Raw genomic sequence first — 72,089 nt, forward strand, 5'->3', positions numbered from 1 at the left:
CCCATAGAGATTTTTAATGGTGCCCTTCCTATATTTAGGTGGGGCACAGGCTTGTTCCTACCTTGCCCTTGCTAAACCCATCAAGTAGTTGTGGGCAAGGGGACTATTGATGAGCTAGTCACACTTCTTATGCACTTGTTAGGTCTGAGCCTGCTAATTGAAACAACTTTAGCCAAGCGTGTAATAATATATGCTTTATATGCAGATAAATAAAGCAAAAAGAGATCAAGACAGTCAAAGTATGTGGTGCAATAACAATTATTAACAATGGCACGTACATGGAGTGTGGACAAAGAATCACATGCATTTTCTTGTACCCAATTGTGTAGTCAAAAAAGACATAGGTACAACCCTAATTACTTACAATAACATATTTACAGTAACATATATATAAAAAAAACAAAAAATAAAGTCAAATAAAGAATCCACCTTCATTCTGTGGAAAAATCTCCTATATCATTTCCAGTTTAACAGAGTTGTGACTGAATTATTTATGGACGTGAAACACAAAACCAATTTTATGTTACTTTCACCAAAGCTGTCTAAATTGCATGTATTCCTACAGTCACTAAACTTCTGTTTAACCTGATCTTTGAGGTCTGGGTCTTGGACTTTCAAGATATCTTATTGTTAGCCCGATAAATGGAATCCATCAGCGTTGAGGCCCATGCCCGAACAGTCTACACAGCCAAACTCACGCACCTTTGTGGTATCAACTACTGCTCATCGGTGAATGGTTAACAATATGGCAACAGCGCACCCCACTGCAGTTGCAAACACTATGTTAGGAGTTTTGCCTAATGTAAGCCCCCGTTGGGCTGGGAATGTGGTCGGTCCATGTTGGGATTGGCCCATTGACACCCATATTTGAGTAATTGTTGGTGACAATGGGAAGAGGGAGGGTAAGGGAGCTGCCGGCTATGGTTGGGTGGCGAGGGTGGGGGGAGGTCTTGTTTGGGGAAGTTACATGGGAAATGGCAGAGGCGGACCAGCATACTGCGCTATGTGGAGCATCGCAAGAGCTACTACACAAACCGTAGACATACATCATATCGTGCCAATTGGGATGTACCCTAGACAAATGAAATGCCCACCATCATAATGTCCTGGAATGCACAGGGGTTGAGTAATTACATCAAGGCTCGCAAGATCATGGCTTATGCCCATAGACATAGTTGTAAAATACTGCTGTTGCAAGAAACACACTCCAAAGGTCACCTAGCAACGAGCATAGCACCTCTATAGGGACCAAACAGATACTTCACTACCTATTCCACGCAGGCCAGACGCGTGCTAGCACTTATCCACAAATCCATTAAATTCATATTACACAATAGCCACATAGACCCGGAAGGCAGATATGTCATACTACATTGCACAATAGTAAACAGAGAGTACCTTCTTGTAAATACGTACGGTCCCAATGTAGAAACCCCTGATTTTGTTGACTCTGTAACTTCTATTCTACTGAGGTATGTAGGGGTCCAAATCATCTGGGGAGGGGACATGAACTTGATACTAGACGTTAGTCGGGACAGGATGGGGACCGCTCCAAGTTCCCTTTCAGGCGCGGCATGTAGATTACACAAACACTGTGAAGCATTTCACATACAGGACGCCTGGAGGACACTGCATCCTCAACTACGTGAATATACCTATTACTCCTCTGTCCACGACAGCTCCTCCAGAATCGATCAGTTCCTAGTGTATCTAGGTGAGTGGAAATATTACTCATTAGATACAGTCGAGTGAGTCTAATAAGACTACATACGATTGCCTGGTATAATCTAAACACATTTCCTGATATGAATTATTGTTGTCTCTGCTTGACCAGAAACATTTCAAAAGAGACAACATCAAAAGGCCAATTTACAATTTTGCACGTTGCCTTTAAGTTATTTTAATTAATATTATAAAGAGAATATAAGACTTAGAGAAATGCCTTAATTGACAATTTACACAAATTAATTGCTGAATATTTATTCATGTTAGGTGCACAAAATAATGATTTCCACAACTAATAATTGAGCAACTATATAAGTGAAATATAAAGGACCATGAAATATATTTCCTACGAGACAAGATTCATGCTTTGACGAATGCACAAATGTAACAACCAATTAAGGTAGCCCGTATTAACTATAAAAAAGATTTTATAAACAGTTGCCGAACAATGGTCTAGTATTTGATTTTGTTTCTTTATTTACTCAATGTTTATTTTTATTCAATTGTTTTTTTATGACGGCCTTTAAACCTGTGTTTGGTTTCTAAGCACAGACCCAGGATTTGAACCTCTGATGGTCTGCGCGGTCTTGCTTCCAAGAAGAGCACGTTGCCCCTGTGCTATCCTCCATTCACCAAATTAATTTCATCAAATGCATTGGACCCTTAAGAAGCAGGCACCTTTCGCAAATTTATAGTAGGACAAGTAGTACAAAATACTTCTAGGCCAATGTTTTTCTAAACTAAAGTTTGAATATATTTTTGACAAAACGAAAACATTTTTTTATGTTTTTTAGGGTCAATGGCGTTCCTTACCAATGTTTGGTTATTTTATTGATAACATGAATACAACTATTTCGAGTGGGTAGCCCGGGATAATTTGTATCCTTTGTATCCTTTGGAAGGACTACATTAACTATTGTTGATAATCGCTTTCTAGATGCTTTCAATGGGTAAAACATATTAATCATAATACATTTCTTTTATAATCAATAGCACTCTCCCTGTCCCTTGAATCAGTCTGTAGTTGTACAGAAACCTAAGCCCTGCCACACAGGCGGTTTGCTTCAAGGTAGAGCATAGTGCAGCTTCCATTTATAGAGGAAAACAGGGAATACACATATTTCTTGTGCCTCAGTGATCCCAAGATACTATATCAAGAGGATTCACAGAGTGCCAATGTGCCACATGTGGAATCCATGCCAACTAGACAATAAGGAACTTCTAACTCAATATGGCTGGCACAAGGAGCCAGTAATACAATCCCACTAGCAACATATACATACTAGACCCCTCGAAATAACAAATGCTGTTACACGCGTCTACGGCAGTTCCACCCAATTACATTATCGATGTGTCTACAGTACTAACTGTGCTTTTTGAACTCTTTCCTTTCCGTATCTGTGTTTGCACAGTCTTCTGTGAAAACTCCAAAGAAACAAAGGCAACCATGCAAAAAAACATCTTTTGTTCAATAATCTGGGGCGCACCTCCCAGAGACCTCGCCCCTTCCCATCTCTCCTCAATTTTACAGTCGCCGCCCTCTCCGCCAATGTCCCAAGAACTAGCTCATCCGAATGCAATGTAAAAAGTCAAACAGACGTTTTGCACTCCCTTACATTTGACGCCCTGTTATGAAGTGTGCAATGCAGATGATTTCTGCAACCCACACCATTCAAAGTTAGAAAGTCGAGTGCTCTAAATAGTACTACCACACATGCTGACGCAGTTATCTCGGATCTGGAGTAGTTTATCTGATAGCTGTTGGTCATTCCAAGCATGGTGCAGTTAAATTAATTATGACTAAAGTCTGTAGAATTACACAATCCTCCCAGAATGCAATGAAACAAAAATCAGAGACGACCTAACAGGTGCCTAATTTAGTGCTCATTCTTGTTCCCTAACATGCCCATATTTTCCTTATTACTTGCATGCATATGAACACCAGTTATTTAAACTGTTCTAGGTTGGCTGTTGGCTAACCAGTCAGAAATTCCCAAAGCTGGTGAATACAAAGTATGTTTCCACTACATTCGTGCATTTCTATTCGTTGTGTTTTCAATTTAAAGTAGGATCTGTGACAATTCTGGACTATGTGTCCCTTCTCTGCACCCTCCTTCAAGCTAGGAAGGTGATCGCGCTCAGCAGGACCATCCCTAGGGGTTTGAGAAAGTGTGACCTCACTGGGGCTGACTCCCCTCTTGGGGATAAGGACTCCCGTTTCTGTGAGGAGCTCCCTGTTCAGCATACATCGTCTGCCTACATGGGAATCAGAAAGACTGTTGTTACTTCTGTTTGGACTCTCAAAATAGTGACATTTCTTCAATCTTTTTGGCTTCAGGTAATGCTGGATCTCGCCTGAACTCCACAGTCAAAGGATAGTGAAACACCCCTTTTGTTTGTGATGATGTACATAAAACAATGAGGAACTTGGAATGGAGGAGAGAGAATCCTACGCAGAAGCGAGCGTCTGAAGGGAGGACATCATGGAGGGGTGGAGCCACGCTAGACCAGGGATCTGGCGGTAGCGTGAAGAGCGAGTTGATGAATAGGAAGACGACGGAAGACTGCCATCCTAGATGGCAATGACGCGAAGTCGAGAGAGAGTCGGAAATGGTGAAGAGACCGTCTCGACTGGTGGCGCGACAACACAGAAGCTATGGTGGGCCTGGTTCCCGTTAATAGTTAACAGATGCCGAGACCAGGACGCAGCGGAGAGATCGGATCACCAATCTCTGCATAAGAGCTGCATCAGCGGCTGAGCAGGGCAGAGCAAGGAAAGTAGATGTACTGGAAGAGGTAATGCAGCTGAGAGGGGTGAACCACTATAAACAAGGCTGGGAAATCCTAACAGGTTATGGGAGCCAGGAAAACCCGAACGGGCAAATGCCCAAATGAGGCCCTGCTAAAGCAGTCCTAATTGAGAACCAACAGGCTTTGAGGAGCCCTGTCAAGATAAAGCATATTAATCAAGGCTGGGAATAGAGAGGACAAAGAGGGTTCCTGTATCCAAACCAAAAAAGGAACATTTTCCAACAAAAAAGGAGAAATGGTGGCATTGCATTAAAGAGACCCTTTTTGCCAGGCAAATAAGGGACTGTGGCGTAACCATATAAAGAATTAAGTATGGTCATTTAAAACCTGCAGAGAAGCTAAAAGACAGCATTGTGAGAAATAAATAACTTTCAAAAACCATGCCTTGGTAGGAGATCCCAGTAGTTGGGCTGAGCAAAACCCAAGGGTAGAGACTATTGCTCCTGTCTATATTTTTTAGTTCTTCTTTCTAAGTGGTAGGGCCAGATATTATATAGGATTTGGACTAAAGACTTTTTCTTTTGGAATTTTTGATGAGCACCATTAGTTTTAGTTCCTTAGGTAGGGAAGTTCCCTCATAGCAAAAGGGCTAGTTAGTAGTTTTTCTTATCATTTAAATAAACACCCTTGAACATGTCATACAAAAGAGGTGGTGTGTACACTGGCTTGAATAGTTAGGCAAGAAGGAGGCTATCATACTGGCTGCATAGAACATGATATACAGCCACTGATTATATTTCTACAATCTCTAGCAACAAATCTCCAGTTAGAGAATGTAGCAAAGTCTGTGCCATGAGGAGACACCGTACCTTGTCCAGGCTAGTGCTTACATTCACTGGTGGCTATCTCTAAACCAGGCACTGTCCTTTTAGTTAATTGTTGGGGACAATGATCTGGATAGCCTAAGTGAATAGTACAGCACTAGTAAAAGTAATAAAAGCAACACTCATTTCCAAACGCTTTTAGAGGTTTGTCAGTATAGGATAGAAATAACAAGCTATGATTTTTTCCCCTTTAAACCATGCATTCATTATGGCTTGCTTATTCTACTTTTTCCCTCACCAGAATATTTTTTCCATCAGATGAAGGCAACTCATGCAGAAGTGTTTACTTTTAATTAATGAGGACAATTGCTTCCTGGATCGGGACCATCTCAGTGATAGGGAAGCCTTAAGTGGCAAGAAGTGACATCAGAGATTTAACTACTATGCATTTTGCTATTTAAGCAATCCTAAGGGAAATTCAGCCAGTCCAGTTATGTGCGTAGCACAGAGCAGTGTGAGAAACCAGAAGATGTCCCACCCGCTAGTCCTCGGGGATCTCTCACTCAGGTGGCCAGGACACGGCTATTGCCTTTGGATCCAGACCTTGGGGGTGGACCAGTATGGGAGGATCACCTGGGCTGGGGGTCTTCGGGGAGTGGGGGTGAGATAGCCAATGGTGAGACGCGGTATTCCACCTGTTTTTGTTCATCCACCCTATCCTATTTTCTAGGAATTTCCGAAGTCCCAACACTCCCCAAATTGTTACAAAAACAATGGGTCGAGGAAGAGGGTGACTGAAAGGAACCAGACTAACTCTCTCACATCTTACTGGACATGTCCCGTCAATCGGGTCAGGCAAAGTCAGGCACTTTACCCTACGTGCATACACCTGAGACCAGTTAGATCTCCTCACATGAATAAAAGGCAACACCTAACGACACACTCTGAGCAAGGTGGAACACAAGAACAAGCAGAACCTCTGGGTTGAAGGCACATCTAATGGAGCAGAGCAACGGACCAAAGGACGAGACCAGTGGCTTAAAAAACCCATGGCTTCCCTAATGGAGGTCATTGCCTCTGACAGACTGCTAAAGACATGTGGAGAAGGCCAGATCCCACAGTGAAGATTGCATTGCGTTTCAAGGACGCCAGTGACCCTCCCGGGTGAACAGCAGAATTGGGGAGGCAAGGCCAAGCCTGTGGTACTAACCTTGACTCGAAAATTGGAAACCAAAAATCAAGGAAGAAATGCACACAGCGGGTGAGTTATTAATCGAACTGAGAGGCCGTTGTGTGTTAAAGTGAATGAAGTAGCAACATCATATCACATAGTGAAGGCTCCACACGTGTGGCTGAGACTCGAATGAAGGCAGACCTGTGAATGAACTTTAAAGTAAAATGCAGATGCAAGATCAGCGATACTAAGTAACGGAGTGGTCCGATGAAAGGAAGTAGCCCATTCCAAAGTCTGCACGAAAGGTACATTGTAGCACAAAAGACGAATAAACAGCAAGAGTGAAAATAAAATAGTGAGTGTTGAGTCGAAGTGGTCCTGCAGTGGTCTGTAAGAAAGCCACGCACATTCGAAAGACTTCGACATCTGAAAGTGGTTTGAGCCTGATTGAGGGAGACCCAAGGTATACTAAACTTGGAGAAGGAAGCCCCGTTGCAACTTTGTGTTGAACTTTATCGTGAGAGGTCTGAACCCGGCAGAGGGGGACCTACGAGAATTGTATGGTGAAAGGTCTGAGGGGATCTTTGTGAACGTTTTGTTTGGAAGTAAGTGAAAGAGACTTTGATGTGGAAGGCCAGGCGGGCCTCTATCCACGGGTTTGAAATGTGTACTGTGTTGAAATCCAAACCACAGTGTGTCATCCTGCCTACAAGGATCGCCTTAATCAGTGAGGCCTCACTTGGGGTGGAGAGTTGGATCAGGCACTTTATCATTTGAACACTGATTTTTTCTTTTGCATACATTTCTTCTTTTTACACTTTTTGTAAAAAAGATAGGGCAGGCATTAGGTTTTGTTAGAATAGGCCATTTAGATTTGACAGACTTCACTAGGATTGTTTTGTTTATCGTTTGATGATCGAGACTGCTCCCATCTTAGTTATATGGCAAAATAGGAGTTTCTCCAGCCCCACCATTTTCAATAAAGGATTTACAAATTGTCTCCAATGTGTCAGTGTCAATACTTGTGATACCATACCTTCCCTACAGCAGTCATGCCCATCAATGCTGATGGATCTGTTTGGGCAATAGCTGGTGTATACATTTTTCTTACTGTAATGAGCAAAAGGATATTTTTCCATCCCCTCCCACAGACAAAGAACCCACACTTCGTGTTTGTCGGGGTACCTTTCCACCAGCTCCCTGTGTCTGCAGTACTGTAGGCAATGGATCCGAATTGCCTGGCTCTTGCACTGGTTTTTTTTTTTTGGTTACATGAACAACTAGAATTGGGTCCTGGCAGATTTGCACTGTTCCTGTGACGTAAAGAAGGAGAGAGCAAAATGTGAAAAATCAAATGTGTGTGATATAGAAATGTTTCTTGACACAACACAGGAAATAATTTTGATGTAATCACAATTAGTATTCATCTCTTATAATGTTACCACGTTTATTCAAAAGGTACATTCATTTAAAATGAATAGACAGCTTTCTTTAATGAAAATCTCTCCACTGCCCAGAGGAAGCCCATAGGAGTAGCAGTTAAGTATTTCGTTTGCATGCATCTTATTAAAGTACCCGACTGCTGCACACACTGGGACTCTGTATACACGTTGCTCTTCAGGCTAGTAGTTTTCCAGCACATGTCCTGAATTTTAGAAGAGCTCTGTTATGAGTCAGACAAGTGTTTCCTAGCACAACCATCGTCCTGGAACCTTTTTAGATATGTAGTAATGCAAAAGTATAGACTATATATCACGTAGAAAAGATTATATTTAATTTGTTCGTTCATCATGACTTTATTCTGTATTTTACCCTCAAGCTTAATAGATATACCAACTGGGTTCAAGTTAATAAAACAGTAAAAAAAAATATTTGCCAACAGGGAAAAGATGAATGATCCGGACACAACATACGATTTCAAGATTAAAAGGAAAACACAACAACAATTCAAACAGAATACAATCTCAAGATCTAGACAAAGATTCTTAGTTACCCGCTTGCCCCAGGTTTTGAATCTACTTGTTTCAAGGCTGTATTCCACTGGAGCCATGCTAAGGACATGGAATGAGTGGTTGCAAAAACATTATTTAAAAGCAAGCACTGGCTTACAAACGACAGGGCAGGTGCAGTGCAATGAATGCCGAAGATCTTTAGAGCTAGCGTCAGATACAAGCACCTTCACCGTGAGGTTTTCCCACAAATTAGCATAAATTGTTGCAACGTTTCTTTGGGAGATCCGCATAAGGGACAGTAGTTACTCCACGCATATAGTGATCTCTCGAAGGGCGGGAAAATTACGTCAAGATAGGATTTAAAACCCTGCTCCACTCAAAATTCTTGACCTAACTTCGAATTTGTAGCTTGAGTAGTTAATTATTCACAGGCTCTCGTGCTCATACATAATTTCAGACGCGTTATGCCCCATGGCAAAAAGTCCCACAGATTTCTCGAAAGATCAGTCCTATCCAAATGGAAAAGGACTGACTTAACATGCTTGATATTGATATTGATATTTAATTTCTATCGTGCTCATACACAAGTGTTTCAGAGCGCGACAAGGCAAGGGAAGGGAACAGGGGAGAAAAAAACAGCGATCTTACTAGGCCCAGTGACATTGAGAATGTGCAAGTGCATGGAAAAGGAAAAGGGGAAAAGTGCATTGAAGTGGGGAGAAGTGGAAAGTGCTGAGCAGAGGAGAAACAGATAAATAATAATAAATAAATAAAATAAACAAATAATAAAGGCAATAAACGGTGTTAGTACAGCCATCAAGTGACAAGTGCTGGGTTTAAGGCAGCAGACAGGATATGTCTGATAAGTGCAGAAGGAAAAGAAAGGGTGTGGGGGACTGTATGGGTACAGATACAGACCCCAGTGCAAGGGGTAGCCCGAAGGCAGTGCAAGAGGGTGGCAGGGTGAGCAGGTACCTGAGCCCGAAGGACAGAGGGTGGCCAGGTGCACGGTGCAGAGAGAGGAGCAGATCAGCAGGGCAGAGGGGGGCAGCGGCAGATGCAAAGAGGAACCAGAGATGCTTCCGGAACCAGAGATGGTTCTCCTCAAGTTTCAGAGTGGCAGTGAGGCTGTTCCAAAGGGAGGCCCCAGCCGAAGACAGAGATATACCCCCAGCACGTTTCTTAGAAAAATGACTGACCCTGAAGGAGTTAGAGGAAGAGGAGCGAAGAGGTCGAGAGGGGCGGTATTTACGGAGTGATAGTTGAAGTTATTTTGGGCCCAGGCCCCAGAAAGCCTTGTGGACAATTCAGAGGGTTTTGAATGTATTCCTAGCATCAGCTGGGAGCCAATGAGTGATTTCAGAGCTGGAGAGTTACGATCCCAGGGCTTGAGGCCAAGGACAAGTCTTGCAGTCCTGTTCTGGATTAGTTGTAAAGGGCAGAGAGTAGTGGCAGGTGAATTTAGAAAGAGGCTGTTACAATAGTCCAACCTAGAGAGATCCAGAGCTTGGGAGACAATGAGCTTCTGGGGGAAGGAGAGGAAAGGAAGAGTACCTCTGAGGAGGTGCAGTAAGAAGTTTGACATTTTAGAGATGTCAGAGATGCAGGCGGAGAAGGAAAATGTGGAGTCAAAGATGACCCCGAGGTTCTTAGCCTCGCAGGGTGGGGTAGGAAGAGGGCCATGGAGGCCGGCCAGAGGGTGAGGGGAAAGGATGGGGAAGGTGTACCGATGAGGAGGATCTCGGTCTTGTTGGCATTTAGACAAAGATCATTGGCGGCACACCAATATTGGATGGCAGTTAGGCAATCAGAGATGCAAGAAGGAGAGGAGGTGGCCGAGGGCAGCCTGAAAATGAGTTGAGTGTCATCAGCATAGCACTGGAAATTTGAGCAGAAAATGGCAATGCAGTGGGCGAGAGTTGCCAGGTATTGGTTGAAAAGCCAGGGCTAAAGGTTAGACCCCTGGGGAACACCACAGTTAGAGAGGAAGATAGATGATAGGAAGGATCTAAGTTGGACCTGGGAGGGTCGATCAGAGAGGAAAGAGGTCAGCCAGGCCAGAGCCTGATCAATGATGCCCAGGTTATCACAGAGACGGTTCAGCAGGGTAGTATGGTTGACCATAAACCATTTTAGGCTATTTTCTCCATTTAGGGTCATGATGTGTGATAACATGTTACGAAATTCTCCTCAACCCTTAGTGTTCCAAACTCTAAGCCAGTATAAAGCTGGCTTCAGAATTATCCGGGAGTAAACAGGAACAACATGAAGTTCTAGGAACACCAAAGAGGAAGGGGCACTAGTTGGTAGTAGCAGCAATTTCTTTAAAAACATACTTTCACAAGTACTCATCCTACCAGCATTTCAGTAGCCCCATAATTCTGCAACATACAATGATGCCGCTCCCATGTTTACAGAAGAAAGACAGGATGCCGCCACTATACTTTTCTAGTGTGATGGTAGATTTTTCCAACTGTGCTTTCCATCCTTCAGACTCCTGAAAATGCACCCCTAGACAATCAAAGTGGAGTACCTGTTCAATGAAAGAGTAACACACACTCAACGCCAGCGATTTGCATTTAGAAAAGGGAGGTTTAAAGACCATTGTTTTTGACTTATCAGAATGTAATCTTAAACCCAAGAACTTACATTTATCCTGAAAAAGGGTCAAAGCCCTTTTTAAGCTCATTGGGGTGGTTTCAGGCAAAACGGCATCATCTGCATAAAAAAATGCAGGGTATTTATTGCAGGTAGGCAATTCCTGGCACCCCTCCGCCAATGCATCAATAATCTCCTGTACATAGATATTGAATAGCAGGGGTGCCTGGACACAACCCTGTCTGACACCTAAGTATACATCAAAAGCTTGCGTCGTCGCACCACCCAAACTGTAACAGACTCTTGCTTTATTGGCTGTATAGAGGGAAGAGATTATTGAGATCAAATCTACAGGAGCATTTTGCTCTAGCAGGATCTGCCATGGGGTTTCCCTTGATACTGTGCCGAAGGCAGTCCTTTAGTCCAACAAGGCCACATAGAGATACATTTTATTTAATACTGTCTACTTCTGTATAATCATGTATAATAAAAAACAATGATCCATTGTGCCCCTTTTTGGTCTAAACCCTGCCTTGAGATGACTAATTACGTTATTGCAATCAGCCCAATCCTGGAGATGATTAAGTATTAATTTTCCAAAATGTTTGCTAGCACCATCCAAGAGTGAAATTGGGTGGTAGTTAGCTGGGAGTTCCTTACCTCACTTTTTGTAGACTGGTAGGATGGGTGGAATGTGCCAGGAAACTGGGATTTCCTCACTATTCAGTATTGCATTAAAGATTTTGCAAATGACCGGAGCTCCTTTTTCCGTCTCATCCTTCAATAAATCTAGGTAATCAAGTCTGGCCCAGCAGCTTTGCCATTTTTCAGCGAAGGGCAATTGCCACGTCTTCCACTGAGAATACAACATTTTGGCAGGGAGTGGGGTTTTCAGAAGCCGACCATAAGGCTGGTGTGCACTCCACTCCATATAGTTTATAGAAGTAGCACCACCAAACATTTTCGTCAATGAAACAGTGTATATCCCAATCCATGTTCAAATCTTTACCTGAGACCAGTTTCCAAAAATGTCAAACATCCCCCATTTCTGGGGCACTGTTCAATAGACTCCACTTCTCCCTGCCGAAGTCTCTTTTTTTTTTTTAGATAATTAGCCCTTTATATTTGGATCTTAGGGAGTGTAGAGTGAACTGGTCTATTCGCTATTGCGCTCTCACACAAACTCCAATGTCCCTTTTAACTTTATGGCAATCACCATCATACCATTCAGCTTTTATTTTAGCTTGCTTCTTCATTTCACTTGGGCAGGCAGAGATAAAGGGGATTAAATTACTATTGAGCTTCTTATACTCCTCCAGGATAGTTCTATTGTTGGAGTGCTCGTTGCATATGGCTAGAATATGATAAAAAATTGAAGAATATATATCTGGTTTTGCTGCGTAATTCAACAGATTGGACCATTTGACCCTTTTTCTGGTGTGGCTGTTTAACGCCAAGGGTTGGACAAAAGGGCAGAGTGCCAGGTCTTGCCTTTCTTCCCAGGGATGCCCAAAACATCAAGCATCAGGGGATAGTGGTCACATTGCGATATCTCGCTAATCATGAAATGTCCAACTCTTGCCCAGTGCACCCTGGTGATCAACTGGTAATCCATCCGAGAACTTCGATTGTGGCCATGAAAGTTTTTTTAGCAGGTTGGTCTTGTGGAAAGCACCCATTGCAAGCCCTAAGATTCAGATTAAAAAGAATAAGGCTGACTCCACTACAAGATTGTGTATTGGTGGGGAAGCATTTAATACAGGGATTTCCCAGGTCTGGTCCTGGTCTTCCCATAGGTCTAATAGATCATTCAGGTGTTCAGTTTGTAGGTTGAGGTCTCCAGCCACAAGAGTATAACTAGGGCACAGAGCCAGATGACTTTTTTTGTTAATTGAGTTCTGGAGAGAGACTGATGTTACCAGGCCCAGCATGGGTCTGTTATATATATTTTAGAGGTATAACAGATCCGAGATCTGGTGGCTGTCCAGATCTGCAATAATTGCAGGCCTGGGCTGCTGATGTCCTCTACCTCAATCCTCCAACTAAAGGAAATGTCGACTCACACCAACAACCCACCACTTGGCCTACCACTTTGGCCTTTGCTGGCCACCACTGGAAAGTCTGACAACCCTGGATGAAGACCAGGTGAATTGCCCAAGTTTCTTGTAACACTATAATTTGAAAATCACCCATGAAGACACCCTAACCCGGGTCTGCCAAATGTCTAGACACACCCGCTATATCCCAAGATAATATTTTACAGCCCAGATCGTACTCCACATGGTATACTGAGTTCCCACCCAGTCAGTCCACTTCTTCCAGGCTTACTGGTGTACCACCTGGACCTACACTGGGATTACTTAAGGGGAAACCAGGAGGATCATATAGTTAAAAGTGACGGTTAACAGGTCTACTAATATTTGGCTACTTTAAAAGGTCAAAAGATCTAATGCCAATCTTTACCGACTCTAGGGGATAAGATCTAAAGTCAATAGAAAAAAGGCCATTGACTCATTTTTGAGTTGTCAAAAAAACATGGATATAGTCCATGTCCGAGTTTGGAACAGCCACTCTGTAAAAATGGACAATGTAATTTCTGATAATCGATAGGCAACCCCTAGAATGGCGAATCCAGTAAATGCACTTGTTTTTCATGTTTTCAGCCTCCTCAAAAACATTGGGAGCCATTCTTGGCACATTAACCATTACTATTGATGGCTTGTCAGTATTGTTTCCAGTCCTCACAGGAGTGATTTGGCCATGACGGTTGAGAGGCTCTAGGTGCCTTCCCAAAGGTATAGAATTTGGCCCTGACAAAGGGGGAGTGGAAGCACCGTTCAAAGTTTGGGATCTTCAATGAGTACTCCCTAAGTTCTGTCCCGGGGCTGGAAATGGGTTTCCATGCCTTGGATGGATAGAGGGGGGTCCATCCCCAAAGGCCCATCCCACTTGGTGATTGAAGTCACAAAATCCTTTAAGCTAACGGGTAAGCTGCTCCCTTAGAGCCTTAAGTTCCATGACCAAAACATCTAATTGACTAAAAATTAAGGTCTTTTAAGAGAAGAAGGTATGAGTTCAGGTTTGGTACACAGGTTTTGCAATTGATGCTTAAAGTGGGTTCTTGGTCCATTGCGCAAGTTTGGGAGCTCACTTCACAAGTCAGTGGAGTGGGCCACTGAAAAGACGCACACTTCTTCAGGGGAAAATTCCCACAGATATTTTTACTTTTCTTGTGGGACACAAATTGCCAAAGGGGATCCACTTGGGAGGGACCGGGAGGTGCAATAGGATAGGCACTGTTTGCAAATTATTCATATTGATTAGACAAGCGCAAGGTGTTAGCACTTATGTGCTCCAAAGCAGGGGCTAGCTTTCCTTGCCAATAACCTTTACAGTAACCAGATCGAGGTCATAAGGAGGTAACAAGGGACTATCAGGTGCAGCGTATGTTGCTGTGATGTTTACAATGAGCAGGGGAGATATGATATGATATGCATTTATAACGTGTCTGTAAACAAGTGTTTCTAGGCACGACAAGACAAGGAGGGGGAGACACAGGGAGGACAGCACAACGATCTTACTAGGCCTTGTGTCATTCAGATCACACTAGTGCGGGGAAGAGGGAAGGGGAGAAATGCCAAGAGGGGAGGAGAAAGGAGAAGTGCAGGTAACTCAATAAGTGCAGCCAGAGGGTGGCTCAAAGTGCAGAGAGAAGGCACTGTAGGGCTGCAGGTACAGAACCTTAAGTGCTGGGGGAGCCCAGAGGCAGTGCGAGGGCAACTGGACATGCAGGAGCCTGGGCACGTGTTCAGAGGGTATCCAGGTGACCAGTGCGCAGTCAGGTACATCAGCATGGTAGAGGAAGAGAGAATGCAGAAGCAAAATGGAAGGTCTTGGGTTGCTTCCGGATCCAGAGGTGGTTCTGCTTAAGTTTGAAAGAGGCAGGGAGGCTGTTCCAGAGAGAAGCCCCAGCCAAGGAGAGAGATCTGCCCCCAACTCTCTGCTTGGAGAAGCGTCTGACCCTCGAAAAGTTGGTGGTGGATGAGCGGAGAGCTCGATAAGGAAGATGTTTTGGAAGAGAAAGTTTGAAATAGAGCAGTCCCAGGCCCCAGAAAGCCTTGTGGATGATGCAGAGGGTCTTGTGCTTCATCTTTGTAGCCACAGGGAGCCAGTGAAGAGATTTCAGAACTGGAGAGATACGATCCCTGGGCTTGAGGCCAAGGACAAGTCTTGTAGTCCTGTTCTGGATAAGTTGTAAAGGTCAAAGAGTAGAGACGGGCAGATTTAGAAAGAGGATCTTGCAGTAGTCCAGCCTAGAGAGGACCAGTCCTCTGGAGACATTGAGCTTCTGGGGAAAAGTGAGAAAAGGAAGAATACCTCTGAGAAGGTACAGCTGATAGTTTGACTTCTTAGAGACATCAGAGATGTGGGGATAGAAGGCGAGGATGTAGTCGAAGATGACACAAAGGTTCTTAGCCTCACAGGAAGGAGCAGGAAGAGGGCTCCTCTTGGATGTAGGCTCCCTTCTTAGAGAGGACAGAGAGCCTGTACTGTACTACTTTGGAGCAGGCGGCAGGCCAGTTTGTCAGGGGGTGCACCTGATGCCCTCCATTTCATCACCGCCACCCAACAGTTGCGTTTAAGTTTGGTGAGGCCATGACAGGGGCAAGGACATCCAGAGTGTTAGAGATAGATAGATGAAGGTTAGAGAGGGCTGTGTCAGGGTGTGAGTCAGCCAAAGTTGCAGAAGGAGGAGATAAAGTAGCGGCGAAACCCTAAACTGACACACACTTCATGGGTCGGATTACCAAGAAGATAGGTGGCAGTACTGGCGTCGGCCTGACCTGAGGGGTAGCGAGAGAGAGAGGTGGGAGGAAAGGTAAAGGTGATCACTCCAAGAGCGAGGAGTGGTGAGAGGGTTAGAGAAAGGAGGTCTGAGGAGATCAGAACATCTAGGGTTTATCCTGCAGAGTGAGTCGGGCGAGGGGGAAGGAGAGAGAGAGAGAGAGAGAGAGAATCACAGAGGTTGCAAAAGAGTCCCGAAAAAGGACTGGTAGCATCCAGGTGGATGTTCAGGTCTCTGAGGAGGACAAGTTGAGAGGTAGAGGTAAGGAGGGAGGACGAGAGGTCAGTCCACTCAGAGAGAAGGGCGACCTTGCCAGGCGGCCTGTAGGTAAGGGCCACAGTGAGAGAGAGGGCGGAGAGATAGAGAGCCTGCAAACTAGGCATTCAAAGGAGGAGCAGTCCTGCATTGCAATAATAGAAGCAGGGATCCACTCTGGGGAAATCAAGGCTATAACCCCACTGGGACGGTTGAGAAGCAGCAGAAGGCACCGAAGAGATGGCTAAGGAAGGAGGCGGCAGAGGAGCCTGAGAGGGGTAAGAAGGGATAGCAGAAAGGAAGTTGATAAGGCGCCGGAGGAGATTGGCCTGAGCACCCTGGACCAAGCTGGTGCCATTTAAGTAGAGATTAATGATGGTTTTAGAAGAGTTGAATATGGCCAGGAGTGCCTCCCACCGGGTGCCACCATTCATGGGAGAAGAGCAAAAAGGAGAGAGTGTAACGCTCACCTGATTCCCGTAGAGGCGCCGGTCTTGACTGGGCGTATACCGTATCTGCAAAGGTGATGTGTAACACACGGCTGGCTCTTTGGGCTGGACCTCTGTGCACGGTATGTCTGACTTGAAGGGTAAGATGTCTGCAGATAGAAAATATGGGATTAAGGAACTGGGTTATTGAATGTCTCTCTCTTCTTCCCTTTCTCTTCTCCTGTAGAACCCCAAAGGTTAACGCTCTCACCTTAGGTAAGTGAACGCTGTGCTCTCCATCTGCCTCGGGGCAGGGTGCTGTAACCAGTTTCTTCACTGGATAAGGGGAGCAGGCCTCTTGACTTCAGAGGACTGCTGTCCGTCGTTTACTGCACGAACGGTAAGTTTCGAGTAATTCTAATGTCTTTAAAGTCTTTAGTAATGATGTTTCTTGTTTTGCAGGGTTCCGGCGATGGCGGATGACGGGCTGAAGTGAGTTGAAGATGGAGCCCGTGTGATGAATAGAAGCGCCTGGAAGCACGTAAGTAAGCGCTTGTTGCCTGCTTCACGATGCGCTCTAACTGTCTTTTTATTTTGCAGGTATAAGTTCGGAGCGGCTGCAGGGTGCCGGAATACCCACTGGGTTAGATGTGGAAAGGAGTAATGGCACGTGAGTATTAAAGTTCCCCAATGTCTTTTAACGCACCTTGTTTTGTCTTTCAGATGTGGGATGCAGCGCCGAAGGCCTCCGGAGCGCGCGAAGTGTTGGTAAGCTTTTGTCTTTCAGATGCCGGAATGCAGTGTGAAGACCTCCGGAGCGCACGAAGAGTAGGTAAGCCTTTGTCTTTCAGATGCCGGAATGCAGCGCGAGGCGTTGGTGACAGCCGATGGACCAGGTAAGTGAAGAGCTGTCACTGAAGGCCGTAATGCTAACCTGTTCTTTCTTGTCTTTATAGGTGTTGCTGAAGACTGGATTCAGGATGGTAAGCCTTTTTCCTTAGGCCCAGGATCAGATGCAGAAGACACGATGAACGTTCTGCTGCAGAGGATGCAGAATAACGCAAAGCAAGATTCATCCATCGGGTGTGGTTTAAATAGCTTCCTGTAGTGCTTAGGTGTCTCCTTCCACAGCCACGCCTAGGTAAGAAAAGAGTTCCTGCTTTCCAGAAGAGTTCCAGTGTTCTGAATCTAGGGAATGGCTCCTGCCCCACCCAACAGGAAAAGTAGTTCCAAACAGAAGAGGATTAGAGGCTCAACTGGCAGGCAAGTAAGCAGCATGGTCTGCTGCAGGTAAGTCCACCCAAGCATTATGAGCCCGGCGCTTCCAGCGCTGGGACTGGGCATATTTATGAGCCTGGTGCCACTGGCGCCAGGACTGGGTCCAAAAGGTCCCAATTGGGACTGGTTGGCACTCGGAACCTGGGTTATGGATCTGCTTCCAAGGGAGTTGGGAAAACCCTGACCTTTTGGAAGCAGAGATCATGACAGTACCCCCCCTCAAGGCCCCTCCCAAACAGGGCTTCTCCGGGGGTTTTGGCTTGTCAGGAAATGTTCGGTGAAATCTTTTGATTAGGCGAGGAGCGTGGACATATTCAGCAGGTTCCCAGGATCTCTCTTGGGGGCCGTAGCCTTTCCAGTCAATTAGGTAAAATAGTTTAGATTTGGAGATCTTGGAGTCCAGAATGCTTTTGACTTCAAACTAGAGTTCTCCATCAACTAGGATAGGTTTTGGAGATTTAGTTAGTCGGGTTTGAGGTTGCACAGGTTTTAATAGAGAGACGTGGAAGACCGGATGTATCTTCATGTGAGGGGGCAAGTCCAACTTGACCGCTACTGGGTTTACTATAGTAGTGATGGAATAGGGACCAAGGTATCTTGGGTTGAATGTGCGTGGCCCTTTTAGAGGTAGATATTTGGTGGATAACCAGACTTGATCCCCTACTTGATATTGAGGGGCTTCCTTCCGATGTTGATCTGCTCCTTTCTTGTATTGTTCTTTAGCCCTTTGAAGGTGAGAAACAGCTTCCTTAAAGGCTTGGGTGATTGTAGAATGCAGGTAGTCTACTGCTGGTGTTTCAAGATCTTGGAGGGGATCCAACTCCGAGGTTCGAGGGTGACTGCCGTACAAAAGAAAAAACAGGGTTTTCCCAGTTCCCGAATGGACAGAGTTATTGTAGGCATATTCGGCTATCCAAAGGATGTCTTTCCAAGTTTTTTCCGTTTGTTGCAGCATGCAGCGTAAATACTGTTCCAGAGTTTGATTGGTCCTCTCGTTTTGTCCGTCGGTCTGAGGGTGGTGACTGGTCGATAGTCTCACATCAATTTGAGCCGACCGACAGCAACTTTGCCAAAAATGAGAATTAAATTGACTACCTCGATCCGAAATTAGAACCGAAGGAAAACCGTGCAGTCGGACGATGTTTTCGAGAAATTCTCGGGCCAGAGTTGCTGCTGTTGGCAAGCCTTTGAGCGGAATGAAATGCGCCATCTTGGAGAATAAGTCCACGATTACTAGAATCGTATTGTATCCGGAGCATGGAGGTAGATCAGTGATGAAGTCCATAGAAAGCGTATGCCAAGGGCGAGGTGGGATGGCGTAAGAGGCCTGCTGGTCTTTCCTTTTGACTCTTGTTTTGGGCGCATACTCCACAGGACATTATAAAGTCTCTGATATCTTTTTTCCAAGACGGCCACCAGAAGTAGCGCTTGATCTTTCCTGAGGTCTTGGCCATACAGGGATGTCCTTCCATTAAAGAATCGTGATAACAAGAGATTACTTTTTTCTGTAAATCTGTGCTGGGTAGGTATAATTGTTCTTGGAAATACAATAAGTTGTCCTTTACTGCAAAGTCCTTTCCCTGCAGATGCCAATTCTGTATGTCTGCTGGAGTTACAAGTTGCCTGGCCTTATCCTTAACTTCCTCTATGGATTCTGTGGCGATTACACCCAGAATTCTTTGTTCGGGAATGATTGGTACAGGTTTAGGGTTGATCAAGTGTTCTTCCACTCCCATCCGACAAAGGGCATCAGCTTTACCGTTCTTTGTACCAGGTCGATAGGTAATTATGAAGTCAAACTCGGCAAAGAATAATGCCCAAAGGAGTTGTCTAGAGGATTGGGCTTTTGCGGTTTTCAAATATTGCAGGTTTCGGTGATCTGTAATCACAGTAACGGTGTGTCGGGCCCCCAGCAGATAATGCCGCCAAGCCTTAAAGGCAGACTTGATAGCCAGAAGTTCCTTGTCAGTAATCGTGTAATTGATTTCAGGAGGCGAGAATTTGCGGGACCAAAATGCCACGGGATGCAACTGATTGGTTACCGGGTCCTTTTGTGATAGAACTGCCCCCATGGCAAGGCTTGAAGCATCAGTTTCCACGATGTAGGGGAGTTCGGGGCGAGGGTGTTTTAAGATTGGTGCAGAGATAAATTTAGTCTTCAAATCCTGGAAAGCTTGTTCCGCCTCGGTAGACCATTCAAAACGTTTGTTTTTCTTTAACAAGGCAGTGATGGGCTGGACTATTCGAGAGAATTCGGGGATAAACCTGCGGTAAAAGTTAGCGAAGCCTAACATGCTTTGCACACCTTTTACGGAGGATGGTGATGGCCATTTGAGAACTGCATCGACCTTCTTTGAATCCATACGCACTCCGCCAGGTGATAATATGAATCCCAAGAATTCAACTTCAGTCACGTTGAAAACACATTTTTCCAACTTAGCGAAAAGTTTGTGTTGACGCAATCTTTCGAGGACCATTTTCACGTGTTTCCGATGTTCAGATTCCGATGAAGAATAAACGAGGATGTCGTCAATGTAAACAACAACACACACATCTATGAGCTCTCTGAGGACATCGTTCATAAAATATTGAAAGGCGGCCGGGGCATTGCAAAGTCCGAAGGGCATGACCTGATATTCAAATAGTCCATACTTGGTGCGGAAGGCCGTCTTCCATTCATCGCCCTCTTTTACTCGTACCAAGTGGTAAGCTCCTCTAAGATCCAGCTTTGTATATATGCATGCTTTTCTGACTTGGTCCAGGAGTTCAGGGATCAAAGGTAACGGATATCTATTCTTAACGGTGATCTGGTTCAGGGAGCGATAATCTATACAAGTTCTAAGGTCTCCTTCCTTTTTTGGAACGAAGAACAAAGCTGAAGAAGCAGGGGACTTGGAAGGACGAATAAACCCATTTGCCAGGCATTGATCCAGGATTTGTCGAAGGTGAAGGTTCTCAGGCTCGGTGAGGGCATAAATTCTACTACAAGGAGGAGTAGATCCAGGTATCAGGTCTATCTGGCAGTCATAAGACCTATGAGGAGGTAGAGAGTTAGCCTGATCCTTCCGGAAAACATATTGGTATTCTAGGTATTCGGGAGGTAACTGGGGAGTCTCTGAAGAAATTGCTGCCAGTGCAACACCAGGTGGAGGGTGACAAGTAGAGACACATTCTGGAAACTGGACCGTTCTTGCTCGCCAATCGATCAGAGGATTGTGTTTCTCTAACCAAGGTATTCCTAGAATAATCTGAAACTGAGGGGCCTTGATCATATCGAACACGATCTTCTCATGGTGTCCATCTTGACTTACTAGCGTCACCTCTTGAGTGGTATGCGTTACTGGCCCGGAGGCTATCTCTGTACCATCCACCGTAGTAATGACGTCCTTTACAGCCTTGGGACAAAGAGTTAGATTCATCCTCAAAACCATTTCATGATCCACATAATTGCCGATGGCACCGCTGTCGACGTAAGCTTCAATTGCATGTAATCGATCCGGATTATCAGGGCTAATGAGGACCATAGGTATCACGAAATGCGAGGTCACGGAACTGGTTTTCACGCTCGGCAAGAGGACCTCTATTCTTGTCGGGCGAGGTCGTTTCCCTGCTCAGAGTTTGTAACTTTGGTAACTGCAGCTCCTACTGCCTTCTTGGCAGGTTTCACCGGACAGTCTCGAGGAAAGTGCCCTGAGTTTCCGCAATAGAGGCATAATTGCAACTGTTTTCTCCTTTCCCGCTCCTTTTGTGTTAGAGGACCTTTCAGACCCCCTATTTGCATGGGTTCCCCGGGGTCTACTCCTTTGGAAGGAGTTGGCGGTTTGGAAAATACTCGAGCATCAAACTTGGAACGATCGGCCTTCCTGTTCTGCAGTCTGTGATCTATTTGAATGACTAAGTCTATATAGTCCGAACAATCTTGTGGGGGATTCACTACTTGGGCTAACACATCTTTGAGCTCTCCACGTAGACCTCTATAAAAGAGCGTAATCCTTTTGTCCTCAGGCCATTGAGTTTCCACTATCAGTCTGTTGAAAGACGCAATATAAGCCAAAAGGTCTTGATTACCTTGTCGCAACGAATGAAGCTCATTGTCCAAGGCCTGCCCCTGTGAATGTCTTGCGAACAGTTTTTCCATACTGAGCTGAAAAGCTTGAAAATCATGGAGGAGCGGATCATCTTGATTTACTAGAGGGATCGACCAGTCTGCCGCATTGCCACTAAGGTACGAAAGCACGAAAGCTACTTTAGCTTGATCAGTTGGAAAGGCTGCTGGCCGGCATAAGAAATGCAACCGGCACTGATTGATAAATACTGCAAACTTCTTTGGGTCACCAGAAAATCGTTCGGGCGGAGCCAGAGGTACATTCCCAGGTAGGTTGATCTGCACTGGATTCATAGAGGATGTAGAAGGAAGATTTCCCCCAGATGCGGGTAACGGGGTCTGTCCGGCTTGTGACTGTAGCAATTGTCTAGCGAGATCATCTGTTCGCTTCTTGGAAATAATCAGTTCCCTTCTTAGAGCGTTCGTTTCCTGACGGGCTGCATGCACTTCTGCCCTTAGTTCCCCAAGTAACTGGGCTAGCTGGTCGGTATCCGAGGTTTCCATAGCACCTGGACGGGAGTTTTGTGGTAGGCTTTGCGTTCTGTAACGCTCACCTGATTCCCGTAGAGGCGCCGGTCTTGACTGGGCGTATACCGTATCTGCAAAGGTGATGTGTAACACACGGCTGGCTCTTTGGGCTGGACCTCTGTGCACTGTATGTCTGACTTGAAGGGTAAGATGTCTGCAGATAGAAAATATGGGATTAAGGAACTGGGTTATTGAATGTCTCTCTCTTCTTCCCTTTCTCTTCTCCTGTAGAACCCCAAAGGTTAACGCTCTCACCTTAGGTAAGTGAACGCTGTGCTCTCCATCTGCCTCGGGGCAGGGTGCTGTAACCAGTTTCTTCACTGGATAAGGGGAGCAGGCCTCTTGACTTCAGAGGACTGCTGTCCGTCGTTTACTGCACGAACGGTAAGTTTCGAGTAATTCTAATGTCTTTAAAGTCTTTAGTAATGATGTTTCTTGTTTTGCAGGGTTCCGGCGATGGCGGATGACGGGCTGAAGTGAGTTGAAGATGGAGCCCGTGTGATGAATAGAAGCGCCTGGAAGCACGTAAGTAAGCGCTTGTTGCCTGCTTCACGATGCGCTCTAACTGTCTTTTTATTTTGCAGGTATAAGTTCGGAGCGGCTGCAGGGTGCCGGAATACCCACTGGGTTAGATGTGGAAAGGAGTAATGGCACGTGAGTATTAAAGTTCCCCAATGTCTTTTAACGCACCTTGTTTTGTCTTTCAGATGTGGGATGCAGCGCCGAAGGCCTCCGGAGCGTGCGAAGTGTTGGTAAGCTTTTGTCTTTCAGATGCCGGAATGCAGTGTGAAGACCTCCGGAGCGCACGAAGAGTAGGTAAGCCTTTGTCTTTCAGATGCCGGAATGCAGCGCGAGGCGTTGGTGACAGCCGATGGACCAGGTAAGTGAAGAGCTGTCACTGAAGACCGTAATGCTAACCTGTTCTTTCTTGTCTTTATAGGTGTTGCTGAAGACTGGATTCAGGATGGTAAGCCTTTTTCCTTAGGCCCAGGATCAGATGCAGAAGACACGATGAACGTTCTGCTGCAGAGGATGCAGAATAACGCAAAGCAAGATTCATCCATCGGGTGTGGTTTAAATAGCCTCCTGTAGTGCTTAGGTATCTCCTTCCACAGCCACGCCTAGGTAAGAAAAGAGTTCCTGCTTTCCAGAAGAGTTCCAGTGTTCTGAATCTAGGGAGTGGCTCCTGTCCCACCCAACAGGAAAAGTAGTTCCAAACAGAAGAGGATTAGAGGCTCAACTGGCAGGCAAGTAAGCAGCATGGTCTGCTGCAGGTAAGTCCACCCAAGCATTATGAGCCCGGCGCTTCCAGCGCTGGGACTGGGCATATTTATGAGCCTGGTGCCACTGGCGCCAGGACTAGGTCCAAAAGGTCCCAATTGGGACTGGTTGGCACTCGGAACCTGGGTTATGGATCTGCTTCCAAGGGAGTTGGGAAATCCCTGACCTTTTGGAAGCAGAGATCATGACAGAGAGAATAGAGACCATAATGGGGGTCCATAAGCCTGGAGGGGGAATGACAAGGAGTATATCGGTAAGGGTTTGTCTGGAGGAAGCAGTGGTGTAGGTATCAGAGATAAGGAGGCCTGGGTTGGAGACCAGGATGTCCCTTTTGAGCTTCTACCTGCCAGTCTTAGTGAGAGGGATAGGTAGAAAAGCAATTTGAGAAGATAGGTGAGACAGAGAGCACCATAGGGGGTGCAGAGAGGACAGAGTCGGGAGAGGGGTTCCCAAGCAGGGGGGAGTTATGCAGGGGGCAGACAAGAGGTAGGCACAAGGGGGGGGACACGAAAGGGAGGGGAGAACAACAAAGAACAAGAACAACGGACCTAAAAACCAGATGCAATATAGAACCAACAGCAAAGCACAGAGCACAAGAGGGCACCTAGAAGTTAGAAAGCAGAAGCAATACATAACCAAAAGCAAAACACAGAGCTCAGCAGGAACCTAGAAGTGAAGAATGCAGGCAATGCCATCTGATGCCACAAACAGTGGAGCACAACACAATATCAAAACCGTAGAGGCCAACACAAAGTGAAATTCCATCAACAAGGCACAGAACACAAAAGGGAGCAACTCAGGGCCGCGTTAGGTAAATTTCAATTATATTGGGATCATGGGCTCCCACCACCCTGCCCTTTCCATTGCATTTCGCCTGAAGAACAACATTTCTGACACCTTCTTGCGTTCAATTTGGGGCCACTTTCAAAGGCGCCAGGTAGACTTCCCTCATTATACATGGTCTATGTCTCTCCTTAGCCCTCCCGCTTTCCAAAGCAGTGGGCCTCATTATAACTCTGGCAGTAGTCGTGTCAGTAATAACAGCAGGCTGCCGCTGGAGTTGTGCTTTTTATTTGGCGCCTGGCAATGGGGAATCACTGGGGCATTACAGCCCTGGTGGTCCCTGTAGCCAGGTGCCGGAAAAAGTAACTCCCCATTCCCATTCAAGTTACATAGGATTCAATGGGAATGGGGAAGAGGGTAGCACCGACCCCATTAATAATGGTGCCACTGCCACTGCCAAAGTCTGCGAGCGGGTGCCTTTCTGCCCGCCAGGTGAGACCTGGTGGGTAGAAAGGCGTCCGGCTCGCAGACTTGTACTCTGCCGGTCTGGTAACAACGGTGCCAGTAAGCCCACTGGCATCGTTGTTACCGGACTGGCAGGGTTCGAATGATGCCCAGTATCACAAAGAGAAATTAGATTGTCGGATTCGAAAGTGGTGCAGTTAGAAGTACAATTAGAGGCGGCAGCTGGCACTTTACCTCTGACCTCCTTATGAATATCTTCCGTCGGCACACTTCCATGTGCCCCATTCGCACCATTCATTCCATCTATCTCAAACAATAGATCCTTGATTTCTGTAAACAATACATTCATGTCAGAAATTGGTTTGAGCATCCTAGATATTTTTGTCTGTCTCCCCCCAAAGTAGAACCCTCTACTTTCTTTTTGACCATAATTTTACTTATATTTTCACTATGAAAGTCTAAAGATGAAGCTAAAAATTACTTTATTAAAAATACAGCCAGCAACATTCTAAAAATTGATAATAAATTCTACTATCGTCTACCAAGTAAAAAAGTATTAAAAATATATATATAAAATAACATTAATGTCTAGGTCACCTAAAACATCTAAAACCTGAGGCTGAAATGTACAGATGGCATGAGTTTGTTGCTTCAGCAGAAGTTCAAAAACAAGTAAAAAGGGGCAGAAAATAATAGAGTTACACCCGGAAACTGGCAATCGAGTCTTCAAATAGTTCCCAGGGGTGTAGGAGACACATTAAATCTGGGGGGGGACTGAGGACACCTTGGGGACTTTGCTACAGACAAAAACCACAGAGTAAAATTTGCCAATTTTTTGTAGTCAGTGATGGTCATGCACATTTGTTAAAAAAAATATATATTTTTTCCAATGGAGCAATCCCATTAAAAAAACCTTTGTAAATCAGGCCCAAAGAGTGCTGAACAATACAGGATGGCTCTGGTGTAGGTAACACATGCTAGCTTATTTGAGAATCCATGACTGTAGGGCGCAGGTCCCCTGACACTGGCACATTTAACGTCATGTTATTGAATGCAACCTGGTAAATGTGCACAATGCTCGGAATCATAGCAACCGCTGGGGGCATTAACAGGTGGGCAAGTCAGAAAAGCACCTCCAAGCCACAGTTACTGAAAAGAAAGGAACCTGTGACGATGCAATAAAACGGTGTACACACCCCAACACAAATAAAAGCCGTTCTTTACCTGAAATACAGGCAGCGCAAATGACTGTTCCTTGTCAGTGGTCAAAGTGTATGAAAAGAAGTAGTGGAACTATGTCGCCTGTTGGCCTGCCCCCTCTCCTCACAAACCTCATCGCCCACCCCCTCCCACACATAATACAAACCCCCAGACAAATGTGCCTGCTGTTAAAGGGAACGTTCAGTGCCGTGCACGGAAGTGCAAGTTTCAACTGCTTCATACACTTTTATTTTAAAACAAAACCAATCCGGAATGTTTTATTTTTCAAATAAAGTATAGGAACGGTAAAACGTAATAATAAAAAGAAGAGGAGTACTGCTCCTAACCACCCACTTCGACTATTGTTGCTTGGTTAGTAAAGTGCCCTGCGCTGATAGTTTGTGACGACGCATACTTTCATCAAGTTTTTGCTCCTTGTAGCAATGCGTAATAATTGACTGGTCGGCCAAAACACAGTCTCCAGCTCCTTACGATTACCGCATATCAAAGCAAATATTATCCCTTCATATTCACATAAAATACAACAACTGCAAAGACGCAGTCCATGGGACTATGCAGGAATTGGGAAACACTATGAACATGCCCGTACTATTGCTGGCAAACCTTTATGCAGACTTATACATATGGACTGGCTGCTGGCCTGTTTCTGAAAAACGTGCCAGAAGCTGCACAAGTACCAGTGTGCAGTCGGCAACCACTTACCATGAAGCGTCAACCAATGACCCGATTGAAGATTACACAACCATGCTTTTTTGTGCGCTGCACCATTTAGCAATATATTTCCACAGCCGGGCCATGTTTTGGGGATGAGCAGGCAAGGCAGGCAGGATGAGCAACAATTTAAATTAAATAAATAATAAATACACACTCTCTCGCATCATGGACCAATGTGCATGGATGGATAACCCATGGATGGGTCTCTGTATTCCTGTGCCCAATTGTCGGTGCCATTGGAAATACATCACGGGGCCACGTTCTACACTGTGCCTTAACTGGCCTGTCGGCCTAATTAATACCCTTCTTAATCTCACATTACGAATTTACGATGTACACCCTGCCACTTCCCAATTAATCTGGTAGACAGACTGATCACACTCTGTGAGATGGCAGCCTGTCCCTTCATGCTCCCTAATTCTGCCACGACAATGTTTAATTGATTACCAATGCCATATCTCGCTCGCTCCTTGGCTCACCCAAAATATGCAGTACCTCGCACACTGTTCTCATGCAGCATGTTATATTTCTCTGGATCAGGATGCATACAAGTGATCAGGATGCATACAAGTGAATTCAAGTCCCATTTGAGCAAGAGATTCTAGGGGGGATAAATGACATATCCCCCTGCTTAAAATTGTGGGGGGGATTTGTCCCCCCTGACCTCCCATGTCCTACGTCCATGATAGTTCCTCAATGTTTTTTCTGATATGTGGAAAATCCAACAACCCGTCGGCTCTCTGGCACTTTTGCAACAGCCCAACCCCAAACAGCGAAAAATAGGGAGAGCAAAAATAACGACAAAAAAAATGAATGAATCCCCCACCAAACGAGGAACACAACCCAGGGGGTGAGGAAAGCAACAATGCAGCAAAGAAAAGCCTCAAGGAGTACACTGAACACTGAACAGGAACGGGAAGGGCTCTCCTACCTCCAGCCGCACAGAGTCACACCTGGGGTTGAACAGCAACTCCTTTTTTCACCTGGAATGAGTTATTGAATCTGAGAGCTGCGGCTGATAACATGCCTCAGCGTACGATAAATATTATTCCATGCTGTGCAGTTCTGTCATGCATGAGATCCATCCCAGGGGCTTTTAGACATTATCCTCACCCTCGTTGAAACAAAAACTCCAATTGTCAGAAGATAGAGTATGCACAAATGGGTTTTTACTCACAAGGGCTAGTTGGTTATTCCTTGATCACATAGAATTCATTACTGAGGGTCATAGGGGAATCATAGTGGCACCTCGACGAACGAGCCTACAGCCCGACCTGCCGGACTGCAAGACTGCCCTTTACTGCAGATTCACCATAAGAAGTGGTTTTGAAGGCAGTGGCCAGGTGAATGCTGTCAGCCCCTCCCCCAGCAGTCTGTCCCAGTGCACACAGACTGCAGGACTGCAGGATTATTCCCCCCACTGACATTTCACAAAATGCTTACAGCCTATCAGATTATTTTTCAATTATTCAAAATACTTTCTCTAAAATGCATGATTTGGTTAGCATATCTGGCTTGCATTTTATATTAACGTCTGTATAAAGTTCTAATTCAATCTAAATAGCTCTCAAGAAGGATTCCACCCATCAGCTGCAACTACTACAAAACAAGGCTGCCAAGCTCAGTCTCCCCCAAACCTTGGGAGCCTATCACTCCAGCACTGAAAACTCTGATGTGACTCCGCATTTTATAAACTTTAAGGCACTGTATATCCTCCACAAGAGTCGTTTCAATATAAACCCTACCCTTTTCCCAACATCAAGGGGCAGAACCCTTCCAGGAGTATTACCTCTGCCTCCTACTGAGTCCACCAAGGTTTCACAGACACTTCCATGGTAGCCGCGCCCTTCTTGCTTTCAGTCCACACACTGGAAAGATTTCCCAACCGACATGAGATCTGAAGTGTCCTTCAACCGACTCTGCTCCAAACTCTTCAATGAGAAATTGTTTCTGCTTCCTGCAACGGGAAGCGACTGCACCACAATTTGGCAGCCTACAAAACCTCTGAATAAATAAATCAACACTTTTCTTTATTTATGGATTTTTAGAGTCCCTTATTTTTTGCTTATCCAGTCTGGGTCACCAACCGCTTTTCCACTAGTCCGTTCTCAACGAAGGCCTCACTGGTTATGTAGCTCTGTGTACTGTGCCTCCTAAGAATCACTAGGATTCCCATGGTAGGGTCCCACAAAGGACCCCATAGTCTATTCCTGCCAGGCTGGTCACTAACTGGTGGCAGTGTTTTTTGTGTTTTAAAATGGGTGCACACATTTTCAGCCATTTTACCTTCTTAGAGGAGCACAGGCTTGTACTCTTTAGGACACCTTGAAATGGATACTGTGTTTGGGAACAATCCTCAGGCAGGTTTTGATTACCATGGGCACATGGAAAAAAGTGTGTGGCAATCAATATATGCTCATGGCAGCCCTGAGACTATACTTTGGGAACTCAGAGTAGCTATGGTCAGTTCTAGGAGACTGTTTGAATAGGATGTGTGAAATTCTGGGTAAAATCCACACCCAGTGGGTTTGCATGGGAATAAGCCTGTAAAGATCTGGAGACCACTAACATGGTAGTCTCCAAAGGTTTCAGGTGCAGTGAATCAGATTGGAAGCTGAATGTGCATTCAGTTACCAATAGTGCCATAATATAGCGCTTTCCTTACCTTTGTCAGTCACAGGGACTTGTCCCAAAGAGGCTAGAAGAGGAATTACCAGAGGGAGACAAAGGAGGTTCTGCTATGGCATCTACCTTGAACATACAACCATTGAGTAAGTGCTGCTGAACTCAAGGAATTCAGACTTCTGGAGAACTGAATCAACACTCCTTTTTTCCTGACCTGGGGGGACAAGACGAGGTAACCACCTCTTGGATTCCCTGCTCCCTGAAAACTTATCCACTCTATTCTGTGCATCTCTTCTTAATGATGAAGTACCAACTACCCTGAATGACTGGCAGTGAATAGTTGTCAATGCACGTCGTGCTTCATGGTCTCTTTGGCAAAGATGGAAAAGGGTAGGTTTAAGATCAGTTGTACCCTTATCCAAGATGGAGCCACACGGGTCCTTGAAAGTAAACATCTTTCAACTGACTAGTCTTTTTCAAAATGGCCACTGACAATTCAATCAGTGGGTCAGAAGTTCATTGCCTACAATTTAAGAAGGCACCTCGCATTAAGCAAGCTCCGTTGCTACTACTTTAATTCCACGCACTTCGTAACATAAGCATTCTACTTCAATATAAGACTTCCTGGTTAACTTTCCTCTACTTTCTGATTTCCCCTTCCCACCTCTCTTCTTGCTTCTTACCTTACTTTCTCTTTTGTCATCTCATCGTCGTGGGACTTCAGGACCTTTGTTTTTTCCTCATTGCCACTGCATGTTCACTATTTGCTGCATACACAGAGCGCAGCTCATTCCCCAGTTCCAGTCTCCTCTTCGTGCAACACGTTCACCATACTCGAGACTGCCTAAAATAATACGCAAGTTTCAATCTCTTGCTCTTTCGAGGCTGCTTCGCTCTATCTGTTGCAGCTTTGAGTTGTTCTCTCTGTCATCAGATCGCCTAACGAGGCAAACCCAACAGCTGCGAGTACCACCGTTCAGTGTACCGGGCCGAGCTGTGGGGGAGAATGACTCTTTCTCGCATTTCCGGGCCACTGCAACCTACTTTTCATTTCCCTAGGCTTATCACTCCATCCAAGATATCCTTTCTACTACATACCTCTTGCTACCATTATATCTCTAACATTTCCGTCTTGCCTGTCAAAACTTTATTTCTTTCTGCAGGCATTAATTGCCTACTGAAGAATTGCACAGGCTTGCTGTTCCGGTGGAGAGACTTTCACCTCATCTCCTTGTCAAGAAGCCAAACTACAAGAAGCTACTTTGAGTTTTATTCCTCTGGATGGTTTCCCAGGCTCACCCCGTCTGTTGGTTTCTTAATTCTTGGGATCGGGGTGGAGTGTGGGAGGCTCCCCCTCACATCTCTCTTCAACAGTCAGCCTCAGGTAAGAGTCCATTGTGCATGTTTATTGAATCATTGTGTATTCATCAGAGCAATAGCATCATGATCCATACTGGTCCATGATACAAACATCGCCTGAGGCTCAGAGGAATTCCAACCTTACCTCCTTAGCATCGAATGCTTCACTGGTCTGCTTAGACTTCATCCTCAGCTACAGCTGTAGCTGCACCATACCGTAGCATCAGGTTTGTAAGTTTCTGCTATGTCATCCCCTCTCTAACTTGGGTCACCCTACTTCTACACTGCACCTCCTTTGTTTGACTATGACTTGTGCTCACAATGGAATGAATCTCTGACAGCTAATTGTATTCACAACTGCAATGCCGCCCTCTTGTCTTTGGCCCACTGGTTGACGTTGAGCGCATGCTGTTTGTTAGCCGGGTCTTGTGCGCTGATTTCCTATAGCCACTACGCTTTTTGGGGGAGTTTGCACCATTGAATAACGTTAGCATGGCTTGATAAACCTGTGTTTGGATTGAAGAACTGAACCCGTGAATAGTTGAACGACTTCTGTGTGGACAAAACTGACCCAAAATCTGTACCTAAAAAGTTACCTACCTTTTACATGCTGTATTTTCACCTCTGCAGCTTTCAACTAGAACGTTTCATTTTAAAACGTATATTGTGTGGGCATTTCCTTTTTGTGTTTCAAATGTTCAGGCACTGGTCCTATCTCACCTGAACAGAGGAAGCGCCAATGCTCACCGGCCTATCCAGAATCACCCTACCTCTGATGAAAGGTATCCTCCACACTTTCTGTTGTGTCTGAAATACTATCGTTATACTTAGCCGCTGGCTTTGGTGATATCCTGTTTCATAAGGTTGGATTTAAACCTAGCAGATCACTGCAAGACCGTTGATGAGGACACTAACCAGCAGGGCACGGATGCTAACCAGTCCAACCCATTGATTGCCAACCTCCAAGTTACCCAACCGGGACCGTTCATATCCACGTTAATACCTTGAGAAAAACCTAGAGGTTGAAACACGTGTCAGCACTGCAAAAATTCTAAGCAAGTTGCTTTTTTACAAGCCTGAAGAACAGTGTACAAACTAAGATGTATGTCACATGAGTGACAACCAATGCCAACCACAAAACGTGTTACAAGAATAAAATCAACAACTACTCTAAACACAAAGAAAGTGTTGAATCTCATGTGTACTGAATATTAGCAAACCCGACCTTATGAAACAGGATATCACCAAAGCCAGCGCCAAAGTATAACAATAGGATTTCAGACACAACAGAAAATGCATACCTAACACATGGACTGCAGGAGCTCTGTCCTTTTCAAATACCATATACAGGTGGCAGCCACTAATCTGATCACAGTGAAACAAGCACCTGAATAAATCATATCAATAGTGCACAGATCCACAGTTTCCATAAGCTCCAACCACCTCACCATATCCTCCACACTGCTACCAATTTCCTCAAATTGCTCTGCAAATAACGCCTACTAAAATGGCTACCCCTAAAAACATGCATAACCGTCAAGCTCTTACCCTGCAATCCCTGCCTACCGGGCAGCCGAAGTCACCACCTCTGGCAGTCAGCAAATTACTACAAGTCAGGAACTGACTACACTGTAGCACCATAGATGCTATTAGGAAAGAACTAGGAACAGACATACTTGTGTTATGCCCCAATGTAACCCATGGCCCTCATTGTGCCTGGCTAGGCAGGGCACCATGCTTGTTCCCTGAGGGAAATCTAGAAATAAAGACACACACAAAGGGTGTAGGAAAACAATTCTTTATTTAGGGTTCATGTGTGTATTGTTCTTGTGCCCCTGTAAAGACTTACCTGGACTGATCCACCCAGCCCACCATGGGGCTGGATGGAATATTGAAACAAGAAAGGAAAATAGTGAACACGTAAGAACAGAGCTCCCCTGTCCTAGGAGTGGGCTGGGCAGGGGGAGGGAATACTCTGAGGAGGAACATTGAGAAAAGAAAAAAACTGTTGTGGAGGGGAAGAGAGAGAAGCAGGAAAGACAGCTCTGTGGGGAGCTATGGCATTGGGTGGCCCTGTGGGAGTCTAGAGACAATTTCCATTGAGCCTGCTTGTGTGGAGCGACCCAGCGTCCTAACCATAGGCTCAGGCTGCGTGCCTGGAGAAGCCCAGGCCCCCATGTGGCCGTGGGGACCGTCAGCCTGACTGTGGGTCCGACTGGATGGGCCCAATTATCAAAACCCCCCTGATCCCCTAAGTGAAGTAGCCCGAGAGTAGAAAAAGACGCTGTCCCAGCTGTGTTGCGTGGATTCTGTGGTCCGAATGGAGCGATGTGGCTGTGCTTCCTATCAGCCCACCCCATAGCCAGGTAAGGAATGCTCTGAAGAGAAGTCCTCCTGGAGAATATATGCCAGGTGGCCAGGGAGGAGAAGAAATAGTAAAGGAAGTCCCAGGCTGCCACATCAGGCAGCCAGGTTGAAGAGGAGAGTGTTCAGGGAAGTCTGCTCTTCCCACTTAATGTGGAGCAGTGAAAAGAGTCTTGGGCAAGCAAGGAGCTCTGGATAGAATTGACGGATAGAAGAGACGGGGCAGGTTCGGAGGCTTTGAGTACGCCGCGGATGTGGCAGTTGATGGCGTCAGCGTCTCCATGACAACGGGCGCACCCATTGAACAGAAAATCAAGCCGGGCGTGGCAGTGAGCGTGGGCAGGCCACAGGGCCATCCAGAAGATTAAAAAGGGCCCCCAGGGCATGGGGCTTTCAAGAAGATGAGAAAGGGCTATGATAGCGCCAGTGAGTGCAGTAGGCCCCCCTCCTGGCCATTAGGGCTGCCTAATGACTGTCTGCTTGTGTGGGCTATGTGTGTAAGAACAGGTGGCCCCACATGGTGGACAGGACCACCCCAGAAGAACAGATTAGGGAACAGCCCTATTTCATTTCCATCTCCGCTAGACCAGCAAGAGACATCACTGAAAGGTACTTAAAAGTGGTGGCTGGCTGTGGAAGGCATCCCTTTGTAATATAATATGTTTTTATATGGTTGCATGTTGATTGTTGTACATTTTCTATCCCCCACGAGAGATTCTATGTATGATGACTTGAAAGGGGTGTATATTCAGGACCCAGTGACTGAAGTGTTCTCTTTTGTAAATGAGGGCCTGTCATTCTTACAAGAGGAGAGGATATTGACAGAATCTCCTAGCATAACTGAGCAATAAATAAAGTAGAGAAAGAAAGGTACACTTCCTTTAAAGAATTCCCCCTTATTCATAGGAAAAAAGAGTTGTTGCTGCTAGTTATCATTAAATTCCCACCCCTCGACTGAGGGATGTTCTAATACATTTCTACTTAAACTTGATACCATCAGTGAATTAACTGTCTTTAATTTTAGGGAAAGCCCTTTTAGAATTGTATTATTTGCTCTGTAAGGGGAATTCTAAATTTACTGAAGGTGTGAATAATCTTTAATGATGATATTTATGACAAAGAATGAATTTGAATGATCGATGTTATCAAAGTCAAATGTCAATGTTTGTCGTTGTTGGGTACTGTCTATGGTGATTTCTATGAATTTGTGATTCTACGATTTCATGTTCTATATACACTACTGTAGTACTGTCTGTTTTTTCTTTTGTTTCTTTTAAGTAAATAAAAATGGGCAAAAGGTTTATTGAAACCATGATGCCAAAAAGTTATGTGTATTTCAATATGTTTATAGGTTAGAGGTATGGCTGGGTGTCATATTAGGTAGATGTTAAGTAGGGGCGATGTAGAGTGTTGGATAATGTCATGTTGTAAGGAAGGAAAAAGGGATTATGTGTATCCTAGCGTGAGACAGGTAAAAGAAGTGGAGGCCTGCCCTAGGCCACCTAGAGGGAGAGACCACTCTCTGGGAACATCCACCGGCCCCTCATTACAGTGGGTGGTGTCAGGTGTACCCTATGGATCCACCTTTGGCCCCAATAAAGAGGGGTGTGCTGACTGGTGGGCAGATCCCATTAGAAAAGACTCATGCCATGGGATTAGTGTCAGGAATATTTAATAGGAAAGTGTATGTGTTTTTATAAATAAAGAGGGGTCCCAGTTGGGATTCCTAAAACATCCACCATGGTGTCTGTGTCTCATGAAAGTAGTAAAGTAAGGACTCCTGTTTAACTGCGATTTTATTTGCGGTGCAGCGCCCTTTCCTATCCAGCTGGCCCGGGGGTTGAGAGTGGTCGATTCCATGGGGAACATCCCTGGCCTGGAGTCAGCGAGGCGTACACCCTTACCCCTGGCAGGACAGGACAACAGGGGCTACACGAAGAATGTGGAACCGCATCAACATCGGACTTGCTGCCACCATTGTGCAATTCAGAAAATAAATCAAGTCCCTTCTCTTCAAGTAGTGCCTTCATCAAACCAAGTAAATGAGAACAGTCACCTCGAAATTCCCACCAAATATTCCACTCAGGCATCCCCTCTCAGCACTGTCACTTGATTCCCACTAACTGAAAATGTTAACTATTCCCAACTGCCCTAAATGGTATAACTGTAATAAATGCCATGTTGCAAGGATTAGTCCCTCCGAAGCCGCAACCTATGTACAGGGCTCATTGCTTCCCGTAGCGCGATGCACGCTCTATAATTGTTTTAAATAAATAACTAAAAAACACATTGTGTGCCACACAGTAGCTTTTAACCTCCCTGCACCTCCACTAAGAGTGTAGCCTTGACTATTCTGCTACGCTTACCCCCGGGAGTCAGACCGCCGAGGAAAAGCCCAGCAAACTGGGTGTAGGCCTGTCTTTCATTTCCCTACCCTTAGGGATTAAGAGTTTCCTCTCAAGAATGGTGCCATTTGGGAACTTCAGGGCAGCATGTGCGGATCTGCTGGAAGAAGTTGATGTCTTTGGGTAAGCCACTTCAGAGGTTGTTTTATTAGGAGGTCTTGGGTAGTTCTTGGTTCACCCTATCACAGATTAAGAAGACCAACTGGCGTTCAGCCGTCCCTGCCCTCATAAACTTCTGGAGGCTTTCTGTTTGCTAGACTTAAATTAGCCAGGCCTTGTGACTTAAAATAGAACAATGATGTGAGGTGAGGGCTTTGTGGGAATGCATTAATTATAATAGTTTGTGTTGTAAACCATGCCTGTCTGAGGAAACCCTCTCTCGTCAAGAGAGAGACAATTTCCCACCTCCCCACACTAGCATCCCAATGGTATCCCTCAGGGCCTCTCATCCTGCTCATGGAAACATAGATGCAAGACACGTTTTTTGGGGACTATCTCTCCATGCCATATGTTTCCTGTAACCTGACCAAAAGCCTCGCCATGGCCTTTTCAGCTCATAAGCCACCTAATTGTTTTTTTCTAATTGTAACCATTCTTAACTTCGTTTTACCCAATATATGCTTGGCACACTTTTTCTATTTGTTTTCAAAAAGTTTTTGCAGTTTAATGCCCGAAATAACTCAAGAGGGAGGGCCCAGTAAACGGCAATATGCGGTGTTGCTGAGTGGACCATGCTGTGTGATGCGTCGACAGAAATGCATTTTGGACGAGGCCATTCTTCCTGCCATTGTTGACCCTGCGGTAAAGCAGTTGTGTTCTAAGATAAAGATCGAGGCTATTCCAAAGGCATGAGCAGTTTGTTCCGAGTTCCGCCTCCTTAAAGCTTTTATTTTACATTGAAGGGCTGAATTAAAGCTGTTTTTTGTTGATCTCAGGTTTCAGGTAGTTCGGCGGTTGGGGCAGTTGTACAGCAGTACATCAGGCCATTGTTTAGGAATGGATTCCTGCATGATTCAACCTCTGCTCCATTGACAGCCAATGAAGGCCTATCAATGCTTGCGCAACATGACTGTGTTAATTTAGGTTTAAGCACATCTGACTGGCTGGATTTTGTATCATCTGTTGAATGTGGCCATTGGGGTGATATAGCGCCCACAATCTGTGTGCTCAAGCAGCAGCGGCAGAATCAATATTAATGTAGGCAGTTATAGGTTGCTGCTTCTCACCACGGAATGTATCGGGGAGCGGATGGCAATTCTGAATCAAACAGGGGCTCCTGATTTTTGCCTTTTGACACTGTGTGGGGGCATCTCCTAGAGTGCATGGCCTAGGCGAGGTTTCAATGGAGCTGGCCTCATTCAACATAAGCTTCAAGATCACAATTGTCAATACCAACTGTACCTTCTAAAGCAGGAGAATACAATGTGTGTGCAGAGCGGAGGACGGCGCCACAGATTCTGTCTCCATTGAATGGCATGGATGAGATGTAAGTATTCACTATCTATGCCAGTAATTAGAGCAGCATTTAATAATTCATATTCTGATTTAGGAGAAGAGTGAAGTGCTGTGGGCACATGACTAGCAATAAAGAGGAGGCTCTAGTGGCAGAAATAGCAATGTAAAGAGGATCTTGCCTATGGTGGGAAACAGAAAGTCAGTCAGACATGTTTGGAGCAAGATCAGGATGAAAATCCCATCGGCCTCTGTAATGTCCCAGAGTGTTCACTTGTGGCTGTAGTTGTCTAGTAGGGTGACAGTTATGTAGAGACTGAACTCTTTACATTTCAAACAGCATGTACGGGATGACTCCTATTTTAAGGGACTCTGAATATCTCGTTCCACCACCAGTTTAAACATGTGACCGCATTTCAGTCTCATGTTTTTGACTCTTGGGATATGCACTTCTGGGCTCCACTCAGTTGCATGATTGGCAGGTGCTCATTATCATGCTGCAGAGTCAGGTTTAGGCAAGTGTCTGCGATCAGTGCTGTGTTTTGGGTCTTCCAGTGCATTGCCAATTCCAGGTATTCTGGTGACACTGTAAGGTTCTGGTCTGGATGGACGCGCCATCCATCCAAAGTCACTGGGTCAGCATTAAAAATAAGAGCAGCACTGGAACACGGATATTGACCACTAGTGTTGATGTGGCCCAGTCTCGGATTTGGTGCACACCGCTGGCATGTTGCAAGATGGCAGCCATGCAACTTTACAACACTAGGATGGTGCTACAGTACTGTAACATGCAGACATCCCTTTTTATCATGGCTGCTGCCTCTATCCCATCATTGGCTGGCACTTGCGATTGGAGTAGCCAGTGGTTTGGAGAGCTGAAATTTCAAATGTTCCCCTTCATTTGGTGGTGCACTTCTCTTTGCCATAGTTTCGATGAATCCTACTTGGGTCTTCTTAGTTTCTTTGGTGCCATCAGGTCTTTCGTCTAATTGCAGAATTTTCCAGTGTGCTTACTGTTCTTTTCTGTATGACAACCAGGACATACATGGGGGTGGTAGGATAGGGCCTCCCTTTTCTTCCTGGATTCAGGGAAGGGAAGAAACTGAAATGTGAAGATCCTGACACCCAGGATCTAAATGAGGTGACAACAACAGAGGCAGAATGGTACAAGTCCACTAATTGTTATGGAAATGGTGTAATCACCACATACAACTAAGATGGCGCTCTGTGCCTTACATTGAACTTTTAAGCACACTGTAGACATTTAAAAAAAAGATAGGTAACTTCCCATGCTGATTGATAGTGTTTCAGAGCAGCTTCTATTACCATCTGATTGTACAAATTGGCAGAACTCTCTGAATTTGTGCGAGGGATGAATACTTAGCACGTAAGGTCCAAAGAATAAAAGATTTTGCTGTGCATAGCCATACCAAGAAGCCTCCCCTCCAGCGTAGTACAGACATCAGGAGCAACCCTGCTGTGGCCAGATGCATAGAAGGAGTGCTCCTTTAGGAGATCGGCCTCTATTATCCACAACAGGCGGTGAATATATGAAAACACACTATTTAATATGACCCCACTCAATTAACCTCTGTGGCCATTAGGGCAGGGGAACAAGATACATGCCTGCTTCAATAATCTATGTTCAACCAGCCATTACAGGTCTGAACCCAGCAAGAACCACTCAGTCTTAGTTTAGTCGAAATAACATCTACGATCAAAACTTTGAAGTCAGCAGATTCCAGTAGGAAACACCATATAAAACGTGTTGCTATTATTTTTGTTGTTTATATTATTATTGTACCTATCAATTGCTGTCAGGGAGATGAAATGCTGAGTCAGACAAAGGTCTTGGTCTACATGATATCACCCCATTTACTATTACCTAAATTAGTAATGCTTATTTTATTACCCCGTTTCACAGGTTCTTGGCTATAGGGTCTGGTATAACATGGCGACATGTTCCTTCCTGTTCTATCTGTTTTACTTAGCTCCGATAATACAGTAGGTCGCATCTCACTGGGTTTGTGGTTTAGCCAAGAGAGGTCCACATGTACAAATGGGTAAAATAGAATAACCCAGAATGAGACTGCGCCCAGTGTTCCAAAAAATGGTTTAATATATTTCACAAAGTGCACTTTATGATGACACGTGTTTCTGTCTACCTTGAGACCTTTCTCAAATCAGGGCTTATTTTCTTTAGTCCCCCTATTAGGTTTAGCAGAACTTGTCCGCTCATCAATGTTCGGGTTAGATCCCTTGAACCAGTTGTCTCGCGTTCGATCGCGTGCTTCCTATGTCTAGAGGGGCGTTCCTCTAACCCGAACATTGATGAGCGGACAAGTTCTGCTAAACCTAATAGGAGCACTAGAGAAAATAAGCCCTGATTTGAGAAAGGTCTCAGGGTAGACCGAAACACGTGTCATCATAAAGGGCACTTTGTGAAATATATGAAACCATTTTTTGGAACACTGGGCGCAGTCTCATTCTGGGTTATTCTATTTTATTTTATTACCCAACTTAGCACTGATTATTTTATTACTCTGGAGAATGATGAACTATGTGGAGCACATATATCATGTGAAAGAATGTGTCCAAGACCTACCATACTCTCATAACGTCTACCCATTTGAAATTATCCATGTCAAGGGTACTTTTTTTTATCATCCCAGAAGAATGAACAGAGGAATTAGGGATACTTTCAAGCAAATATTTGCAGCCATTTAAGGACTGCATTAGCTGACAGTGGAAGTACGGGTCATTTGTAAGGCCACTGCCATAGTCCACAAAGCTTCCTATCCCATAAAGCTTTAATTCCTGATGTAGAAGTGCCATTGCAAACAGCCCTCAATGGCACCCAGATCCTCTAGCAAACTCTAGCTGGCAGGTCCAAAGATTAGGTAGGCATGATGCAAAGAACAACATTCATGTAGTAGTGAAAATATGGCAGCAGCTTCCACTAGTAGATCCTGAACACTTTTATGCAGCATTAAAAATGTCGCTTTGCCACTCAGTCCTTCACCAAGATGCCAAGAATGGCTGTGCGCTTTACACATATCTATAAGAAAACATTTATGTATAAAGTCTCCGGGGGCTTTGGCAGATCTGAAACAGAGGGGAGGTGGTTTAAGTTAGTGCAGAGAGAGGGAAAAGGCAAGATAGCATTGTTTTGTTGTTGTTGAGTGGAGACCGTATGTTCCCTGAACTCTATGTACAAGTCCTTTTCTAGGTATCCTGTGTCAAGAGCAGAGCATTACTTGGGCGCAGAGGGGAGCTTTGTGTGTACGTGCTGCCAGGTTTCATTGGATGGGACTGTTGATTGTAGTGGTCTAGCGTTCTGTTTAATTTATGCTTGGAGCGTTATTCAACTGCTGTATGATAGTGGTTTAGTTGGTTTAGATGTAGTGTGTTTGAGCGTAGAGATCACCAAGGTTAGTGCAGGGAGGTTGGTGGAGAATTTGGTGGTCAACTTGGAGCACCCATCTGGTGTGGCCATGGTGACATCTTGGTAGTGGTGCCCTTCAGGTAAGCAACCTATGAGGCAATATCCTGAGTCCTGGAGTTAGCTGGAATTTGTAGCAGTTTGCAGTGTCTGGTCCTTTAAGTGGGGGGAACACGGGCGGGAGTGGAAAGCGCGCAGGGCATGCAGTAGTGAGTACTGGGTAGACAGTGGGTGATAACAGTTCCTGGTGTGATTTCAGAGAAGGGATTCCAGAGAGGGAAACATCTGTTTGGGGGTCCCTTGCAGCACCTCAGCATGCTATGAGGTCAAAGATGATATTTAGAACCTGTCACATGAATTACATTGGGAAAAGTAGAGCAAAATACAGCACAGCACTCATTGCATTGGGCAATATTGGGCTGAATCACAGTGGGACACCAGGGGGAAAACCTTTGGAAGGGCAAAATTACAGTGAGGCACACCGGAGCAACATCACATTGGGACACTTGGGTTAAACCCCAGTGGGCGAACTTTTGTGGGGTCGCCTGGGAGCAGCAGGTGTGCAGTATAGGCTCCGACCAGGGAACCAGGTTTGTGGGAAATTCCACACATTCTGGAAAATAATTCATGCTTCTCAACCCTTGGATTACAGGGTTCCAGTAAGAACATGCCTCGGGTGAAGAAAATCACGCTTCGCATGAGTTTAACTGGAAAAATAAACAATGGGCAGCCTACCTAGCACCAGTTTAAATGCCTGTGCTCGCTCCATTACTGCTCCTACACAGTGACAGGTGGGAAAGGCAGGCTGTTTCCACCTAAACTGTTTCAAACATGTGGAGTGTTGACAAGTACTGCACCAGAGGACATGGCAAAGCCAAAAGCGGGAAAATGGGAAGCAAGAAACCGAGGAGAAGAACCTCTCAGCAGCAACAGCTCAACTTTGGCCTGATCTATCATTATGCGTCCAACTGTCATGTTCTTCGAGCTGTTCCCTAGTTTCCAGGGAGGTAGAAGAACACGTGACTATTGCAAGCATACAAATGGCAAAGGACCTGGTGCTGGGTGATGACTGAGAAAAGCGGTGGTAGATACATATTATGTGATAGGTCTGAAAAAGGTTTATACCAAAAATGATCAGGAGCTCTCCTAGTGAAATAGGATAAACTCGATATTGAGGAAACAACACCAGAATATTCTTATCACTTCCCAAAATGGCGACCATGCGGAATAATAAAAGTGCGCCCCGCTGGCGGAACGTTGCAAAGAAGTCTAACCTGACAGTGCACTTCCGCCCGATGGGGGCAGAGGCCATGGCAAATTCCTGATGCGACAATGCCAACTCTTTGTATGCAGGCACCCCCTGCTTAACTCCAGCGTCTGATGCAGCGAGTTAAGAAGACGGCTTGCGGCCTAGAGACAAGAGATCATATCACATTGCCAGGTTATCCCTTCCTGTGGTGATATAATGACATTTAAAGTACTGTGCCTCCTACACAATCTGCCCTCCAACCTAAATGACATTACTTTATTTTTCCCTCCAGTCAGTCAATAAGTTTATTTCGGATACAATCTATAAAAACGTTCCAGTCATAAAAACATCTAACAACTCGTTTATCATAAAACGTGTGTCAATAGTGTTAAAATAATAAAAATGCAACTGTAAGGTACAAATTCCGTAAGGTTAAAAAAAATATATATGCATTAACCGTTTGCAAAGGGACAGCAGGTTCCACTTTTGCCTCCTTCACATTTTAAGTTAATAATAAATACCAAGAACAAACAAAAAAAGCAGAGTGTTTTCTTGCAGCCCCGTGGCACATGAGCACTGAGAGTCAAGGCACTGTTTGTTTTCAACTTGACAAATTATAAATATCGAAAAGATCATGATAATCCAGTACTAGCCACGTTTTACGTTTTCTATGTGCTAATGTTATTATTGCATGTACATGTGCTAGTGAGGATTGCAGAGTGGTACTGCTTCTCTTGCTTATCGGGCTAAACAGGAAACATGGAGAGATTACGTTTCATTGTCTATCTACTGCAGTACTTTAAGTGGGATTGAAAACCTGGGGGGCTCTAGTTAGGGTGTGTGGCCTAAGGACACGCCCCCTAACGAGAGCCACCTCGATTAAGGGCGGGGTGGGGGGCGGCTGGTAAAAGAGGTGAAGCTGGGGCACACTGGCATCATTACCTTTGATGCGCCCAGCCCCTCTTTTTAAACAAAAGAAGAGGCTGTGAGCACCAAAAGGTGTGATACCAGCAGGGGTGGACTGGCCTATAGGGAACTCGGGAGATTTCCCGGTAGGCCTCTGCACCCTGGGCCTCTATTGTATGTTAACCTATTTTATTTCCCAGTTTTCTCATAGGTTGGGCTTGTTGAAAATGTGCAATATGGGGCCACTTCTAACATTATTTCCAGGGCCTCTTTTGGTTCCCAGTCCACCCCTGGATACCAGTGTGCCCCAGCTCGCACGCAGCAGGCAGCCCTTTCATTCAAGAAGAAGCCTGCTTTAACCACAGGCTCCTTGAATGAAAGGTCTGTACTTGAAACAGTAGGAGGGCTGGAGGGTCCAGTCTCTCCTTTTGTTTCGAGTAGCTAGTCATCACCCAGCATAATGCTGGGTGATGACTAGTTAATGGAAAAGTACTTTGGTTTAGAAAAAAGAAAAGACATGCCTTTTCTAAACCGAAGTGCTGACACCTGCAGTCAGCTCGAGTAACAGTGCAGCTTCTTACAATGGCTGCCTGGGGCGGGCCCCGGCAGAGAGACCAGCCCGGCCCACTTAAAGCCCTGATCTACTGGGTCACTGTTAAATCAGGTGGCATTTTGTTTTTACAGTCCCTTCATTCTCCTCAGGGATTCAATAAGTGGGTCGGTGTAGGTGGCATTCTCCTTTTGCAGTCCCTTCATTCTCCTCAGGGATTCAACAAGTGGGCTGGGGCTAACCACCTGGCAGTCGCCTGTAACTATGATGAAGCCGAGACTCCCTCTGGTCCCACCAGCAACCAGAGAGCGAGGAAAAACACTTTTCTCTTTTATTGTTTCATGCTGGGGATTCGAACCCGAGCACTGCCGGTGAGAAGGCAGTGTCAGATCGCACTGTGCTATTTCGGAGATGCGGGATTTCTTTTGTTTCATTCAATGGACTGCCTGACCCAAAACCCATGTCAAGCAGACCATTGAATGAAACAAAGGAATCCAGCACCTACGAAATCGGACAGTGCTATTTCGTAGGTGCTGGATTTCTTTTGTTTCATTCAATAGCTTGACGCTTTATGTGTCAAGCAGTATATTCAATGAAACAAAAGAAGTGGAACAACTATGAAATAGCACAGTTCGAAGACTGGCAGGGCTCGGGCTTGAATCTCCAGCATGGGACAACAACAAAAAAACCAAGAGTGAGAAAAGACACATTTAAAAAAAAAAAATTGTCCAGCGCTGGCGATACTTAAGGCCATGCCCACCATTTTGGCCTCGCTCCATCGTTACAACCCCCCTCGATTTCTTACCTGACTATTAGCACTGATTCTCCTTCTCCAGCCCCTTGATTCAAAGGAATTGTGAATCCCTGATTGGCCAGAATGAGCGGGATGAAAGGTACCAATCACTGTCTTTCATTTCCAGATTAACTCAGTCTAGCGGGGGCCATCCTATTGGAAGCACTTATCATAAGAGCCAATCAATCGCGCAAAAAGACTCCTGAATCCTTTAAGCAACTCTGCAGGAAGGACGACCTCTTCCACTCTTCCATTAAATCCAACGATACTTCACCTGGCGGCTTCTCTTAGCAATCAAGGCCCAGAATCCGCATGAAGGTTGGGTAGAACTCTCCTGATTGGCAATAAATGGGTCAGTGCGCTGAACTAGCGAGCCGTTGCCTTCCCAGAATAGAAGAGATCACGTGCAGTGATTCATCACTGACTGGTAACACTACGCATGACATCTTGGAAAAGCATGTCTCTTTACAACTTATTTTCTCAAGACAACACTTGCATTAGGAGATTTAGCTACCAGAAGAAACCAAGGTGTAACAGGTGCCAGGAGGACTGCCCACTTACCTCGAGGCTGGGCCGACCTAGAGTGATTATTATTGCAACCTTGTCCAAGTCCTCGTGTAGTTTTTAAGGGAGAAGAGAGATGCCAGCTTCTAAGAGCCTCGTTATGAGTTTGCCAGTGGTAGTGGTAATTCATCAGCTGATCCTGATTGTGGCTTCATAAGATTTGTGCCTGTCAGGGCTGTGAAACACTACATACATTAATTACCAAATGAAATGAAATTAATCTGTGTGTTTGTTAACGTCATTGTAAAGTCCCATAGGACTTCAATATGCTGTGGATTATTACCGTGCTTGGTAATACCGCTAGCGCCACTGCTGCCACTATGAGTTGAGGTACCACCTCAACTCAAAAACAGCCTTTTATTTTTTACTATGGACTTTAAATCCGGTGGTATTTGGAAATGCGGCCTGCTGCGCCATTTCCTGCATGCTCATAATCAGGCGCTTGCCCTGAATGAGAAGCAATCCCCATTTAGGAGCAAACTGAAGAGACCATTTCTGACAGCCAGAGCATCAGCAGGAGTGACCATTAGCATAATCTTCTATAAATCACCTGGGATTCCGCCACTTGAGCCTTTTTAGTGTGAGTGTGTCCTGCACGGTTCTCTGAATCCAGGAAGCCGCTCATTGAATAACCTGGGAAAGAAAAGTCATAGGGCCTCATTCCGAGATTGGGGGTAGCCATGGTGCTATTAGCACCATGGCTGCCTACATTACCGGTACAGACTCCGACCTGGTTTAATGGGGACCTACCGGTGTAGTCCGACCTTTGCGGGACCGGTAAGTCCTCATTGAAAAAGGCAATCCCCATTCCCATTTGAGCCCCCGCAGGGTTCAATGGGAATGGGGAAGGAGCTAATAACGGTACCGCAATTTGCGGTACCGTTATTTGCTCCCTGGTCCCTTTGTGGCTCCCGCTAAGGGCGTCTGGTAAAACCAGGTGCCCATAGCGGGACCCGCTAAGGGACCTCGTACTAGGGCGCAAAGGGATTACCGGCACCAATGTCCTTAACGGTGCCCGGTATCCCTTTGCGCCCTACTCGGAATGAGGCCCATAGATCTGTACATGCACTGACGTCTACAGAGTACGTTTGACTACTTTTCACTCTCGCCTGCATATATCCTGCATTTTCCAAGCCTCTTGACTGTTTCTTTATTACAGGAAAGATTATTTTATCATAAACACTGTCCAAGCTAGTGCTGATTTGTATTTCTCAAGCTAGATATATTGTTGTTATTTTACGTCATAAATGGACACCACATTCCGTAGCACATGCAAGAATTTAGCAAAAGCGCAAAAGGCATTGATTGCCTTTAGTGTCCTGCTCCTGGGCGCAAAGACTTTCTTTGCTACAGCGATTGTCTTTTTTGAGTTCCTTTCCATCAGGAGGGTAGACGTCCTTCGAGATGACCGTTGCCACCTGGACTACCAAGCCTTCGGGACTCGGGTTGGAAGAAAGAAAGGGACGGTCACCATGTGCTGGTTTGTACTTTTTGGTGAGCTCCCGGTCGACGGCCAGCATTGAGTATGGGTGCTACCACAATGCCATAAGGGGATCTGCGATGGCCGTGTTAAACAGGAGGGCCATCTACAACTTGTCAAGGATATCCGTTAGTTGATACAGCACCAACGAAAATCGAATGCATCGATGAAAAAATACTCAGACCTTGACTTTGGGGCATAGCTAAAGTCATGTGGAACAGTCAAAGCCGAAGATGCAACACTAGCCGATATCAATGCAGTGGCACCCCTACGGCAATGGTTGAACTCGATACTTTTTTCGGTTGTGAGGGGGATGAGCTTGAGGGCGTGCAACCAACCTCTGACACCTTCTTGCCAGCATCAAAGCCAACATCAAGTTTGGAGCTGAACTAGTTACGGCCTTGACGAGCAAATCATGCATTTGTTTCTTGAACTCCTCTCATGATGGGTGTGACTTACCCCTCTTAGTTGACGAATCGCTGTCATTTTAGCTGTGTCTATGCTTCTTTTTCTTGAGGGAAGTGGAGGAAGATGTGACGCTCTACGGGGGGGCTCTTCTATGATTTATTTTGTGGCAACTGCTCTCCCTCTCGACCTTCTTCTCTGAGGTCAGCCCTTCTGTGTCAGCCTCTGCAGAGTTAGCGGCCGAGCAGGCTGAGGACTTCGATGGGGGTCGCCCTAACACCAACTTTGCCAAGCATTCCATTAGGAACTTTGGGTGCTTTAACTGACATGAGCCACATTGCTGCATGTCATAGTCCAACCCCAGACACCAGCCAAAAATGTTGTGTGGGTTAGTGATGGATATCTTGGAGCTGCAGTCTAGGCAGCATTTGAACCCCGACAGTTTAGAGCCCAACATGGTGGCGTGTGCAAAATGTTTTGGATATTGTGATTCAAAACAGTGTGCTGAGAATGTGAAAAAGGAACAGATGTAGGGGGCGTAATGCATAGTAAAAGTATGACTGCCAACATCATGTCTGGGGTCGAGGATCGCTGGAGCAGAGGTACATGAGAGACAAGGCGAAATTGTCAAGTACTTGGCCAATTAAGAACAGGTGAAAGGAACAGTGGGACGAGGTTAGGTCATCCTGCAACAAATGCATCAGATATAAATCCAAAGAACCAAAAGTGAAAACAAAATATTTGGGAAATCGATCCAGAGAGAGAATCTGCCAGTTCATCTGTCTGGGGCATGGGGTAGGCATTGAATTTGTATGTTTTGTTTAATCTACAAAATGTGATAAGAAATCCCTAACTATTGTCACGTTTTGGCACCAATATATTAAGAGAGGGCCACTCAAATTTAGGACCATTCAATTATGACTACGTCCAAAAAAATCTTCTGTTCTTCTTTGATGATTTACTTTGGCCTCGGGTTGACAGTACATATTCAGTCTAATCACTCTTACAGGTGGCATTTAGATTTTCTATACTACCCATGTACCATTCCGGGGTTCGGGGAGAACACATTAGGATACCCTTTCAGCAATTTCACCAGTACTTTGAGGGTGCATGTAGGAAGATCTGGAGGAATTATGAGAGTATGAACTTAATGCAATCCTGGACTCCAAGTTATCCAGGTGCACTAGGTTATTTCTGGTGGCAGGGAATGGTTATGGCCCGGCAGATCGGACCTGGGAAACCGCCTCTTATATCCATGCCCCGCTCCTCATGTCCCAATTCCATACTTCAAAGAGGGGGTGTCATCATTGGGGGAGGATGCTGTCAGGAAACTGCTTTGGTCCCGACACATGGGCAAGAATATAACTCATTTATGGGCTAGATTGCCTAGCCATAACTCCTCCTCTCGTCTACGCGCTGAGTTAACTGCACCAAGTACTCCTAACTCCATGAACATCCGCCGTTTAGCACTAAAACGGCGTTGGAAGTTACCATGGAAACGAGGTCCTTCTGCGTTCATTCAGTCACATGTCTTTTCACGTTGAACCTTGTTTCCCCCTGTCACATGATTCATGGTTCCTATTTATGCCCCGCCAATCCTGGAATCACTGCTTCTGAATTTGTTTTCTAGGGCCATTGAACTTTGTTTAAGAACTGCTTTCTTGATTACCTACCCGGCTACGCCCCACGGATTCTTCTTGTCTTGCTCCCTGTCTGTCTCTACTCGAATTGCAGTTTACGACCTTGGAACGCTTTTCACCCGCTACATCTGCTGATTCGGTTCTTCTTTTGCCTGCACGGATATTGACCCAGAACTCTTGACCATTTCTTCCTGCCTGCTCAGCGTGCTGTTCATGCACTCATCCAATAACTACCCCCGCGCTACCTTACCTTGTAACTCTCTTCCCCACATGTACTTGGACTGCTTCAGGAAATACATTAGGCGTCCTCCTGCCGGCAGGTGTTAAGAGGAGAATTTCTTCACTGGAACTTGGACTGCTTCTTGGGAACTCTGCTAGGCGTCCTTGTGCCGGCGGGTGTTAGGAGGAGCATTTCTTCGCTGGAACTTGGACCGCTTCCTGGGAACTCTGCTAGGTGTCCTTGTGCCGGCGGGTTTTAGGAGGAGCCTTCTTCATACCATTGGTACAAGGACTGTGTAACAGAGGTTGGGTCTCACCATCTTCCATTCCTCTCCAAGCCTTCTTCTACCTGCATTGCCCCACCCTTGGACATATGGTAAGAGGCAATGGGCCTCATTACGGGTCGGGTGGTCCGGAATTAACAGTGGCGGTAAACCCACCGCCACTTTTAATTCCGGACCGCCCGATCCCGACCCCTGCAGGCGGAAGGTGATCTTCCCGCCAGGTCTGACCTGTCAGTGTTTCCACTTCCCCATTCCCATTCTATGGGACTCAATGGGAATGGGGATTAACACCATTCCGCCTGCGTGACTCCTGGGACACCGGGGCTGTAATGCCCTGGTAATTCTGGGAGTCACGGATGCGGAATGGTAATACGAGTCCAGCAGTAACCAGGCGGTTTTACCGCCACGGTTACCGCCGGATTCATAATGAGGCCCATTGACTTGTTATGTCATACTGCTTATTTCCTTGGTTAATACTACCCATTAATTATATTGCTATCATTTCATAGGATACGCCTGTTACTCATCTTCAGGAACATAGATCTTATTATCAGAACATTACCTGCTAACCCAAAGGTACTAATTCATTGATCTTGCCCTGTCAATTATTCAAGTGCATACGTTGGTACTAATCTTGACCTTCCTTTACAGGTCAGCGTTATCCTGTGGCGTCCATCCATCTTTGGATCAATTAACTCCTCAGTCGATTGTTTTAACATCCCTGAGGGGTACATTGGCAGAAAGAACTTGTCGGCTACACGACGGGTTCAACTGCCGGAGCAGAACTCAATCAGGAATCCTTCAGAGTTCTGACATATTCAGGAGGCTTATTGTGATGCTGGAAATACATCGGAGGGTCAGGGCCTCCGTATCCTTGTTCTTTACTGCTTTTTATCGTGTGTTCTGACGTGTTTTCCGCGCAGGAGTTCATGTGGGACTCCTGGTGGTGCAGCTCTCTCTTTTGGTTTGTCCTGGGAAGCCCTGACTCTGTCCCTTCCCCCTGACCAGCTGTTGGGTGGAAGTTCCATATATGGTGTTGTTGTGAAGTCCAGGCCAGACTGGCTAGAGCCTTCCCAGTGACTGTATGTTGTGGATACGCCCTGTGGGTGGGACCTGGGTGAATGGAGTGTGTGACAAATACGCATTCTGTGTTGTGAGTGTCTAGTATCTGGTGTTTGACACAATGACTGAGACAGCCCTGCCCGAAACTGGTATGAATGTAGTGTGGAGTGTTGAATGGCTGGGTACTTGTCCCAATACACATAACTTGTTGTGAGTGTCTGGAGAGAAGTGAATGGCCTGAATGCACTGTGCACCTGATTGGCTGCCTGCCTGCATGAATGCCCTTCTGACTGATTGGTTGCCTAAGTGTGACCCAGCAGAATGAATGGGAGATCAACTAGTATATCTGGGGTCCTCTGACTGCTAGAATTCGTGTTCAGAAGCTGAAGTCCACTACAAGTAACTGGAGTAACTGAAGCTTAACCTTGAAGTCCTGCTGGAAGAGAAGAATTGCTGTTGCCCTTCTTCATCAATCTGAAAGCTGCTGTGTCTCCAGTGTCTCCAAGGACTGATCCAGAGAGGACCTGGTAAGGTGCCCTCTTCCCGAGCTATGAGGGACCATCGTGCACCAGCTGATCTTTGCCAAAGCTCCCTGGTAGATAGACCTTCGACAGGCTGCCGACCCGATATGGGGACTGCCAGAAGTGCCCGGACTGTTGTCCGCTACTGTTGACGACCGCCGGTGCCGACCGGAGCCGCCGTGCTCCTGTTTGCCTAAGAACTTTCAGATCCAAGGACGCTCTCGTCCACATCGTTGCCCACTTGATCCCACTGGAGAAGGCCTGACCGTCGATGCGCTGAGGAGTATCCGCCGGTGGGTTTCCCACCACCCAAAGACCACAGAGACGCTGACGACTCAACGCCCTTGCTGGACCACAGTTCTTCAAACTGTTTGAGGTCCACAACTATCGACAGCGAGGTGGCCCGCACGCCTCTTCCTTGCAGGATGTTTACGCTTCCCCGTCGACGAGCACTGCTAGGAACGAAGTTGCCACTTCACCGTCATAGCTCGCCTCGTTCTTCGCCGGACGTTCAACGACCCGTGACTCCTGCCTTAAAGGGAGGACACTCAAGAAGGGCCGTCGATTCCCCCGACGAGGAACGCTACATCGCCTGGTACTTTGGGGTTGCAGAACTATTGGGATGTCTCTGGTGAACAATATATGGACTGGGCTTGTGATATATCTTTATTCTACAGGTTGCCCAGAGGGGGGGATCTCCACACAGAGCTGTGTTTAACGGTACTGACCAGTATTTCTGACAATTGTTCTTATCAACTGCTTTCCTCTTTTCTCTATTGTGGGTTTCATTTACGACCTGATTTGTGTGCCATTTAACCGTACCGTTGATGCACTTTAAAGAGATCTAATAGTAATTGTGCTACCACGTAGAACTGTATATATTTGCCATTATAGATAACCGAGAACAAAGTGAGTTATCGTGATATTGTACATAACTTTGAATATTAATTATATAAATACTGTGTTTGAACTAATACAGTGTGCGGACATTCATTTGTGGGTGCTTGGGGACTACACTGTACTTAAGAACCAGCCTGCATCACCTCCCGAGAAGCTAGGCCTTGATTGCTCGACCATAGCTACCGAATAGAGAATCTTGGCTGGTGTCCTCTGTGCCTCTCCTCTACCATATAGAGAGCAGAAGTACAGACACCCCCCTCCAGTCTTTACACTTATTTCTGAATGGACGTTTCCACAGACCCGTTGACTACCCTGGCCCAGATAGTGGCAGACCTAAGGGTTGATATGACAGACGCTCATGAAGCCACTCAACAAAATCTTCTAGAATTTCGTGCCAGTATGCAACCTAGTGGGGCAAGCACCTCGGGGACAGCAGCACCCTCAGATTCTGCTTCACGCAGTCCTTCCAATAGACAGGAGGGTACCCCTGTGTTTATGGCAGCTCAGTTCCCTCTTGCTCCACCGGAACGTTTTCATGGTGACCCTAAGCACTACCGTACCTTCATTAATCAGTGTAAACTACACTTTTTGTGTCAACCTTTCTCCTTTCCGGACTCTACCACCAAATCGGCTTTCATTCTGTCCTATTTAGGTGGTACAGCAACGGTTTGGGCTAATCCATTACTGGAACAAGAAAGCCAATTGCTTCATGATTGTGATACATTAATCACGGCCATGTCACAGGTATTCAATACCAGATACAAAACCCAGGCTAATGATTTGGAGATTCTGTCTTTGCAGCAAAGGGACACCCCTTTGTTGGCCTATCTTGCTCGTTTCAATCAATTGGTCGCAGAAACAGGGTAGCCAGATGAAAAGGAAGCTGCTCTGTTCTATAAGGGTTTGACGGACACATTGAAAGATGTCTTAGCCACGGTTCCAGTGGTGCCCTCCACATTCCCCGAATTATTGGCCCTTGTTTTGCAAATAGACGCCCGGTCAGAGGTCAGAGAGGTCAGAAAGGAAAGGAGAAAAAAGAGACGTGTTCCTCGCTCCGCCTCCTGTATCTGTGCCATCTGCATTGGAGGGGGAACCCATGCAGATTGGGGCTATTCGGGGTCCTTTGTCCTCCAAGGAAAGGGAACAACGCAAGAAGAACAATTTATGTTTCTATTGCGGTTGTGCGGAGCATTTCCTAAGAGAATGCCCGAAAAAACCTAAGAAGCAGGGAAACGCTAAAGCCCGCAATAGAGGGAGCCCCTTTGCTGAGCATGGATCATCAGGGTTCCTGCTTATCAGTACCTTTTGTTTTACATGCCAAGTTGACTGTTCCGTCTGAGAATTCATGGCCGGTTCAGGTGGTTTTGGACTCTGGCACAACCGGGAATTACATTGAGGCACAATATGTGAAAGACTGGAATATCCCGGTCACCCGTAAGGATCATCCAGAACTAGTCAGCGCCGTGGATGGTACCTCATTGTTATCAGGTCTGGTCACTGAACGTACCGTCAACCTTGTCATGACCCTTGCCTCAGGACATGTGGAAGAGATACATTTTGATGTCATTCAGGCACCTCAGTTAAAACTCATTCTGGGTTTGCCATGGTTAGTGTTGCATAACCCCTTAGTGGACTGGAAATCCGGTGTAGTCAGGTTCACATCTAGTCATTGTGAAAATCACTGTTTTGGTCCCGAATCCGGAATGTCCAGTCCATGTTTTCTGCTGCTGGATGCAGCATCAGTGGTTGGGGGCATATCCTCTGTCCCTCTACCCAAGGAATACGAAAGGTTTTGGGACGTCTTAGATAAGATAGAGGAAGAGAAGTTACCACTGCATCGCCCTTACGATTGTCCTATCGATCTTGTGGAAGGGGCCAGGATACCCTCAGGAAGACTGTATTCCTTGACACAAAAGGAGAATGTGGTTCTGAAAGAATATCTGGACAAAGCCATGGAAAACGGTTTTATACGTCCATCTCATTCTCCGGCTGCCTCTCCTCTCTTCTTTGTGCCCAAGAAGGAGGGGGATTTGCATCCATGTATTGATTATTGGGAACTCAATGCTGTGACCATACGTAACCAATATCCGATACCTCTCATATCAGTTTTGCTTGACCAATTGGGTACCTCAGAATACTTCACGAAATTGGATCTAAGGGGTGCTTACAATCTCATTAGGGTGAAGGAAGGGGATGAGTAGAAAATGGCTTTTAAGACCAAATATGGCCTGTTCGAGTACTTGGTTATGCCATTTGGACTTTGCAATGCCCCGGCCACCTACCAGAGATTCATAAATGACGTACTGAGTGACATGCTTGATAGATACGTAGTGGTTTATTTGGATGATATCCTGATATATTTCCCATCATACCAAGAACACGTCAAACATGTATCTATTGTCTTACAACGGTTAAGAGAAAACCGGTTATATGCCAAGCTTGATAAATGTTTGTTCCATGTTAAGGAAGTGGAGTTCCTAGGTTACAACCTCACTAACGTGCGGATCAAGATGAGTGATGTCAAGGTTAAGGCCGTGTTGGAGTGGCCTACCCCTACCTCAGTCAAAACCTGGCAGTCGTTTCTTGGTTTCGCAAACTTTTACCAGCGGTTTATCCGGTCTTTTTCGGAAACTGTCGCTCCATTGATGGCATTAACCAGCAATAACGTCAGTTCATATGGAGTAAGCAGGCCCAACTAGCCTTTGAAGTCTTGAAGGTGGCTTTTACGACCGCACCTGTCTTACAACACTCGGATCCAGACTTCCATTTCATGTGGAGGCTGATGCCTCGGAAGTTGCGGTTGGGGCGGTCCTCCCTCAAGTGTGCAGCGATTCTGGTCTGTTACATCCAGTTGCGTATCACTCAAGGAAACTAACACAGTATGAGCAGAATTATACAGTCACAGAATGTGAACTCCTAGCGGTTAGGGAAGCGTTCATAGTTTGGAGACACCATCTACTCGGTACTGTTTCTACTGTACAGGGGTACACCGATCATCGGAATCTACTTGCATTACAATCATTGAAATGCACTACAGCCCACCATGCCAGATGGCACGAATTCTTCTCCATGTACAATTTTGTGCTAACTTACCGTCCCGGTCAGTTCAACTCGAAGGCTGATGCCCTTTCACAGATTCACGGTTCTCCATCCCGGACATGGAATGATACCGTCCTTCTTGATAACCAGGTTGATTTTGATTTTGATTTATTTCTTGAGCGCACCAGGCAGATAACTGCATTCGGGCGCGGATGTTAACTAAAGGTTGGACCAATCACTGTGGAGAGTTCGAAGTAGCAACGACCCTAAAGGAATAGGATCATTTAAACAGGAAGGTTTTCAATTTCTTTCTGAATCTTCCCAGCATAGTACAGGATCGGATACTAAGGGGCAGCTGATACCAGAGCTTAGGCCCAAATACAGAGAACCTTCTGTCTCCTTTTGAGATGCATTTTGTCCTCGGGACACATAGCAGCAATTTATCTTCTGAACGAAGGACTCTGGTTGGATAATAGTGTTGAATTCTGGTGTTCAAATATCGAGGTGCAAGTTTGTGATAGCACTTGTACACCAGACATGCCACCTTAAATTTGATGCAATCTTCCACCATCAGCCAGTGTAGCGTTTTCCTGGCTGTGGAGACATGATCTCTTTTGTCCAAGTGAGCTATTAGCCTGACGGCCGCATTCTGGGCCCTCTGCAATCTTAACATTAGTTTCATAGGGATCCCTGTCAAAAGACTGTTGCAGTAGTCAAGGTGGGAGTTAACCAGGGCGCCCACCACTACTGGGAGATCCTGAGATGATAGCAAAGGGAGCACATTTCTGAGCATTCTCAGAGAATAATATACTGACTTTACTTTTGCCCCTGTCTGGGCTTCACTAGCCAGGTTTTCCTGCCAAATGCATCCAAGATTTTTCACTTTCCTCGAGAATGGGATATTCACTCCCAGGATTTGCGGGTTGTAGTTTGTATCTTCCTCTCTATATTTCTTCTCTGATCTAAACATAATTATTTCTGTTTTGCCTGCATTAAGTTGTAGTTGGTTGCAGGCCCTCCACTTTTTTACATCTTGCATACAACGGTCTATCGTCTCAAAAGCCTCCGACAGATTATCCGTCTCCACATAAATCTGTGTGTCGTCCGCATATGAGTGAAATCTTAGACCGTGTCTCCTCAGGATGTCAAATAGTGATCGAATGTATAAATTAAAGATCAGCGGGGAAAGTGCTGACCCCTGAGGGACTCCGCACCACAATTGTATTAATTCTGAGAGAACTGCTCCCAGGGTTACCCGCTGTGTTCTATCCTGTAAAAAGGAATCGAACCAGTCTGCCACTACTTTGTCTGCCCTTCCGATTTTCTTAATCCGTTGAAGGACAGTCTTGTGGTTGATTGTATCAAATGCTGCAGATAGGTCGAGCATCAACAATATTGAATTAGTTCCCCTATCTGCTGCTTCCAGTAGGTCATCCTGGACTGCTAACAACGCCGACTCCGTCCCATGGTTGGGGCGGAATCCTGATTGGTGTTCGTCCAATATGTCCTTACTGTCCACAAACTGTTGGAATTGGTTACAGACTATTTTGTCCAGGATTTTAGTGTGCCAGCATAGATTAGCTACCGGGCGGTAGTTTTTAAGTACCTTGGGGTCTAAATTAGGTTTTTTCAGTAAGGGCTTTAACAGTGCACTCTTGAGTGCACAAGGAACATAGCCTTCTATAAGTGATTTATTCACAAAAGTTGTTATGAATGGGGTAAGATTAGACAGGTGGTCTGTTCTTGCACCTTGCAACCTACATTGAAATCACTGATACAGGAATGGGTGGCTAAGGACCCTATTGAAATCCAGTAATACAACATGGATGTGATCAAGGAACTACCATATGTTCAAGGTCGTGTCTACATTCCCGATCCGGTTACGAGACACGTGGCCTTGCAATGGTGTCACAATTCTTAGGTGGCTGCACATCCTGGCAAACGTAAGACCCTGGAATTATTACAACATTGGTGCTGGTGGCCTTCTATGCACAAGGATGTATCCACATACATTTCCTCCTGTTCTATATGTGCCCAGTGTAAAGGTACTACAACCAAACCGATGGGTCTCTTGCAGCCTCTTCCTGTTCCTGAACGTCCTTGGTCCATGATTTCAATGGATTTCATTGTAGAACTTCCTCCAGTCATGGGTTATGACACTATATGCGTAGTCATTGACTACTTTACCAAATTAGGTTTGTTTATCCCTTGTAAGGGAATACCTACCGCTCCTGCTCTTGCAGAGCTGTTCCTACAGAACGTTTTTTTGTTTATTTGGTCTTCCGGATGTGATAGTATCAGACCGGGGGACGCAGTTCACCTCCCGGTTTTGGAAACACCTTACCAGTTCTATTGGTATTGAAGACCGCTGTTCTAGTGCATATCATCCCCAAACTGATGGTCAGACTGAACGTCTTAATGCTACTTTGGAGCAGTATCTGCGTTGTCTTACCCTCCAATACCAGGAAACTTGGTTCTCGGTTATTGTTCATGCTGAGTTTACCTACAACAACTCCATCCATGCATCCACCGGTACCACACCCTTTCCAAAGCTTATGCTGACCGACACCATCAGGATGCTTCTAAATATTCCATTGGTTCAAAGGTGTGTTTATCCACAAAAAACCTCCGTATTGTGGGTCGTAGATGCCTGTTGCCTCGCCTTTTTGGGGCCTTTTCTGGTACAGGCATTGATTAATCCCGTGCTGGTCAGGTTGGAGTTGCCTAAGTCTTGGAAAATTCATCCTGTGTTTCACATATCATTACTCAAGCCTTGTGTGGAAACCACTAGATTGCCTGTTCGCCCTTCCGCAGTTGTGGTTCAGGGTTTGAAAGAGTATGAAGTTAATGCAATCCTGGACTCCAAGTTATCCAGGGGCACTAGGTTATTTCTGGGGGCCTGGAAGGGTTATGGCCCAGCAGATCGAACCTGGGAACCCGCCTCTAATATCCATGCCCCGCTCCTCATGTCCCGATTCCTTACTTCAAAGAGGGGGGTGTCATCATTGGGGGAGGATGCTGTCAGGAAACTGCTTCGGTCCCGACACGTGGGCAAGAATATAACTCATTTACGGGCTAGATTTCCTAGCCATAACTCCTCCTCTCGTCTGCGCGCTCAGTTTACTGCGCCAAGTACTCCTAACTCCATGAACATCCGCCGTTTAGCACTGAAATGGCATTGGAAGTTATCATGGAAACGAGGTCCTTCCGCGTTCATTCAGTCATGTGTCTTTTCACATTGAACCTTGTTTCTCCCTGTCACATGATTCATGGTTCCTACTTATGCCCCGCCCATCCTGGAATCACTGCTTCTTAATTTGTTTTCTACAGCCATTGAACTTTATTTAAGAACTGCTTTCATGATTACCTACCCGGCTACGCCCCACGGATTCTTCTTGTCTTGCTCCCTGTCTGTTTGTACTCAAATTGCAGTTTACGACCTTGGAAAGCTTTTCACCCGCTACGTCTGCTGATTCGGTTCTTCTTTTGCCCACACGGATATTGACCCGGAACTCTTGACCATTTCTTCCTGCCCGCTCAGCGTGCTGTCCATGCACTCATCCAATAACTACCCCTGCGCTACCTTACCCTGTAACTCTCTTCCCCACATGTACTTGGACTGCTTCAGGAAATACATTAGGCATCCTCGTGCCGGCGGGTGGTATGAGAAGCATTTCTTCGCTGGAACTTGGACTGCTTCTTGGGAACGCTGCAAGGCGTCCTCGTGCCGGCGGGTGTTAGGAGGAGCATTTCTTCGCTGGAACTTGGACAGCTTCCTGGGAACTCTGCTAGGCGTCCTTGTGCCGGCAGGTGTTAGGAGGAGCCTTCTTCAAACCATTGGTAGAAGGACTGTGTAACAGAGGTTAGTTCTCACCATCTTCCATTAGACTCCAAGCCTTCTTCTACCTGCAGTGCCCCACCATTGGACATATGGTAAGAGTCATTGTCTTGTTATGTCATACTGCTTATTTCCTTGCTTAATACTACCCATTGATTATATTGTTATCATTTTATAGGATACACCTGTTACTCATCTTCATGAACATAGATCTTATTATTGGAACATTACCTGCTAACCCAAAGGTACTAATTCATTGATTTTGCCCTGTCAATTATTCAAGGGCATACGTTGGTACTAATCTTGACCTTCCTTTACAGGTCAGCGGTATCCTGTGGCGTCCATCCATCTTTGGGTCAATTAACTCCTCAGGCGATTGTTTTAACATCCCTGAGGGGTACATTGGCAGAAAGAACTCATCGGCTACACGACGGGTTCAACTGCCGGAGCAGAACTCAATCAGGAATGCTTCAGCGTTCTGACACTCCCTGAACTTGAGTTGGCAAGCGAGTATCAACATAACAACTTACCCCCCAACCCATCCCTCCCACTCCCTAACCCTCTGTAGCCCATGTCCTCCCATGGATATCCAAGCTTTAATATCTTCACCCTCCTCTGTCCTCCGATTCCTGGTGAACTTTCCTCCCCCTACCCTTATGCATCTTGTTTGCCATACGGCTGTGATTATTTGTGCTTCTTTGTCCATTGTCCAAGGCCACGTAAGTGCCGGCCATTTTGTGACCCCTGAGGTTATGTTGGTCACATCACCCCTAGGAGCTTCATTTTCCTCAGGCACCATACACTCCTGGCATCACCTTGGAGGAACTTCAAAACCACGTCCCATTCCATGTGGAAATGTTGGTGTTCCCCCTGGAGGGAGTAAGTTACCCATTCTAGTGCTACTAATCTCCAAACTTTCCCCGCCCATTTGTGCTCTGTGAGGGGGCCTTCCTTCTCCAGTTCTCGGCAACCACCAGTGCCCCTGCCATCATTAGGATCACGTAGGTCTTCCTTTGTGCTTTTGTTGGCAAATCCTCCAAAATCCCTCCCATTCCCAATATGGCCTCACCTATCGATTTTGTATTCCGAAAATGTCTTCCAGGGCTGATTGGATCTTAGCCCAGTATGAGAGGATGAATGGGCAACCGCACCAAATATGTTCCCACATCCCCACTGCCCTGCATTCTCTCCAACACCTGTCCGAGACCTCCTTATAGTATCTGTGTAGCCTCTCAGTGTCAAATGCCACTGGACCATCATCTTCATTCATATTTCTTGTACCTGGATTGCCCTTGTTAGCTTGCTGATTTGTACCCAGAGATTGGCCCACTGCTCCCTCTCTGGCAGTTGCCCCACTGCTTTTTCCATCGTTCTGTGTATCTCATATTCCCTGGTGCCTCGCCCTCTTTAATGATGCCATACATTTCTCCTACAATGTGTCTATCCCCTGTTTCCGTTGAAAGGTATGCCTCAAGGGAGGGAGGGTCACTTGTGGCAGCAGCCTTCATTTTGGGGTGGAGCAGCCAGTGTCGCACTTGAAGGAAATGGAATTTCTCCTCTTCTGTTAGGTCAAAGTCCTTTTTCCATTGTTGAAGGATTTCAAATCTGAACCCTCACACATGTCTCTCAGGAATCTACACCCCCTCTTCCCACCTGTTAAGCCTTCCTCCCCTCGTACCTGGTGTAAATTGGGGACTCCTAAAGATGGGTGTCAGTGGTGATGGGAAAGTGGTCAACCCCACCCTCCTTACCGATTCATCCCATGACCCTCCTACTATCGCCCCTATGTCACTACTGTACATGCCTCTTGGTCTGTCCTTCTTCTGGTGCCACAGGACCTCCTCTAGTGGGGCCCCTACCATTGCCTTGTCCATTGCGCTCTAGACCACCTTCTCCCGATCTTCCCTAAACCAGTCTCTAATCACTCTAACCTGTTAAGGGAGGTACAGTAGCTCTTTTCTGTCAATGAAATGGGAGGTCTTCAGGGTTTGGGAACCATCTTCCTAGGCCAAGTTCTTATGAGGTTGTTTCAAAATATGATCCATTCTACGGGCTTTTGCACACTGAACTGATACAGGGTATGATCCTTTTTGGGGACAGGGGTCTTTTCACTAGGAAAGCCCTTCACTGACGCCTGCTGAAGGAAATAATTGATTTTAAAGCTCTATGTATCAAACATAGGGCATTCATGGGGAATGCCCTGTCATCCATGAGAATGTGCATTATTAAGAACAGCCCTTTTTACTTAACTACTTTCCGGAAAAAGAAACTGGGTCACCAGTGTATTAGCCTTTGTGGATTTATCTGCTTTTGAAAAACTAAAGGGCCAACTTTGTAAAGCCTCTATATTGATCATGCCTCATTTGTCACAAGCATTCCTACCCCAAGCCGATGGATCCTCAGTGGAGCTCGTACAGATCTTATCTCAAGTTCAAGATGGGGAAGTGAAACCCATATATGACATCAGCCACAAGCACTTCCCAGGGGAGAAAAACTATCCAGTGGTGAAATGAGTGTGTCTGGCACTAAAATGGGCCATTCATAGCTTCTGCTATTACCAGACCAGTCGCTGGCATCAGATACTGACTGACTATGCCCCTTTGGTATGGATGGCATGGAACAAAGACATCAACCCTTGCATCCTAAGATGGTTCTTGACCCTCCAACTATACAGATTGTCAGTAGAACACAAGGTGGATGTCCAGGCGCACTAGGCAGCTAGATGTCCTGGGGAAGAGGACTTAGAACAAAGGGTGGAGGTGTGTGACAGTGTCAGGGATCTGACCTTGAAAATGGGGCATGGGAACTCTTCCCAACAAGGGGTAGGAGGCCTTCTAGGTGATTGAGTGAAAGGAGGGTGGCATTAGAAAGAGGGGTGGAGAGGAAAGTAGTGTTTTGTGGAAGGGAGCGTAGTGGAGAGTGGTAGAGAGGAGAGCAGAGAACAGTACACTGGTGAAGGGAGACCAATAGAGTGGAGAAGGGTACAGAGACAGGGTAACGGCAAAGAGAAGAACATCAGAGGAATAGAGCCCGGGGAAGAAGGGGTTCAAGCACACAGAGACAATAGGGAGTTAAACTCTACCAATCCTGTGTTTCAGGCCCAGTCTCCAGTCGAATAGCCTCCAGGGAAGGGTTCGAGGTCGTAAGAGGTCAGAACAGGCTGAGTGACGTCCCTGTGGATACCAGGTGAGCATTACACAGCAACAGGGATTTGAGCATCCCAGCATGCTTCCTTAGCAACCCCATTGCCTTGGTCTAAGGCTCTGAGTCTTTGTATTGGCCTTGTCTTTGCTTTGGTCTTTGACTACAAGGTGTCGCCCTCAAGCTGCTACACGGGTAAGCGCTGCATTGGGCGCTATTGACCCAGATGATTCTTCATGGCTCATGCTGGTAGGCATTCTCCCCCTACTGGTATTTTCAGTCAAGATTGTTCCCCTTCGCCCTACATTTTGGAAGTTTTTCAAGGCTTTTTGGTATGCAGTGATAAAATCGCGGCAAGAATGCTGTGGTTTGACCCGTTAAAGGTGTACCCCATTACACCATTTAATGGGAGTGGGGGGTTGCAGGGGTGTCCTCCGCTGCCCTTAAATGGTATAATGGGTCCGAGGGTTGAGGGGGCGTTTCCCGCATCCTTTACATGGATTACGGCATCAAAACAACTGCATTTTTGCAGCAATATTTTCATAATATCACAGCCATTTCTGACACGATTTTAACATGTGGAACCGGCTTTTTGATTTTTGCATTTGATTTTTGAGCTGGTGGCCTGACAATTGCCACCAAGGTCTGCACTAGAACCCACAGTTGGCTTTGCTCCAAATGCTATTTGCAAACGTAGGCCCCAGGCTTTCAGCTGGCCTCCTATCTTTGCTTGATTCCTCAACCTAGCTTCTCTCAAGCTGTGGCCCAACTTGTCCAGCCACCCCTTTTTCTTTGAAGTTACAAATAGATTGGCCACAATGTTGATGTTGCGATCAGGTAGCACAATCATTATGGCCCTCTGCGCCAATATATATCAGCTCATTGAGGTACAAAGCGGTCTTTTTGACGCTCTTTAGAGTTCCAGCGCTGGAAGTGAGCACTTGTGCTGTACCTTTCTTTCTGATGCTGAGCAATTTTCTCCTGGTTGTGGTTTGTGTTCCAATGTTGGAACTCGCACTTTCAACATGTGCTGTTCCATGGCTCCTGCTTTCGACTTAGAACCGCGATCGGAGGACATCCCTGTGGGGTTTTCACCCTGATGGAAGGGGAATGGACCCTGAGCCAAAGAGGTACAAAATGTTGGCCTCGCTCATTATTAGTATACTGCCATCTTATTGGTATGTGGTTTTTGAAAAATTACATTTTTGGATCAGCTAAGGAAGTACTGGGGATCCTCCTCAGACCGCCTTCAGGGATTGCATCACAGAGCGGGTAGCTCACCCTGGCCCCCAGACTTTCACAGCCTTCCTTTACAGGCAACAATACAGTGACCTTGTCAGAACCTTCAAACATTCACATCCACATATCATATTCCAAATCCTTTTGCAGCCTCCAGAGCTATGACTTCCTCCACATTTGAAAAAACACAAAAATATGGTTTAAATTAGTTAACATAGATGAATCCATGAGAACTCATATTCTTGCAGAACATGTGGTTTGACCAATTTCTCGATAACAATCAAATATACTGTTTTCCAACTGTTCGCATGCCACACACTGCAGCTAGCTGTATGAGAGCTTGGAAGGAACTGGCTTATTCGACACACCACTCTGTTTAGCAGAAGAAGCATCTCTCCCAAGGGTCATCAAAATGCAATCTATATTGAAGTACGCTTTTAGGAAATTACATGCCACATCATTTTAGAAAAAGGCTTGTCGGTTGTGTGATAGATGTAAATGCGTTTTGAGGGTCATTTCACAATTTTTGTATGGAGAGATTAAAGCACCCCAGTGCAGGTCTATCTGATAGTCCTTGGAAGAAAAATTTATTGAAAAGCTCTATCTATGCATGCACTTGAGATCTAAAAATGTTTTGTTGACAGAAATGTCAAATTGTACATGTCAATGTTTACAAATGAGCAAGAGCACGCCGTCATGTTAAGGCTAGTGTGTGTACATTTGCATGCAAGATGAGCAACCACTCCGCCACCCCTCCATGCGATACCTCCCAACCAGGAAAAATACACAGTGGAGACGAGGTGAAAATCCCTATTGAAATATAGTGAACAGAATGGAATTGTAAGGACTGACAGAGAAGGGTAAAGTCACGTCCCTTCTTTTCATTTCCTGTAAAACATAGCTTCACTTCCCCTATTTATAACTGTGATTGTGGAGTAACTCTTTCCCATCACAGATATCTATCTAGCGCAAGGGTGCTTTGTGAGAGAGGTGACCACTGACACCTGGACAGGTTGACTGCTCTCCTCCGCTTCAAGATGTTCTCTGTATAACAGTGACATCACTGTGTTAGCACACACATCCAGTGATGTAACAGCACTACTGAAGTGATGTCATAGAGCAACCACCCCCTTTTTATAGAGAAGCCTCATTTAGCTGAGGCTTTTAAATTTCAGACAGAATGTAGCAACAGACTTGCAAACCAGGCCTATGTTAATTGCCATTTAGAGGGAATGGGAAGAGTGGTTGGCCAGAGATGCCATAATAAGGTCAGTGTGAGCCCAGACAACCCTGAAGGCCCATCGGGGTCCAGCAACAATTTGGGAAACAAAGGATTCATTTCTAAGTCGCTCTGGGCTACTATGGACCGCTGTGGCTCTTTAAGGTCAAAGGCAATCAGTAGGGGAGTCAATAGGCCACCAAAGATCATCCATAAATAGCTTGGGGGCCATACTGGGCACAGTCTGCCAGACCAGCACTTCAACACCACTCTCGCGCACCCGCATATAGGGCCTCATAACAAATTGGGCGGAGCAGTAAAAGAGGCAGTACCGCTATTATCGCCGCTTTACCGCTCCGTCCAACTCATCGTTTGGCGGAAAGTCAGCTCTGAGTTGGAGGTAAATCTGCTGACTTTCCGCCTAGTTTTGTCAAAATTAGCACGACGGAATTTGCGCCAAAAATGCCCCATTGGGTCCAATAGACTCAATATGAACAGGGACTTACCGCCGCAGCAAATCTCGGGATACAGCACTAATAGCGTCAAACTGAGTTGCAGTAACGCTATTTGCGTTGGGCGGTATCTCAGAGGATTTACCGCCAGGATACCGCCCACTCGTGATGAGGCCCACAGACTTTTGACAGTCAGTATCATTAGACATCAGGATTCAAGACTAGGCCCTCATTACGAGTTTGCTGGTCAGCCGCTGGTACGACCGGCAACTCACCGGCAAACTCGCCTTACTGTTTCTGCCACCCGATATCCCAGTGATTCCGTATAAAACTGCATCAGGTACATCAATGATGTTTTTCACATTTGGCAAGGTAATTAATCAAATTTAATGGAATATGTGAGTTTTTTTGAATGACAATGAGTTTGGTATCCAGTTTACAGGCAATGTACATCCAACAGAAATTCACTTTCTGGATGTACACTTATACGTTAAATTTGGTATGATTATGTCCAAAACATTTAGGAAACACATGGAGGTAAACTCAGTATTTTTATTTTATTTTATTGGACATTTGTAAGGCGCCTATACACAGGTTTTTCCAGGTGCCACAAGAATGGGGGGCGGGACATGGGAATCATAAGAATACAACAACAGAGAACAAAGAAACAGTTATATAGGCCTTGTGATAATCCTACCGTGCTGTATTTGCTTGCAAATAGCTGTCACAAACCAAGTGTGATTAGGAATATCCCCGTTGGGGAATACATCAGGGTGAGAGAAACTGCAGAGGATCATTAGAGTTTGAAAGAGAATGCAATGTTTTGGATGGTAGATTTAGTGAACGAGGGTACAGAAGAGAAACACTAGCCAAAAGGTCTCAATCGGAGAGATTTACTTCAACCCAAACCCGAGAAACCTTTAGACCTTCAGACAGTGAGAATGATTACTAAGTATTCGACTGAGAACAGCAAACTTTTGGAACATTTTGTAAAGACTGGCACATTCTTACTCTGAATCCAGATCTACAATCTTACAGAAAAGAGAGACCAGACTTTGTATACACTAGAGCAGCTACACTTAGGAATCAGTTGAGTCTGTCTTTCTTCGAACCAGAAAAAACACCAAAGAGTTGGTTGCACCAAAGCCTAAGGGGATTTTACAAATGTGGAATGTGCAATATGTGCAATACACACAATAGTAAAGAGGAATTGAGAATCTCTGAGTTTATTAATTGTAGAACCAAATATGTTGTGTATACCATATTATGAGCTGGTAGACTAAATTATATTGGAAGCACAATTCGAGACCTCAGAGTCCCCATAAGAGAACATTTGAGCACCTTGAATAGAGAGGATCACAGGTTGCCCCTTTCTGTCCACTGGCAGAAATGACATCAAATGGACAACAAAGCTGATATATGGTGCATCGGATTAAAATCTATAAAAAGAGGCTCCAGAAGGGACGATAGTGTAAAAGTATTGATAATGACTGAAGCTAAACCCATCTGTAAATATCAGACTGTACTGATAGGCCTGAACTCGGATCATGAGATGGTGGCATTTCTATAATAATAACGATCACCCACAGCAAACTCGACTATGAGATAGTCAGACGCAATTACTGTCTGGTGAACTATTGTCTCTGTTCAGGTTACATTTTATTATCTGGAATGATATGCATATAACATGTAACAATATATTTAAGGTATAATGGATTTAGAGTGTGAAACATGGATTACTGTGCAACACTTTAGTGATATGTGAAGGTAGATATTGCACTGTTTATAGAAAAACACCTTATGTATATAATGGATGATGACCAGAATGTCAATGTTTGATATAATGTATACAAATACAATGTGAAAGCTTGAAGGTATATATTTATAGAGGATGCCCATTTTTCGATCGCAGTTTCGATGCATGATACAGATGCATGATGCAGATGCATGCCCTAATATAGGGATTTCCCCAACTCAAAAGAGCATGGGATATTTTTAATAGACTGGTAATTAGGTGTAATGGTTGTGGACGAATGATCACTAAACACAATAAGGAAATCTGTGAAGTTCAAGACACATAGACGAGCACTGGTTTTGCTCGTGCTGTCTGCTAGTGCAACTAAGTATTGGAAATGATTTAACTAATGGTAGTTTTTCATGTCTCGGGAGGATATCTCAGGGGCAACGCGCTCACCTTGAAAGCAAGACGACGCGGAGCAACACTGGTTCGATCCCAGGGTTTGCACTTAGAAACCTCTGGGTATTAAGCGTGTTATAAATAACCAATTATAAATTATGTATATTTTTTCTCCCTTAACCTTTTTAACCTACAATGGTGTGCTCAACAATGAATCTAGAGAACAAGTTTTTGCTTGGAGGGTCCGATCTACCAAAGCGACACAAAGTAATTTGTGCAAGAATATATATTGGTCTATTATCTGAGGAATATTGTACCTTTTGTCGCATCTTCCCGAGTTGTGGTTACAAAGCCAAATAAACCACTTGTAAATAGTATGAGTCAAATATACTCAGAAGTCAGACAGCGCCAACATTGGTGGTCAAAGCATAAGTTTATTCGAAATTATTGCCTTTAGTAGTGAAATGTTTGCCCTTAGTGATGACACGTGTTTCGGCTCGTCTTGAAAGCCTTTTTCAAATCAGGGCCTTAATACAATGGGCCTCATTCAGAGATTGGAGGTAGTCATGGCGCTATTTGCGCCATGACTGCCTCCAATAACGGTACTGGCACAGGTATGGTTCAATAGGGACTTACCGGTGTAGTCAGACCAGGTGTTAAAGGAGGGACCCGCTAAGGGACCTCGTAGTAGGGCGGTAAGGGATTACCGGCACCGGTCTCCTTACCGGTGCCCGGTATCCCTTACCGCCCTACTCGGAATGAGGCCCAATGTGTTAACCAATCCAAAATTAAAGATACATATTCAACATATTTAACAAAATACACGCAAATCAGAAAAATCAAATATCATAATGGGATTAAATGTTTTACATCATTGCACAGTGTAAGGCATATAATAAAATCAAAGAAAAAGTCAATCTGTATTCATGTGAAATGAGTTTTTGAAACAATAATTTATCACAGAGAGTAAGGGTTGGTGAAGGGGAGGCGTTTTAGGGTTGGAGAAAAATCAAAGCGAAGAGAGATAAAAGAGAGGATGCAAATGAACAACCATAATTAATGTAGTTATTTTGTGCCCAATACATTAGACTTTTAAATCTATATTATTTTGGGCTTAGGTTAGTTTACCTTCTGGTATATGTCCCTACTGAGCTGTGGAATGGTTACTCGGCCAATAGCAGGGTTCAATCCCTGTGCAGTAAAGTAAACACAATTGTATCTGTGGTCAGTGTTTTTAATATCTGTACATGCTTTTTCCTAAATTGTGGTTAGAGCAGGAATCCTTTTTATATAATGTATAGTGGTGATTGAAATGATAATTCTATTCAATCTTAGGCTTTGTTAGTCAACATACGCTTTTCTTGGGAGCACGGAAATATCTGTAGTCAATATTAGTGATGTTATCAGTATCTATTTATAAATGAATGGCATAGAATTCATAATTGAACCCTTAAACTAGAATGCAGGTTGCAACAGGAGTTAGTTAGCTTCAAATTGTATTTGCGATAAGGCATAGCGTTCTAATGTAAACCCCATTATTCATCAGAAACAAGTTCTTTAGTAGCGTAATGAGCGCTTCTTATATGAGAGTATCTAACTAGTATGGACTAGAGTTTTGCAACGGTCTCTTACCGTAGCTCTTCCTTATAGTGTGTATCTCCACGCACGTCGGCTGCAGAATGAGGCGCCGAGTGGCGTCTAAGCCCGGTATTTAGTATTGTCGCGAGTTAACATGGGAACGGTTGTGTCTAAGTCCTTTGTCTGTCTTTACTTGCGCTTTACTTCAGCCTAGCGCCATCTTTTGGGGTTACTGGTGTCCTGTGGCTCATACCAAAATGAAGGTTATTACCCAATTTAGATTAAGTGTGTGTTTTGTGCTTTATTGTCATTGTTTATAGCCACATTGTTTTCCCACTATTGTGCATCTCAATTCATAATTCGAATTTTAATTTCAATCAGATTAAATTGTAAAATCCTATGAGCCCAAAATACAGAAATTATTAAAAAAAGGGTGAGAACCAGTTGTATTTATATTGATTGATGGTGCGTTCTTATTTCTCATGGCAATGACTTTGTTAGCTAAATAAGACCAAAATACCGTTTGGATGTTCCTTTTTAAAAATTTGGGGAGGGAGGAAAAAACCATGATTATGGCTCCCCAAAGTGAGGGCATGAGAACCCCCGGTGCTGCTGCCTCCAGGACCCGGGCTTCCTGCAACATTAAGTAAAAAAGAAAAGGTCATGCGCGCATTCTAGTTCCCAGTCTTTTTAATCCTTAAACTAGTAATAACAGGGTTTGATCCCAGCAATGTTAGAAAATAACAGGGTTAAATCCCAAATGTAAGTGGTAACAGGGTTGGATCCCACAAAATGTTCAAAAAATATACCAGGGTTAAATAGCAACTGCCAGTTCAAATGCACAGTAGTTCTGCTCCTCCAAGTACTTTCGAGTCTCCAACTCTCTACAGGGAGGCTGTGTTTCTTTTCAGCTGTTGCCAATTGCTTTTTTAATTACAGTCTCAGGGAATTCTGGTCTTTGTAGTGATGGCACAATGTTTTGTTCAGGAGACCAGGAACTAACTCCCCTCCAAAGACACACATCTTACCCAAAATTGGGGGAGAGGGGAAAGCCATGATTATGGCTCTCCAAAGTGAGGGCATGAGAACCCCCGGTGCTGCTGCCTCCACGACCCGGGCTTCCTGCAACATTAAGTAAAAAAGAAAAGGTCAGGCGCGCACTCTAGTTCCCGGTCTTTTTAATCCTTTAACTAGTAATAACAGGGTTTGATCCCAGCAATGTTAAAAAATAACAGGGCTAAATTCCAAATGTAACTAGTAACAGGGTTGGATCCCACAAAATGTTCAAAAGGTATACCAGGGTTAAATCCCATCTGCCACAAAATGTTCAAAAAGTATACCATGGTTAAATCCCAACTGTCAGTACAAATGCACAGTAGTTTTGCTCCTCCAAGTACTTTCGAGTCTCCAACTCTCTTCAGGGAGGCTATGTTTCTTTTCAGCTGTTGCCAATTGCTTTTTTAATTACAGTCTCAAGGAATTCTGGTCTTTGTAGTGATGGCACAATGTTTTGTTCAGGAGACCAGGAACTAACTCCCCTCCAAACACACACATCATACCCAAAATTGGGAGAGAGGGGGAGAAACCATGATTATGGCTCTCCAAAGTGAGGGCGTGAGAACCCCCGGTGCTGCTGCCTCCAGGACCCGGGCTTCCTGCAACATTAAGTAAAAATGAAAAGGTCAGACGCGCACTCTAGTTCCCAGTCTTTTTAATCCTTATACTAGTAATAACAGGGTTTGATCCCAGCAATGTTCAAAAATAACAGGTTTAAATGCCAAGATCTCCTTTTATATTTTGATTGCCTTAAATGTAAGGCAGATTGATTGGGTTTGGTATATATCTGTCATTAGGTATATGTAGGCTATAGTAACATACATTGATGATTCCATTATTTCTTTAGTATGTAGAGGGTAACTTAATAATTTGCATACTGTGCCATGTTTGCAGAAAGACATGGGCCGTAGTATTCAATTTGCAAATCATTCTGGCCTCTGCCTGGCACAATGCTTTCTCTCTATTTCCTCCTCTTTTGCCCATTGAGATTCTTTGTAGTCCAATGTTTGTTTGTTTGTTTAGTATTTATTATGCGCACCGGACCCTGGGGTATAAGGGCGCAGAAAGTAAGAATATGTACAGCTTAGAGCATAGGTTACAGGTTACAGTTACAAGTTACAGAGAATACCAGTTACAGGTGCAAGTTTACAATACAGGTTTACAATCGTATGGTGCAGATGCTGTGTAGCAAACAGGCGTAAGCATTATCGTAGGTTCAATTAGCAGTTACTGTCGTTAGCCAGTTGATTACAATTTGCCTGAATTTGGAAAAAGAGCATTCTAGCCTTGCGGTAGTGGGTAATTCGTTCCACAATTGAGCAGCTTTGACTGGGAAGCTAGCTCCACCTATGGTGGTCAGTTTAAAGCGTGGTACTTGTAGGCGATTGGTGTAGGCAAGTCTGGTTTGTCTTGTGGGGTGTGATCTAGTGAACCTGTCCTTTAGGTATTGAGGGGCTTTGTTATGTAGAGATTTGTGTGTGAGAGATGCAGTTTTGAGTCTGATTTTCTCATGGGTGGAGAGCCATTTGTGTTTCCTTCTTATTGCTGTAATGTGTTCTCTCCTGGGGATGTTCAATGCCGCTCGGAGGGCCTTATTTTGCTGTATCTGGATTTTGTTGATGATGGATTTAGTGGCTCCTATGTATAGTGCGTTACAATAATCTAGTTTAGAGATGATAAGGGCTCTGGCTAGTGTTAGACAACTGTGCTGAGAAAGGAATTGTTTCCCTGCTCTAATGAGCTTACATGTGTAGGCTGTTGAGGAAGCTAGGGAGTTTACCTGTTTGGAGAAAGATAAGGTAGAATCAAGGTAGATCCCTAATGTTTTAACTTCTTTGGCAACTTGTATGCAGTTCCCATCTATGGTGAAGGAAGAGTAATTTGTACTTAGTTTATTGATGAGGGGTGCGGTGCCTAGGATAAGAAGCTCAGTTTTATCATCGTTCAGGCATAGGCCATGGGTTGCCATCCATGCCTGAACGATACTGTATATTTTGTTCACCATAGCTAGATCTTTTTCGTAAACCCCTGTGAGTGGGAGGAGGATCTGGGTATCGTCAGCATAGTTAGTATACGTGATACCCAGATGGTCCAAATCATCAAACAGGGGCTTAGTGAATATGTTATATAGCGTTGGTGAAACGCATGATCCCTGTGGCACACCGCAGGTAATAGGGATGGGGTCTGCCGCTGCTGTAGGTGAGAAAACCCTCATGGTGCGGTCACTAAGGAAGGATTGTATCCATGCTATAGCCTCAGTGGAGAAGTGTGCTGCTGAATCTAGGTGGTTACATAGGACTTTATGGTCCACTAAATCAAAAGCGGCCGATAGGTCTAGTAGCAGGAGGAGTGCTGGTTTTCCAGAATCTCGTACTTTGTCTATTTGGGCTTTCAGGTCAATCAGTGCAGTTTCTGTGCCGTGAAGAGGGCGGAAGCCAGATTGTCGGGAGCCTAATAATTGGTTTTGTTCCAGGAAGTTCTGGATTTGGATGTATGCCACCTTGTCCAGTATCTTCAAGAGGAATGGAACCGTAGTAATAGGTCTATAATTAGTGGGTATAGTGGGGTCTAGAGTAGCCTTTTTTAAGAGTGGGAGCACCCAGGACTCTTTTAAGTTGCTGGGGATAATGCCTGTGGTAAAGGAGGCATTAATTAACTTAGTGATAAATGGTGCTAGATCTCGTGCGGCATCTTTGATGAGTTGTGCTGGACATAAGTCTCCTTTGCAGTTGGACGGTTTTAGACCGAGTATTGCTTTCTCTACTTCTAGTATGGAGACTTTGGAAAAGTGGAATTGCGTAGTGGGTTTGGAGTTAGGAGGTGTCTCAATAGGCGGTAATATATTGGGTGCTAAGGTCTCGCGTTTTAGTTCTATTTTCTTTTGAAGGTTTCGGACTTTGTTTGAGAGGGCTTGCTGGATTTCAGAGCACCACTTTTTGTCTTTGAGACAGTTATCTTGAGGTGTTATTGGGTTTTCCAGTTCTCTGAGTATGGCGAACAGTTCTTTGGTACTTGATTTAGCTTGTGTGATTCTGTTATTGTAGCTCTCTTGTTTAGCTAGGATGATTTCTTTTTTATAACGAGAAGAGATGTTGACTAGTTTCAGTTTATTTTCTGGACTGGGGTTAGTTTTCCACGTATTCTCCCATTTCCTTTTTTCTAATCTTAGATTTTTTAAGAGGGGGGGGAACCAGTTGTTCAGGTGGCTCTTAGGCTTGCTGTTTCTGAGCTTGAGTGGTGCG

The sequence above is a fragment of the Ambystoma mexicanum genome, chromosome 2p (genome assembly GCF_040938575.1).
Source record: "Ambystoma mexicanum isolate Mex_15411 chromosome 2p, UKY_AmexF1_1, whole genome shotgun sequence".
Lineage (NCBI taxonomy): Eukaryota > Metazoa > Chordata > Amphibia > Caudata > Ambystomatidae > Ambystoma > Ambystoma mexicanum.